Source organism: Aythya marila (genome assembly GCF_965140915.1).
Source record: "Aythya marila genome assembly, chromosome: 26".
Classification (NCBI taxonomy): domain Eukaryota; kingdom Metazoa; phylum Chordata; class Aves; order Anseriformes; family Anatidae; genus Aythya; species Aythya marila.
The window spans coordinates 1,706,791-1,775,978 of NC_139067.1; the positions used below are offsets into that span (position 1 = coordinate 1,706,791).

The 69,188-nt window shown below is 56.8% G+C and overlaps 1 protein-coding gene across 2 annotated transcripts; it reads right to left on the reverse strand.

The window, feature by feature from the left end:
• Window positions 1–27,811: 27,811 nt before the first annotated feature.
• Window positions 27,812–50,012, reverse strand: GFRA2 (GDNF family receptor alpha 2). Of its 2 annotated transcripts, XM_082779679.1 has the most exons (9): window positions 49,967–50,012; window positions 45,279–45,593; window positions 41,750–41,833; window positions 37,950–38,298; window positions 30,457–30,566; window positions 30,220–30,360; window positions 29,951–30,123; window positions 29,020–29,073; window positions 27,812–28,859 (listed from the first exon to the last, which is right to left on the reverse strand). In XM_082779679.1, exons 1-9 carry the CDS (start codon window positions 50,004–50,006, stop codon window positions 28,731–28,733), a joined length of 1,395 nt encoding a protein of 464 aa, XP_082635805.1. In that variant the 5' UTR covers window positions 50,007–50,012; the 3' UTR covers window positions 27,812–28,730. The 2 variants fall into 2 exon arrangements, with proteins under 2 accessions (XP_082635805.1, XP_082635806.1); XM_082779680.1 differs by lacking the exon at window positions 41,750–41,833.
• Window positions 50,013–69,188: the final 19,176 nt, after the last annotated feature.

Genomic DNA, 69,188 nt, shown 5'->3' on the forward strand with positions numbered 1-69,188 from the left:
TGGAAAAAAAAAAAAAAAAAAAAACTCCTTGGCTCATTGAAAAACACTGCGAAGGCAAACAACATTCCCTTTATTAAAAAAAAAAAAAGATATAATTTAAATAAGAATCTGCTACAATAACCAAGGCTCTACCACCAGCATCTCCTTCACGGAGCCATGAAAGGGAAGGCGCATCCTCCCTCTCCCTCTCCCTCCTCTCCTCTCCAGCAGCAGCTGCAGCGGCTCCCCTCCATTAAAATTCCTCTCCTGCTTTGGCAAGGTTAACTTTGAACCCAGGAGGTATCCCGGCTTCCAGAGCAGCCGGCTTGGCTGGCTGTGAGTGTTGAGGAATCAGCAGCACCACAGCCCACGCTGGCACGGGAGCAGCTCCAGGCAGCCTCCCCGAGCTCTGTGCCGGATTTCGGGACCATTTAGGGGTCACCCTGTCTTCAGAGCAATTTCCTTGCTCAGCTCGCCCCGAGGAGCATTTTGTGAGCATCTCGTGCTGGGGGCGACCAAACTCTCCGCTCTTACCTAGGGAGGCTGAAGCAGGGCTGGAAGATGAGGTCCCTAATAACACCGAAGTCCCTCGAAGCCCAGAGCCACTGGGGAGCTATGTATATATGAGCACGGTCCCATAAATACAGGGACAGGCTGGCAGCCCAGCAGCTCCTGGGGACTAAAGGAATTTCAATTTCTCCCTGCCCGCGCAGAAGTCGGGCTCCAGTTAGTTATTGCTTTGTTCAGGGCTTGAAGGTTTTAGGGAGGAGGAGAATTAAGGCTCCTCGGACGGATGCCAGGCTGGGGCACCTGTGTGCTTAATTGAATCCTGAAAATGAGTTAAAATGTTCAGCCTGCTCCTGTCAGCTGTAATTGCCTGGCGGCTTGATGGAGAAACCTCTGCACGTGGTCAGCGTGCGTGCAAAACCGCGGCAGCACGCGAGGGTGGTGGGGATGCTGCCCCTTGTGTTTTTCCTGCCAGCTTCTCCCCCCCTGCAGCTGGGAGAAATTCAGGTGCCCTCCCGGCTGGTCCTGCTCAGGGGTCAGCAGAATTAGTCCCTGGGTAAATTGAGGCCAGGATCAGCATTGCCAGAGGGTTGGGATATTTAATAGAAACCGACATCTTTTATCCCAACGTCCAGATTTTAAAGTGGTTTCATTACCTGGCCTTTTCAACCTTCCAATTATGCTTCTTTACCAGCATCAGGCAGAAATCAACCCAAGCTGTTCCCATCTCAACCCAAGCCAAGAGCCTTTGAGAAGTGTCGAGCTCGTGGGGAGCACTTGGGATGGCTCCCTGTTACCCTGTGCTGCCCTTCCCCAAAATTTGGGGCATTTGGAGCATCCATGGCTCTTCACACCACTGCACCCCATCCAGCAGGGGCAGGAGCTGCCACCCCACAAAAATGGGGGCACCAAGGGGGGAAAAGTGCAAGCCTGGTAAAGCCCTGGTGTTGCTTATTATCACGGAAAGGACTTGGTGGAGAAGAGAGCTGGGGCAGATTAATTAAAGATAGGATTGTTCGGGTGCTTATTGCAAGGGCAGCGAGGCAGGCTTGGCGAGGACCCGAAGTTAACCCCGGTGATTTACAGCTTGTGGTGTAAAACCTTCAACAAGCGAGAAGAGTATGCAGCACAGGGAAAAAAAAAAAAAACATTTTCCATGCAAAGCCCTTGAGAAAAAAAAAATATAATAATAAAAAAGGGGTTTTGTGGAGCAACTCAGGTGGATGAGCTTGGGGAAGCTGCGCCCTGCTCCCGTGGGGCGCGCACCACCGGGGTGCTCACACCGACGTCCAAAGGGCACCTCAGACCTCGTGGGATGGGTTCAAGGGGTCTTTAAGCAAATTCCTTGGCCTTTCTGGAGCTGCAGGAGAGCTCGGCTTCCTCGGTGTTAATTAAATCATAAGAGGAAATGACGGCGGGGATAAAAGCGGCAGGCACGGAGCGGCTGGGAGCCGGTGCGAGCCGGTGCTAATGACGGCTGATTTTGCATTAGCATGACTGCCTTTGGTTAGCAGACAGAAATCTGCTGAAGCAGAGGCTTTTGTCAAACCGGGGCCAAAACACATCTGTGAATAATTGAACAATATTCATGTCGGAGGAGTCAGCAATTTATCGCTGCCTTCCTCCGCAGTCTCAGGGAAAAAGGAGGGGTGGCTTTCGGTGGGTGAGAGGAGACGAAGCAGCTCTGGCGGGTACGTCAGCAGCCTGAGAGCACGCAGAGGTGGTGCTGCGACCTCGCGGGCCCGTGCACGAGCAAATCTCCATCATTTCTGCCTTGCTTTTCTGCTGTCCTCCAGGAGAGAAAGGCGGAAGGAGGAGGTGGTGGTTGTAACATCAGCGTTTGCGTCCCGCATCATTTTTCTCCCCGTGAAAGGCCAGAGACGGCTGGCCCTGTTAACGAGGACCTTTGGTGGAGAAAATTGCCTGGTGAGAGGGTGATTTCCAGGAGAGACGCTGCATTGATTGCATCGACTGCCTGCTATTGGCATTTAGAGACTGTTGGGCTCCTGCCCTGGTGCTTCATCCCATGCCAACCCTGTGTGCAAGGGAGGAGCGGACTGGGGCAAACCCCATCCTTGTGCTGGGATTTTTCCATCAGTCCCAAGCTCAGGGCACTTTGGGCTGGCACCGAGGTGCTTTGCTGCCTCAACGCCACCAGCCTGCCCGTGCAGATGCATTAGGAAGCCTGATTGCCTCCAACCTGGGAGCCCAGAGTTGTTTTTGCAAGGAAAGCGATGGGAAGGCCTCTAAGATTTTGCAACTTCTTATGAAAACCCTGAAAGCACAAAGCATGTAAAAAACATGAAACATTTCGTCTTTAAAAAATCCTCACCCTGATTTACGAAATGGCTTTTGGCCTACAAAACACCACCAGTGAAACGGTTCGACTGCTTCTCGCTGGTGTGTTTTCAACTGAAAATAAATAAAATAAAGCAGTTTTCACACTCCAGCCCGAGCTTCACCAGAAGCTGCCACTCTGCACAGCCCCACACGTGCTGTTTTCCTCCCTCCAGCCGTGCACGCTGCCTCCCTGCTCCTTTTAGCAGCCCGACAGAGCATGCATCTCGTAGAGCTCCAGCTCCTGAACACGTTTGTAAATCTGCAGCAGCACCAGCCTGAACAATTGTAAATCTCTGCTCCGGTGTTGGAGGCTGACACTTCTCCTGCAAACCTGAATTTGTTTTTCCCCTGAACAACCCCATTTATACATAAGCAGGAGCTTTGCAAAGAGGAGCAGTGAAGGAAGACTTCGTGGGGTCAAATCCAGAAGGTGCAGCACCATGGCCACAGTCTGCACCAGTGGCTACAGGTTGATATCAACCCCTACCTTGCAGGGGTTGATATATTCAGGGAAATCCATTTTCCAAGCTCCAACCCAGCTGAGCGCATCGTTAATGCTGTCATCTGTCCATGGGACCGCCTGCACAAAGTTTCCTCTTTTCGTGCTTGGCCCTGAGCAGGCTGCCCTTGGCTTTTCTGCTCCGAAAGGGCAGAAAATGTGCACCTGCACATCCCCAGAGCGGAGGGCTGCACGGAGCAGCCCTGCCAGCGTTCCCCGCACGGGGTGCGAAGCCAAGCCGGCGAGCAAAACACAAGCTCTCTCCAAGAAAGCATCTGCCTCCAGGCTCGGTGCCCGTTTTTCAGGCTTATTTGCAAGCTGTGGCACGGCGCAGGACGAGGATTATGTGCTCGCTACCAGGAAAGCAGGGAATTGGGGAGGGTGGCAGATTGAGGGATGGTTTGGCCGCAGCCGTGCCAGGAGCGCAGGTGGGAGCTGGGCTGGGGACAGCCGGTGGCGGCCACCCCCCGGGGCTGTCCCTGCCGTGTCCCCTCTCCTGCCCCACGCTGTCCCCTGGCTGCCAGCAATCGCGTCCAAGGCTTAGCGAGCGATTATGAAGTGTAAAGCACAACAGAGGAGATAATTATTTAATAAGGAAGAGTAATAAGGGAAAGCAACCGGCAAGGAGAGCCAGCAGCAGAGGTTTGGCACAGAAGCAGAGCAGGGGACAGCCTGGGGGGGCTCTGCTGACCCCAAATCTTCTGTTCTCCCCCAACCCTCATTGCTTTCCCCCACCATCAGGACCCTGCGGGCTCTAATTTTTTACATGGGGTGATCAATACCCCAAAAAGGAGGCCGGTGATGCCCTGCAGGGCATGGCACAGAGCAGATTTGGGGGTTTTCAGGAGGTACTGACAGCCAGCGAGCATCCAGCTCAGCATCTGGAGGTATCACTTAGGTGACAGCAAAACCCTTTCTGCTCCCCACAGTCCCAGGGTCACAGCTCCCGGAGCCCTGCCTTGCAATCTGTGCCGTTTGTTTTCTTTTGCCTTAAAACCCAACAGCTTTGGGTTTCTCAGTTTTTCCTCCTGGAAGCCGTACAGCTCTCCTGGGTTGAGTTTCGGAGCTTTTCCGCAACACGGCGAGGGCCAGCAGCTTTCTGGAGAAAAGGAAAGAAAACTGTGACTGGCACGAAACCACCCGAGCCCAAACAGGGAGGCTCTCCGGAAAACAGCAAATGCTGTGAGCACTGCAATAAAACTGGGAGAGCTGGCAACTCAGAAGTCATAAATCACCTCTGGGGCTTCGTCGGGAGTGAGAGGAGGTCAGGCAGCGAGGCTTTGAAGCTTTCTTGCATCAAAAGGGGTGGAGGAGAAGTGCTGGAGGAAGAGGATGGGGAGGATGTGGTGACCCACGCAGCTCCACGTGGCACGGCACGGGCAGCAGAGACAGGCAGCAGCCTGCTCGGTGGGGACAAGGGACAAAAAGCACTCGGGGAGATGCTGCTTCAGCCAGATGCTCCCGAATCTGTCACCACGTCCCATGCAAGGGCTGCGTCACGGAGCTCTGCACCCTGCTTACACGTTTTGGGGGCTTGGGGCCAAAACGCCCCCCTGCTGCCGCTCCCCGGGCTGTCCTCCTGTTCCTCTCCAGCCTGGGAATTGCCTGACCCAGGAGGAGATTTCCACCCTACCCAAGGGGAGCACAGCCCTTCCCGCACGTATCGCCGTGCCCGCTGATGCTCGGGGCCGTGGCTTTTCCTTGGGAAGAGCACTGGGACCTCTCGGGCTGCCACCTTCCCGTTGTGGGAACGATCTGCGTCGGCACATGGAAATGATCAGGGGGAAACATCGGATTCGAACCTATCAGCCAGCTCTGACTCGCTCCCCCACCTCCAGACAAATGCCTTCCCATCCCCAGCGCCGAGCCGTGGCTGGGAGCTGCCATATGGATCAGATTCTTTTCCTGGAACTTGCTCTCTCACACATGCAGAAAATGAGTTATTTTCGCCCGGGCCCAAAAGCTGCCATTTCGCCCCGTTTCCCTTTGACCTATCCTGTTCCTCCGGCTTATTTATGGGCATAATTACACCGTGCTATTGATTTTCTGACAGCTGTCCTGATGGTAACTATTTTACAGAATCGAGCTCATTTCTACAGCAGAGGCTTTCGCAGTCCTTGGCAGCCCAACGAAGGCGGCTGACGCAAGAAATAATCTCATTTTCTGCCGTGGCTCGGATACCTGCTCGCGTGGCACAGCAGCCGGTGGCAGGACTCAATCACCAGGGGCTGGCAGCGGTGGCGGTGTCCCCGCTTGTCCCCTCCTCTGGGCAGAGAGCAAGGAAAAGGCAAGAAGTGCACGGAGACCCACAGATGCCAGTGACGCAAGAAATTCGCTGTGAAACAGCTTGGATGGGAGCTTGGCAGAGACGCGGTGCGGTGTCTGGGCTGGTTTTGCTCAGAAAAGCCTTATCCAGGGAACCGAGTGGGTTTTCTCACTCACTTTCCCCCCTCTGAGGACAGGGTGCCAGTAGAAATGTCAAGGACTCGTGGGGATTTCTGACACGCTTTTCCATCCTGGACAAGTCAAAGCAACGGCAGCTTTAATGGAACACAGAGCTGAGGGGGAAAAAATATATTAAATCAACTCAGTATTGAAAGAGGGTTGAGGTTTTTTTTTTTTTTTTTTTTTCCAGAATTAGGATTCAAGTGAAAACACATTGAAATAGCAACATTTCCAAGTGATGCGTAAAACCACCGCGGATTCTTGTGCGTGGGAGAGGAAGGAGAAACCCACAAAGCAACTTTTTCTTTCTCTGCTCCAGGACTGCCACTTGTGCCAAGGAGCCTCTGCTCCGTCCCCTGGGCAGGGACGGTGCCAGCCCTCTCGGGGCTCTGGGGAGAGCTGGAGCAGCAGGTTCAGAAACCTTAAATAAAGGTTTATAAATAAAGGCTCAAAGCAGACACAGTCGCAGATGGGGCACAGGGGGAAATTAAAATTGATGTGCAGGTCCCCGCTCTGCAGGGCAGCTCCGAGAGAAAACCTCATTGAAGGGGCTTTGTGCATGCTCGGATCCTGCTCGATCCCCCCAGCCAGCCTCTGTTCTGCCCCAAAATCCCACAAAACACAGCCGTGCTGTCCACCAGCAGCACCTCGACATCCCCTGAGTCTCCCCACTTGTAGGCTCTGTGGGTTTGGGACTTTTCCCTGCTCTCACGGGTGTCACCACCTCGATGGCAGCAGAGCAAAACTCTGCAGACGGGGGCTGGCTGCGGTCCCACCAGCCCAGGCTGCAAAATCCGCCTGAAGAGAGAATTTTGCTGGTGGTGCACCCTGTGGGGATCCGTGTTCCTCTGCTGCTTCTCAGCCCTCTGCTGAAGCCGCATCCCCAAAATACAAATCTCACCTTTTCCAGGCACGGAACCGCCGCTGGTTTGCTCCCGGGTGCCCCCGCAGCTCCGCACCGCAGCTCCCTGACGGAGCGAGGAGGGGCAGATCCTGCAGCCCCCTTTCCTCTCCCCGGCCCCAAAAATGGAGCAAACCAAGTGCTCAGATCCCAAACGCCGCTGCGATACTCAGCGGCAGGACAGAGCAGCCCTGGTGCAGCCACCTATCGATTGGGTGCGTTACGGTGCTGAGTGCCTCGGATTGATACAGAGCCGCAGGGATGCCCACACGGGCAGGGTTGTGGGGTTTCATTCTGCACCCCGGGCAAAAACCCAAACCCAGAGGCGGTCAGGGGATCGCTGGATGCACTTCCAAGCACACAGCAATGCTGCACCGACAGCCACCCCGTTGCCAGCCCCAAAATTGGGGATTCACCAGCACATCGCTTCTTTTTTCCTCTGCCCCTTGCAGTTTTGGGCACAACGGAGCCATGGCACGGGGGCTGGGGTGGAAAATCCCTCCCCTGGTGGGAAGAGTCCCTCCACTGAGGCTGGGATTTAAATGCGTGTGTCCAGCCAAGGAAACACCTCGCTGTTCCTGGCACCCTGCCTTGGGGAGCTCGCATTGCCATGCGGACACCACACAGCAGCCTGGGCAGGATGAGCCCCACGCCAGGGATGTGCCAAAACCACTCCTCAGCCCACCTTGCCAGCAGCAAACAGGGCACCTCAGAAGCTCTTTTATCCCCCCCCAGGACAAAAATCCCCCTCCACACAGCCCATTAATCCTCTGCAGCAGCACAGGGGGGCTCGGGACACCGTGAATCCTCTTGGTGCAGAGCCCTGGGTCACACCATGCCGTGGCACGGTGCTCTTTTCTCTCTTTGAAACAGAAACAGGTCAGAACAAGGAGCAGCCATTAGGCTAATGAAGCCCCGTGAAAACAGAAGCGTGGGGGACACACAGCAAAAGCAGTAAATGAAGCCCAATAATGAATATTTAACTCTCTTAAGTAAAGTTTAATTAAGTTATCCCGTGGCCGAGGCTTTTTGCAGTATTACCGTGGCTTTCAAGCACATTAAGGTGAGCCAGAAATAAGCTCACCAGAGACAGGGGGTGCTCGCCCCGTCTGCTCCCCTCTCTGCCGAGCCCACGGGTTTCATTAGCACAAAATCTGTGATAATTTGGAGCAAGGCTCTGCCCCCTTCCCATCCCTGCGCCCAGGCGATGCCCAGGTCCAGGCACTCCCGTGGGGTTTTTAGGGTCCAACCCTGGATGGAGGAGGCTGAGCCATTGCGAGGAGCTGCCCTGCACCCCACAGCTCTTCCCCAGACCACTTTAACTGGGAGCAAACCCAGCTGCTCCCACTTGGGACTGGGAAAGCAACAAGTGGTGCCAGCTCCCTTGCTGGATTGAACCCCGCAGCCGATGGCGCACCGAGGCGCTGCCAGGTTTGCTTTTCTCACCTCCCCTGGGTCCAACGGAGACCATCTGGGCTCTGGGGATTGCTTTGAAGCATCAATCCCCATCATCTCTCCGTGCTGCCCCATCCTATCCTGCAGAGCATCCTTCACCCCATCTCCCCCCGTGCCTGGAGGCGCCCCCGCCGCCCAGCCCCAGCCCTTCCAGGAAGGAGCCGGCCGTTGATTGCTCTTTGAGCACAAACCCAAATTCATTAGCCTGCTTCCCCTTCTCTCCCAGCTTTGCCCTTTAGAGCTCTCCGCGATTTTTTTTGCTGATGAGCATTAACTTCCCCTCGGAGCGCACACCTGATGAACAGCCTTAATGGCAGGCGCTAATTGCGGAGCCCTCCAGCCAGGAGATGATGCTCCATTAACTCCAGGGCGAAAGCAGGTCCCGGGCTGGGGGCTGAGGGCACCTCACCCCCTGCAGCCCCCAGACCCATTCCCCCCAAATCTCTCCATCCTGGTGCAGCAATCAGCCCGCGATGGCCCCGCTCCAAGGCGCTGGGAGGACGCTGAGTGATTTGTAACAACACCCCATCAGGTGCACCAACCTTCCTGTAATTGCCTGTCCTTCTCGGGGCTCTTAAAAGCTTTCCACTGGAGGAGAACAGAAGCTCCTTGTCAGAAACAGGCTATTATACAGATGAAAAGAGCCTCCCCCCTCTTCCTGCCTCTTGTTTTTTTTTTTGTGTGTTGTTTTATTTTTTCTTAATGTTTTATTTTCCTTTCCCCCCCCCCTCCCAAGCTGTCATGGCAGAGGGCGAGGCTGGAAGGGCAGTGCCTGCAGCCGATGTCCCCAACAGGGAGGATTTTAGGAAGCTGGCAGGGCAGCAGCCTTTAGCAAGGGCCTCGATGCACGTGGGACCATGCACGGCCACACAACCCCGTGCTTTTTTTTCCATATTTCATAATGCACAGGGCACGGGCTGGCAGAAATCCCCAAAGGACCCGGAGCAGCGTGGTGCACGCCACATCCCCCAGACCCAAAAAGCTCTGGGAGGCAGCTCCAGGTCCAAGCATGCCACAAATATCACACGGGGCAGAACCCCACAGGGCACCCCGTGCTCCCATGGCATCTTCGTGTGGCAAACAGGGGATGAGAGCAATTAAAACGTCCTCCAAAGCAGCCCACGGGAGGCATTTCAAACGGCTTCCTCCCCGTCTGCCCGAGATCAAACTGCCAGCGCCGAGCGGTGCTGCTGACTCATAATGCTTCATTAGCGATGCGCCAGCAATTAATTCATCTCTTGATGATGTTCGGTCGTTTTTTAGACGTGGAGAACCTGATTTTAATCTCCCTCGTGCTGGTTTGGGTTAGCGTGGCTGGTTTCAGCCATCCCGGCCCCCGCTCTCGCCAGGAACCAGCTCCCCCATGCAGAGCAGCAGAAGGAAGCAAGACCAAAAAAAAAAGCCTTGGTTGTTTTTTTTTTTTTTTAAAAAAAAGCCTTGTTTTCGAGCAGCCTTTGCTCACTCTGATTTTCCACATCTTTCTTTAAAGCAGCTGAGACTGGTGACTCTCCGAGGCGGGGAGCTGGGGTTAGACAGGCTTCTGGTCTGATCCAGCCTGACAATGCTTCCGCTCCGCTGCTGCTCGTAGCAAGCACCACAAGGCAAGGGAAATTGGGATTTTCCCTTTGAATCAGTACTTAGCCTGCATGCGAGGAGCGGTCGGGGTCACGGAACGGGAAACCATTTCGTTCTCCCTGGAAATAGCCCATTATGGTGCTGCTCAGCCGCGGAGCAGAGGGCAGCCCGCACAAAGCCCAGGCACGCAGCAGCTCTTTTACCCCAGCCCCGGCTTCCTTCACCCCACAGCAGCCCCAAAAAGCCCCTGACACCAACAAGGTGGTGCAGACCCCACTGCAGGCACCCAGCTTCAAGCCCCTGCCCCTGGAGCAAGGGAGGGATGGGAGAGCCCCCTGCCCCGGGGACTTTGCTCCGTGGTTTCATCACCCGTGCTTGAAAATCTGATTTTTCAAGCAGGAAAAAGGCAAGAAAACAGGGCAGGAGAGGGATGCAATCAGCCCAGCAGAGGGGGAAGCTGAGGCACGGAGCAGTTCTGCATTTTCCCCCACCCCAAAGCAAACAGCTGGAAGCCCAGCAGCAGCCTGGTAAGTGGCAGCTCCCTGCCCTGGCAGCAAGACCGTCCCTTCTACCTGCAGAGAAGATTTAAATACTTGTTTTGAAAGCTCAGCTCCATTAAAGATTTATCTTCCTGCCAGCCCTGCTCCAGCACAGCCACGGGAGTTTGGTGCGTGCACGAGCCGGGCAGCCGCAGCCGTCCCCATTCGGGTTTTGTAAAATTCATCTGACAAAATTGGACTCGGGGCCTGAAAGGACTTGACAATGTCCCTTTATTTCTCCCCGCTGTCCCCAGAGGAGCTGGCACCGAATAGATGTCCGCTTTGATTCAGCTGGAGGATTTTTCTCTCTGCCCGTAATTGCCTTCAGCTCGCTGCTCGATGCGTTCCCCGGAGCCGCGATGGGGGCGCGCAGAAGATGGGATTTGCAGGGTAGGACAAACCCCTCGAGCTGCCCAACTACTGGAAGGAGCACTGCCCCAGCCCAGAGGGATGCACATTACAGCCCCACGAGGTGATTTTTCCCCTATTTTCAAGCATTTTGCCATTTCTCCCCCAAGGAAAACCATTGCCCTCCGCACACCTGCGCGAGAGCGGCGAGTTCTCCTCTAGTCCTGCCCATGCCACCCAGCCTCCACTCCTCTATTTTTGTGCCTCCTTTTGTTCCGCCTTCTTTCTTAACACTTTCCCCCACTCTCTCCCCCCCATATGTTACTTTAGGAGGAAAAAAAAAAAAAAAGAAAAAAAAAAGTTGGGCTGAGGAGCCAAAAAAGAAGAAACACAGGCGTATCAGGGTGTTTCAGAGAAAACCAGCCACCAGGATTATTTTTAACAGGAATGGAAACAATTACAACTCTAATGGAAAGCCATAACGAAGATTAGCTCGTGTTGTGTGGTGTGTTTTGTTGTGTTTTTTTTTTCTACCAGGAACAGCTTCCATGGTGAGGGAGAGAAGAAAAGCCAGCGAGAAGAGAGCAGATAACCCAGAGAGCAGATATTTCCCGTAACTCTGAGTGGCATTTTGCAGTGATTTGCCTGCCTGCGTGCGGCAGGAGCCGTGCCCCGTGCCTCCTTTCCTCCTCTGCTCGCTCCAGCAGCTCTTGCACGCTGCTCTGGAGCAGGGGCTGTGGCTCTGCTTGAGGCTGGCTGCAAGAAAAGTGCCCAAAAGGAGAAGATTTGGGGCCGTGGCAGAGGATGAGGTGGGATTCGTGCACGCAGCCCCGAGGCAGCCTCAATCAGCTCCCATTCATCCTCTCGCCATGCCCTGGGGTTCCTCTGAAAGCCCTTAATCATTTCTCTTATCTTTGGGATAAAAAGGCAGTGGATAAGGACAGCGGGGTCCCTTCTGCGCGCTGCGGCATGGGATGGGGACACAGGTCTGGATGGAGGGGGGACCAGAAGGTTTAGGTGCCCCAAAAGCTATCGGAGCACCCAAAACTTCTCCTTCCCACCAAAACACCTGGGCAGAGAGTTCATTTCAGCCTCTGATGAGCAGAGATGATAAGCAAGAGCCTCAGCACACCGAGGGTGTCTGCACACCCAGCTCCATCCCCGCTCCCCCAGCCAGCTGCCCTGGCACGGGAGCGTGTTTTTGGGGTGAAATCACTGCTCTTCTCTCGCGTGCCAGAGCCCAATTCATCGTGCTGCCAGGGCAGACCGCAGGCAGAGGGGGGCCGCTTGCTGCTTACGCACAGCAAAAGGGATCACGCCGATGCTGGCGCACACCAAGCCTTCCTTCCTCATTTAATCGAGTGAAAGTGCTCGTGTGACGTCAGGAGGGAATAAAAAAAAAAAAAAAGAGGAAGGGGAAAAAAAAAAAAAAAAAGAGTTACCTTGTTCTCCTCTCCAGTCCCTTTTGTTCTGTCCAGAGCTATAAAACCCGGTGCGATTTTTATCTTTTCATAAAGTTTTATTGAATCTGATGCCGGGAGGGCCGCGGAGTGCCATCCAATTAAACTTCCCCCTAATCCCACTCTTAACTCCGCAGCACCGATGGGAGATTAAGAACTAATAAAGATGACAAATGAGAGGAGATAAACGGGAGCCGAGAAGGAGGATGGAGGGCAGCAGGGCACGAAGAAAGGGCTTTAATTGTGTAAGCTGTAACCCCGGTAATTCGAGAAATATGGCTTTCATATACTGCCAGGCTAGGGGAGCTGGGGAGGGCTGGCATTAAGCACAGCCCTGGCCAAATCCCGCGTCCCTCCAAGATGCGGTGGAAGGGCTGCTGGAAGTAATTAGCCCCCATGCCTCACTGAGGAGGCATCTGACGTGCCAACACGTCTTGAGCAGGGAGAAAAATACGTCTAGGTGCACAGGACTTGTCTACCCAACCACACAAGATGCGACCCATGACCGTCTCCTCCCCAAATAAATCCTCCTGGCTCCATCAGCCTCCACGCTGTAGTTTGGTCTCCCACCAGATCTGGGGCTGGGACCTCAGGTAGAAGTCGGGCACCGCTTTGACCACGCTCCCGATCACCCTACGGAGAGACAAAGAGGCAAATTCCTGCAGAGAGGCCGGGGCAGATTTCTTGGGGGCCGCTCCTCTGCAGCCTGCATGCCTCCCCCCCCAGCTCCCGAGGACGGGATGTAATTGGCCTTGATCGGGAGCTGCTGCTTTTAATTCATTTACCACTGACTCATGCCTCCGTTCCCCAGCGCCCTGTTCCAAATGCACGGCGAGCAGCACTCCAACGCACTGGAGCTATTTTGACACACTAAGTAAATATCAATTAATTCGCCTTAAAAAAAAAAAAAAAAGAAAAAGAAAAAAAAAAGAAAAAAGAAAAAAAAAAAAAAAAAGCTTAATTGAAAAAATCCAAGTCCAGATTTGCAGCCTGGTATTTGCCAAAAAAGCCTTGTTTTAAGTCTTGCATTTCTCAATTGCTGGGGATTTTACAGCTCCCACAAGCCAGGGCTGTCTCTGAAGAGCCGAGTGAGTCATTGGAATCGGGGAGAAAAGGGCAAAATCCTCACGCCCAGGGCGGGCACACACATGTCAGGCCACCTGCTGGGGCACTGCTGGCCAAAGCAACATCACCTTCATGGCCTTGGAAAGGGACTTTTGGCTCCAGCCAGAGCCACGTCAGCACCTCCTGTCCCCAGTGCCCAATTCCCTGCACATCGCCAAAATTTTGAGGTGGTAAATCCCAGAGTGAGCCGGCACCACTGGCACACGGAGCCAGCCTCCCCCTGTGCACCACCAGCAAGGGGAGTTGTTAAAGCTTCGTATTTAACAAATACAACACCAAAAAACCTCCAGCCCTGCAGAACAAGTTAATTTGGTAAATCACTTTGACTCGTGCAACGATTTGCTTTAAAACCACAATGAGCAGCGGAACCTCTGCTTTGGGTCTTTTCCTCCCTGCGTAAGGGAGGATCCCCAGTGCCAGGCCCCAGGGAGGGGGGTGCGTGGGCCCAGCCAAAAACTTCCCCAAAACAGCTTTGTGTTGCTGCCATCCTGGTGTGACCACAGCAATGCAGATTAATCTCCTGCACTCCCCAAATTTCCACTTTTTGGCACCAGGCTCCTTGACGTATCCCAAGCTCTCGCTCCTTGCAGGTGCCCACATTAATTCCCCAAACCTAAAAGCCCCTGGTTCACGGGGCCCCTGCCTCGCCACGGCTTCCCCATCCTCCCACAGGGAGATGCCAACAGGTTTCCTTCAGTCCCTCCTCCTCCTAAACATTTCTCCACTTTTTTCCCCAATATCCCACACAGGACGCTTCTTTCTATAATTCCTGGGCTGAAAACCAACAGAATATTTTCCCGATTTAAAACAAATTAGCTTTTTCCCCCCCACCCCCAACAAGCTTTACTGCATCCCTAAAACCAGGGCGCAAAGACCGGGTGCTGGGCTCAGTTCCACTCCCTCCCTCGGCACCTTCTAATTAGGGTTACCCTTTACATCAGCGTGCACCAGCCTTTTAATTACAAGGGGGAAGGCAGAACGTGTGAGACACTCCATATTTTTAGCCGGCGTGAAAAAAAAAATTTAAAAAAATAGCTATCTGACACATTTCCCCCCGCACCTCCTTCCTCCTTTTCTGCTCTTCACAGCTGCCCTGAGCTGAGAACTTCAGCGCTTACAAGTGAGAAAGGGATGGGGGAAAGGTTAACCAAGCTGTCAGGAAGGTTTTTTTTCCTCTCCTTAAGATGGCAAAACAGGGAAATGTGTTTACTGTTGGGCGTCGGGGAGCTAACGAGGAGTAGGTACTCCCCGGCCTGACACTAAGTGTCTTTGACACCGATGACGGCCCTTTGGTGGGAGCGAATTCAGCCGGTGCCTAAACGGATTATTTCAAGTGTCTGTTGCTGGAGAGCACCACTTTGCAAATATTCTAATGTCTGAACCGCCTCATTTATCCGGCCCCGTACCCACGGCGTGAGCCGCGGTGAGGGAAATTAGAACACGAGCTCTGATTTCAGAGCTTTTCGTGCTTTTCGTGTCTGAACGGCAAGCGGCACAGCTGGGTCCGGGTGGCGATTAGCAGCTGGTTGTTCCCATTTCAGACAATTCTGCCACGCTGCTCTCCCTAAGTGCTGTCGCCCAGGGCTCAGCCCCGAAGCAGGCAGTGAGCAGATCCACGTTCGTGCAAACCTGTGCTCGCAGTGCCCTGACCTGATGTACGCACAGACAGGAGATGGACACGTGCAGGGTGGTGTGTCCCTGCCAGCAATGAGCAAAACCCACCAGGAAAATGCTGTTTTCTCCCAGACAGCTGTAAAAGAGGCCGAAAAGCTTCATCCCTTCCTCGTGCTTCACACATCGAGGTTGCAGAAGCGTCACAGAGCCAGGAGAGATGATCCCAGACAGACCTCACAAGGAGGGGCACCAAAAATCCCAACCCTTACAGGGCAAGTGGCATCCCCAGCTCACCACCACTGCCTTGGTTTCCACGTGAGCATTTCTTTCAATATCATTAAGGCAACCAGGTGGGTGATTGAAGGAGCTGGAGGGGCTGGCATTCACCCCCAGAGCAGTGGCAACACAAAGGGGTCTCCTCAAGGGATCAGCCTCTCTGTCCCAAGGCAGCAGATATCCCTAAAAGTCCCCAGCCCCCAATCCCATACACAAAGCCACCTGCAGCAGGGACCCTGGAAGCCCCCAGGGATGCCAGGAGGACACGCAGACAGGTTGTGAGTGCTGGCAGAAATCCTGAGCAGGCAGGAGCTTAAAGAGCTCCGGCTGCTTGGTTTATCAAAAGGACAGCGGAGGTGACTTGATTGCCACGTGCAAGTACCTTCCTGGGAGAAAACACAGGCAGCTGAAGGATCTTTAATCCAGTGAAGAAAGACATAACAAGGGCCAGGAGTTTGATCGTGTCTGGCTCCGGCTTCCCACTGGAAAAATAAGGCACGTGCTTTTAGCAGCAAGGCTGGTTAACCACGGGAGCGGAGAGTCAGCAAATCAAGGGATTATTCAGCTTTTAACAGCTTCAGATCCAGCTGGGGGCCGGGGGCAGCCAGCGCCCACCCTGCTCACACAGAAAAATGACAACCAGCTCTGTTCTGCACCCCAGAGGCTGCAAAAACCCCAGGACAAAGAGATGCAACATGCACAGAGCTACATATATAATGCATGAGCTCCCCTATAGAAGCTTAATGCATTTTTTGCACTGTGCTCACGGACACGCTGCAGCACCAGGAGGTTCCCTTGCACGTAGAGGCTTCTTGGGGACCTGTGGGGCTGTGCTGGCCCCTGGTATTTTCTTCTGTGCCAGCAGGCTTGCTTGCAACACGTACAGCAAGACCTCAGTGCCTACAGGGAGATGAAACTTGGATTTTCCCCCTTTTTCTTTGCAGAGCTTGCTTTCCATCTAGGATTGGAAGAAAAATAAATTGGAAGAAAAAAAAAAAAAAAAACTCCATAAAACAAATCCAAGCAAACAAAACAGTTTGGAAAGAAGCAGACTAAGGGAGCCCAGCTTGCTTTTGCTTAAGGAACACCAAGAAGGTCCCTGTCCAGGGCAGAGCCCTGCCCCACATTTGGGGCATGTTGCCAGCTCTCCTCTTAAATCCCTGCCCTCAGCATCGCCAGCACCTGGTGATGATCTGACCTGGTGATCAGGGCCAGAAAGCCCAGGGGAATGCGATCATGCAGGAGTGCAATGGTGTGATAACGCCAGCAGTGCTGCTTCCCCTGCACAGACCCTTCAGGAGCACGAGGAAGCCAAAGCCGAGGCCATAAATTGCTCTTCTAAAGGACAGGGACGCGCCGCAGGAGCCATTACCTCCTGAAAAGTCAAGCAGCACGGATTAGAATGGAAATTATTTGGGAGTTTTCGCGGGGCTGGGCAGGGATTGTTCAAGGCTCAGCGATTCTCTGCACTTCATCACCGGGTCATTGATTTACTCGCTGCGCTGCCGTTCACACAGCTGCGTGCGAGGCGGGGAGCTGGGCAGCGAGGGCTTTTCCCTTGTGAAACCTGGAGCTTTGCCTCTTTGGGCTCCATCCCTTAGGAAATTTGGGGTGTGCAGAAGATCCCGTGTGTTTAAGGAAGCCAAGGGGTGTCGGAGATGGGCTCTGGGGAAGGAAGGAGCCCCCAGCCCCTCGCTGCAAAGCCCTGTTTTTGGATAACCGATGGCAGGCGTTGCTGCTGCTGCTTTTTCTGCTGCTGTTCCTCAATTTCTGAGCGTTTCGGTGGAGGAATGATCCCAGATTTTCCCTGCACCACAGCAGGCGGTGCCAGGGAGGATTAAAAGATGCATGTCTATGTAAAAACACGCTCAGGAGAAGTCACTCGGCTCCAGGAGCTCAGGCCTTAAGCGCAATGCACTGAAATGTTGCTGGGTTTGGTACCCAGCGAGGATGCCCTGACACAGCTCTGGTGTTTGTTAGACTTTTAGCAGCAGAGAGAGGCAGCTGGGCAGAATCAGGGCGAAAATCATGGAGAAAATTAGACCCAAAACCTGAGTCCGAGCACGTGGAAGCACCGGAGATGAGGTGCAGAGGATGGATGGATGGATGCAGGGGGAGCTGCTGCTAAAAAGCTGCTCTGCTAAATGCCCCCTAGGAGGAGGAAGCAGGCAGCGTGCCTTATCCTGCTCCACAACCCCCTAAGCCCTGCCAAAAACAATGTCTTTATTCCTAAAGCCCTGCAATCCGTGTAGGGACAAGCAAGGCAGCCTAAGCTGTGCGCCGAGCGCACTTTTCTCTTTATATTACCCAAAGGAATGAACTGCTATTATGAAATCATTAAATTAATAACTTGGTAATATAGGCAGATATATAAAACAATCTGTTCCTAGAACAAAAGAAATTACTACGTTCCAAACATTCATAATTTAATTTAACAGTGAATTAAAGTGGCATACATAATTTCACCCTCGGAAAGTCAATAGCACTGTGTAAATAGAGCCCGGTGCTGGTGCCGTGGGGAGGTGCTGTGCCCAGGGGAGAGCCCTTTGGCACCAGCTGCCGAGGACAGGACGAGATGAGACGCTCACCTTTTAATTTTAATTTTAAAATTATTATTTTATATATATTTTTTTTTAGCTCTGAACACTCAAAGCACTTTGCAGGATGAGAATAGGGAGGAGAAGCGAGACGAGGCTTTGGTTGTAGGCAGATGGAGAGGAGCAGTGCAAGACTTGGGGGTGCTTTGGAGATTTGATGTCAGCAGGGATGTGGTTTTGGGGGAAAAAATAAAGCCCTCCATGTCACTTTTCTACACCTTTTCTCTCCCTGATTCATCCTTCCAGAAGGAAAACAAGATTTGAAACCGAATGTGGTATTTAAATTAGCATGACTCCTATCTCGCGTGTTCTGTTATTTCCATTTGTGTTACCTAATATTTTTTTCCCTTTTGTTTGAAATTAATTTGCCGTAATTTATGGGAGCGCGTTTTGATTGCTTTTGATTAAGTTTAACAAGCAGAAAAAAAAAAGTCTGCCGCATTAGACATCAAAGCAAACAAATCCGTTTTCTAGGCCCGCTTGTGCATAATTAATAAATGCTGCCACTCCTCGTACAGTAAATATATCTATTATGTTACAATAAAATATGTGTTGTAGTAATTAATACACGCAACCCAAGCATGTTCTGGGTAAGCCCACGAAAATCCAGGAGCAGAAGTGGCTTTTTGGTGCTATAGCCAGGACTCGGAGCAGTTGTGAAGACTTCAGAAACTTTCCCAGGCAGGCAGAAGTTTGCTTTTGGGCAGAAAAGGTTGGATTTCAGTGCTGGGTTGTGGCACGCAGGAGCAAAACCCCATTTCCAAGGGATTTCTGAAGGCAAAGCCTGGGAACTGGCAACCCCATCGCCCCACTCCCAGCTTCTGCTGGGACCCCGGTGGCTGAAACCACGGCATCAACAGAAATTCCTGGGAATACTGAGCTGCAAAAACTATTAAATTAAAGAAAAAACAACTTTGCCAGTCGGGCAGGTCAGATTTCAGGCTGAATTCTCTGCTAACTACCGGCTCCTACACGCAGCCACAGCCACAATGAGAAGGCAGCAATCCTGGTGTGCCGTCCCCTTTTGCTAGCAAAACCTCATTTAACCCAGAGGCGCTGGCTGCCAGGCTGCAGAGCTGGCTGCAAGCTGGCTCTGTGCTTCGGGGAGCCGAAAACAACCCGGGGAGGAGGCGTCAGGGCACAAGAGGGCTCTTGGGATGCTCAGAAAGCCCGGAGATGCTCCTATTAATTCCCCTAGTTAGAGGAGAAGCTGCCCTGGATGCCAATTTCAGTCCATCACTCCTAAGAAAACGTGGGGGCTGAGCCCTTGGCCAGCTGTTTTTTACCTCCTGCTTCTTTATTCGCAGGAGGTTCTGGGTGGAGGAGTAAAAGACAGGGGGTGTAAATTTGCTAAACCGAAGGCGACTCCTGGAAAAGTGGAAAAAAAAAAAAAAAGCCCTGGACAGTTGGTGCCACTTCTAAACACATTAAATATTTATGGGCCCTTGCTCGTAGCTTCAAATGAGCTGTAAATTGAATGGAGGTTATTTTCTAGGTAATTAAAAATGGAGAGAGGGATGGAGGGGACTGTTTATGGGCAGCCATAAAAACCGCAGCCGCCGGGAGTCTCGGTGCTCTGCTCGGGGAGGGGACCTGGGGATGAGGTGGGATTGCAGGGACATCATGGGTGGCATCTTGTTGGTGGGCTGCTCCCCAACACAGCTGCAGCATCCCCCTCCCGCAGCACCCCCCACCACTGCATCCCCCTTCCCTGCACCTTCACAGCTTCCCAGGACCACTGCTGTGATTTTCCAAGCAATGCCAGAGCATATGAACAGCCCTATCAGAAAAAAGAAAAAGGTTTAGCCCATCTCCGGGCTGCAGATATGAATATTTTCCTGGCGTTTTGGTGTCCTGGACACCCCTCAGTGCAGCCAGGCTGGGGCAGCAGCCGTCCATCCCCCTTGCCTGCCGTGGTGGCAGGGGAGATCTGACCCCCCCCCAAACTCCTTGTAATTCCAGGGTTCAGCAAAACCCAACAGCCCAGAGATCGTTTTCGATACCAGCCCCCTTCCATCGCCGCGCAGAGCCATTAACATCCCGCTCCGCAGCGGGGCTCTAACTCAGCCTGTTATTAACGTCAGCTCCGCTGCAAACCTCTCCCTGCGCAAATTAATCCTTCGGGGAGCAGAAACCTGCGGGGTTGGGGATGTGTGCGTGCAGGGCTCGCTCCCTGCTTCGTGTTCCCGGTGCCCACAGCCCTGGGGAAGGGGTGCGAGGGGCTCCGGGCCCCCTTTGTAGCCGGTGTAAGTCCAAGCGAGAGCCCGACCTTCCTCCCCACAGGGTTCTTCTTCCTCAGGGTGCACATCTCCGTCCCAGCTGCTGGGCAGAGGGGCTGTGGAGAACTGTTTTCCCTGTTCTGCCCGTAGGAGAACAGCCTGCTTTGTGCCCCACTTGGCCAGCACTGATGCAAGAAGGCGGTGCAGCCCATCCCTGCCTCCTGCCTGAGAAATCCCAGAGCAAGCCAGGAACTTCAATCCGAGCCCCCAGCTCGGTTTGGCTCGGTTTATGGCTCGTTCCCTGGCTGGCATCACACCAGGGCTTGGGGGTGACGCTGTGGGATGGGGTCGGGCACCGGCAGGAGCAGGGGAAGGGGGTGAAGGGAACGCGGATGGGGCAGGAGGCCTGACACCCACCAGCAACGGGTCCTGGATCTGCCCCTATCCCTGCTAAACATCCACTGCAATGCAAAGACTGCCCAAGGTGGTCACTGATTTCAGCCCCCCGTGGTCCAAGGAGTTGTCATTTTTTGGGTGCCCCCTCCCCAAAGCCCTGCAGAAAGCACAGAGACTTTGCCAAGCTCCCCCAGCCCCGCGCAGGCAGGGGCAGGGCTCTCCCTCCCGTGCCTTGTATTTACTCCTCTAAATAATCCAGCAGATGGTCAATCTCTTTAAAACAATCCAAACAATCCCTCCGAGGTCCCGATCCTCCAGCCCTGCCTTCCGAGAGGTTCGTTCAGGGCTTTCAGCCAAGCTCTGCAGGTCAGGGCAGGGGGCGAAGGGGAAGCCTTGAACATTTTGTGCCTTTCAGCAGCGGGACGGCCACTTGGGAAGGCGACAGCTTCACCCCTGGTGGTGGGGATGATGGCACGCAGGATACCCAGGAGAAATCACCACTGCAGCATCCTTCCAGCTCGGCAGCAGGGTCCCCAGGCTGAGGATCCCTGGCTGGGCAGGGGCTGCGGGGCCCAAGCGGTGGCTTTTTGCCTATTCATGCGAGAGAGAGGAAGAAACAAGTGCAGTTGGAAAGAAGGAGGGACCGGGGAGGAAAGCGAGGAGATTAACAAACAAACAAAAATCCCCAAATCCATCAGAGCGGAGGCTACAAAACAAATTAAAGTTGTTATGGCAACTGGTATGTGTGGGCAGCAACATGCGTCTCCGAACGCACGGAATTAAAACCAGCGTCATGCTCGGCAGCTAATTAAATCACGCCGGCCAAACGCACTTGCAGGGACCCCTGCGCGCTGCCGGGGCCAGCGGGATGCAGCTGGGCTCTGGTGATGGCTTCCAGCCCCCGTCCCGTTGTGGTTTGGCTCCCAAAAATGCTGAGCTGTGGCTGGGATAGAAGGGGAGAGCGATGTGCGTGCACCCCAAAAGCAGAGGAGCCACGGCTCCATGGGTACTGGCAGGGCACCCTTGGGTGCCCCCAGCATCACCCAGGCATGGGAAGGACACGGGAGCGAGGCAAACCCGCTGGGAATCGCCTCCCCCTTCCCCTTACACTTGATTTTCTCCCCATTGGACTGTGCAAGGTCACCGAGAGGGCCTCGGGGCCACGGAGCCCAAGGGAAACATTAAAGCCCTTGTTCCATTTTTGCTCCCAACGAAGCTGGAAGCTCGGGGAAGAATCGGCCCCATTGTGCGCCCCGCAGGCCAGGGGTCGGGCGCACCACAAAATGCTGCCTTTATGCGGAGAGGCCTGGGAACGGGGCCCCCGGCCCCATTTGTCAGCGCCGGGGCTGCCAAGTGCAACGGGCTGCAACCGAGTGACCTTAACCAGCACGCCGCTGCTTCCCCTTCCACGGCGCACCGAGACCCGAATGCTCCTCGAAGGGGAGGCGATGGGGAGATGCTGAAGCTGCCAGGGGCACCGGGGGGCCCTCAGCCAGCCCTCGCTGCTCCCTGGCCCACCACGATCCCATAGCAGCTCCCCGTGCGCTCCTGGAGGGTTTTGCAACGCCTGCTGCAACCACCTGTGCCGTCCCGGCTCTCCGCTTAATCCTCCTTGACATCCCAGTTGCTGCTGCTTCAGCAACGAATGCGCAGAAGGGGAATTAGGAGAGCCTTCGCTCGGTGTTATTTTACCTGCCGAGTCTAATTAACGTACGGGAGGACGAGGAACTCATTGAGGAATAATTCCCAAGGGCAGGAGGGAGGCGGGCAGGCTCCGCGCGGCATCGCCCCCGCTCCGGCGTTGGCACCGCAGCAAAACCTCACACCCACCACCGCAGAGGCTCTCGAGCCTCCTTTACCAAATTTTCAGCCCTTTAAGGCAAAAAAACAGCTAAAACCAAGAAATTCCTGTACGAACGAACTCCTCCCAAAGCCAAAGGTTAAGCAAAGAGCTTTGGTGTTTGTAACTTGTCCTGGTAAAAGAGGGGCTCATGCTTTCTCTTCTCCCCCTTCTCCCTGTCCTTGCATTCATCCTTCCAGCCCCCATACACCTGGCTCCACCGTGACCCTCTGGCCAGGAAGGAGGAGGGAAGAAAATTCATCCCCGTTTTTTTACCCTGTCACCAGCTTGCACAGGATTCAGAGCACCCTAGGGTGCCCTGCGCCCACCCACACCCCCACAAGTCTCTGCCTTGGCCCCATCCCAGCAAATTTCAGCTCCCCACAGAAAGCCAGATTTCTAGAAAGTGCTCTCCCCCCCCAGCTCGGATGGTACCTTAGCTTTGTACTTTTCTATTTTTGGTACAAACGGAAGCTAGTTTTAAAAATATCTCTGAAAACACTTTATTTTTTTTTTTTTTCAGCGCTCCCACCGGTTGGCATTTCCTGCAAGTAGCTCAGAGAGTTTTGTCAGTGCTTTAAAAAAAAATGCAGAAAGCAGGCTCAGAAACCTCATGCCAGCCTGAGCACGGAGCTCGATTTATGGCAGCAAGGGGCAGAGCAGAGGTGGGAGCCCTGGGGAGGGAAGGATAAAAAAAAACAGCACGCCAGGAGGCTGAAGGGGAAGCCACGAGCATCCCGTCCCCTCTGCCCTGCCCTGTCCCCAAGTGTCACTCGCTGCTCTGCCGGTGTCTGGGGCACGGAGCAGCTGGCCACGACTTCGATGGCCAGGAGCAAAGAGCTGGGGAATTTATGCACGGCGTTAAGCAAGATGCTTCGGTCTCCAACTAGGTTAAATTGCTTTCTATATTTAAATTGCCTGCTGGCTGCTTGGACGCGAGGCACAGCTGCGGAGTGGGGACTTCCATCCAGTAAACAGAGGAGGAAACCCTAATGGATTAATCTGTTATAATTAGACCATTTGCTGCCACTTTGACACCGAGCTCGCGGAAGTGTGGAGTCCGAGGAGCTGCGAGATGGCTGCAAAGGGCACGTGGGGTGCAAGGGGCACGGCAGGAGGCGAGGAGCAGCAGCAGCCACGCACACGAGCAAATTCTCAGTTTCAGCTCATCCTTCCTTCCCTGAAGTCACCAACAGGCCAGCACAAACATTTCCCAGCACAAACATTTCCCAGCACGTGGTTCTCTTGCTGCCGTTCAGTGCAAACCCTCCTGTGATGCCTCCGGGCCCTTGCCGTGATTTTGGCAGCGCTCTGAGAAAAGCAGAGCAATTTTCACCCACCGAGGTGCAGGAGCGTAGAAGTGCTGAGCTGTACCCCGTAACTCCAGAGCAAGAATTAAATGCAATTTATTCCCTGCCTCCTTTATCTAAGAAAAGGAAGGCTCTCTCCGGGAAAGCTCTAGCAGCTTTCTTCAATTATTGTTTTATGCAGCATCCAAAAGAAAAAAAAAAAAAAAAATAGTGTTTTCAGCACTTTCTCATATCAAGGAAGTAATTGAGTCAAAATGAAGAAGAAATTATCTATGAAGTTAATTATCTAGCAGACATGTTTTACACTCAGTCATTTTTCACTACCACGCAGTAACTGGAAGCACAGGCATTTTTCTTTCCTGTAATTAATGTGCTCGGAACACACTGCAGAAAGCAGCCGGGGTTACTGCCTGGGGAGGCATCAGTTCCCCGAGCAGCGGGGACGGGGAGCAGGGGAGCGGAGCAGACCCGGCGCTCCCTGGGCCGGTTTCCAGCTCTGGGATTTCCACGCCTTGCAGTCTGCTTGCTTGGAGCCCTTTGTGCGCTCTGGTGAAAGTTAAGGTTTCCAAAAAAACAAGTTATATGGGCAGCAGAAGTTGTTGCTGACACCGCTCCAGCGTTTCCAAGCTCCCTGCCAGCCAGGAGGGCGCACGCAGCCTCCCCGACGCCGTCCCTGCCCGTGGCCACTTTCCATGGAGGGAATTTCTGGTGCTGTGAAGGGATCCTTTCAGCCCCAATTGCACAGGCACGGCTCTTGTCCCGAGTCTCAAAGCATGCCAGCAGCAGGGAGGGACTCAAACCTTGTGGTTCTTTGCTCCCTGCAGCTCCCTTGGCACCGTGCTGGGCACACGGACACCAAGCATCACTTGACGGAGCTCCACACAAGCACAGGAGCTCCTCTCCTTAACACACTGCATGTGCCAGCCCCCAATTACACCTTGATGCACATGAGCCCCTTCTTAGTGCACACAGGCAAGGAAACACAAAAAAAAATTGCCAGCAAGCTTTGAGGATGAGGGGGCTGAACGTTGCTCTCACAAAGCTGCAGCCAGCAGCTCGAGGACAGGATTGAGCCCCTCTGTTTGGCACTGGTGGGGCTGTGTAGGTGCCAAGCGGGCTGGGTACCTTGCTGGGGGTTTATTTGCCTGTGAGTGAGTGAAAACTGCTTTAAAATAAAAAAAACTTTTGCTTCTGTAAGGTCTCACAGCAGCGTTACACATCCATCCATCCATCCATCCATCCATCCATCCATGGCCTGTTTTATCCCTGCTCTTCCCCCACCGTGGCAGCCCAGGAAGCTGTCCCCGTGCTGTGAACTTGCCCCGGCTGAGGGTTTTGTTTCTGATCCAAACACATTTTTGGAGGAGAAAAGCCTTGACCCAGCCCCGGGGGTTGCCTACCTTGAGACCAGCAGAGCGCTGACCCCTGGCAGCGCACACAACGGGTTCCTCCCCGCTGCCTTTCTCCTTGATTTAATTCGCTGCTCATTTGCTGCGGTAATTATATTAGGAAGCTGTAAGGCAGGACACCAGAGTCCCTCGCAGGCTGCTAATTGTTGCTGGAACGAGGCCATCGGGGAGGTAATTGAGAGAAACGTGCTCCTATGGCCATGGGGGAATGCTGCAGCTGAGAGCCTGGGCATGGAGAGGTTCCCAAACCCAAACACCGCGCTCCGTGCACGTCCCCGGCCACCTCACAAGTGCAAGATGTGATTTTTATGCCTTTAAAACTAAACACAGTGTCATGGGGGGCCTGGGGGGGGGGTGTTCTTTGTGAAGTGAAGCAGCTTGGAAAAAGTTAATGAGGCAAAAATATCTGCTTGTGGGAAAGGCGGAGGTGTCAGGAGAGCCCCAAGGTGACAACTTGTGGATTCAGGGAGGAGGAAAGTGGCACCTCCGTGCCCCCACCGTGCTCTCCCTGTGCCTAAAGGAGAACATCAAGTTGTCGCTGAGGGGCAGAGGGCCCACCCCATCCATTTCCAAGCACCTCTCTCTTTGGAAAAGTCTCCCAGCGCTGCTGCAGCTGCCTCTGCTGTGAAAGAAGAGACAAAATCCAAGTGGGCTGTCCCGCAGATGTCCAAATCCCAAATCAGCACACTGGAGAACTTGCTTGCAGGGAGCTGAACAGCCCTTAATCCTTTATTCTTTCGTTTTCTTTTATTTTTTTTTTTTCTTTCTTCTTTCTGCGAGGAGATCAGAACAAATGCGGTGGCTTCTCAGCAGGGGCTTTGCAGGCTGGGTTCTGTTCCTCCCTTCGAGCTGGAGCTGCAGCGAGCTTAAAACCATCCCTGCTGCCCGTGCTGCCTACGGGCACCACACTGCCCGGACACCTTGCATCAACAGGGCTTGGTGCAGAGCAGCTCGGTGCTGGGTTTCCAACACAGACCACAAAATTTTGGGTTCCCCAGAGGAGCCTGCACAAGGTCCCCAAATGCCACTGTGCTGCTCCGGATCCAGGCGAGGCGAGGCTTGGCTCTGGCTGCAGGGGGCTGTGGACCCCGAGCCCACCCAGTGCCTTCAGTGCTGCTCCTCGTAGAGGTTCCCAAAACAACGCCATGCAAATGAAACCCCCGTCCACATCCCGCAGCTGCTGTCAGGAGGGAAGTTAGCGACTTCGCACGCTGCAGCATCTCCGCCGCAGCCTCCAGAACAATTCCCACTCCGCCTTCTGCTGCTTCAAAAGCAGACGGTGTCTCCTGGCACTGCCCTCCCTCCAGGAAAGGCTTTGTGTTCAGAAAATAAAAGGACTTAGCGAGGCTTTGGGAGGATAACTCGACGGGATTTTGCATCTCAGCCTCGGCGTGCCCAGCCCAGCATCAGCAGTTCCACCTTGAGGAGCTCCGGCAGACGGAGGTTGGAGGCAGCGGGGTGAGGGCTCGCTGCCTTCCTCTTGTAAAGCTGGATATTCATCATCATCATCAGCGCCTCACACCCTGCCAGCAAGGGCACAGCACCAGCAAATGGAGCAGCTCCAGGCACTGCTCTCCTCTTGTCCCCCTGGCACTTGGGGACCACCAGAAGAGGGGGGACAACCCATAGCCCGGGAACCGGGAGCTCTTTGCTGAGGATGGAGGACACAAAATGCTGCAGGGAACGGGATGGATGCCTTGCTGGCAGTCAGGAGGGAGCAAGGAGGAGAATAAAGAAACGTCAGGACTGCAGACAGGGTTAGGGTAGGGAAACTCTTGGCAGATGTGGCATCAGATGATTCCCTCTGACCTTTATACGCAGCAGAGGAAATCACACCGCTGCCAAGAGGAGCTCTCCACACCACATCCATGCTCAGCCCCTTTCCTACAGAAACACACAGCCTCCACCCTCTGTATAATCATCCCAGCCAGGGCTGATTTTGGCAGCAGGCTTCCAGCTCACCCCACACACCAGGACCCCCAAACTCGTCCACAGAGCTCCCCAAACGCTGCCTCCCCCCCGCGCCCCGAGCCGTGCTGATATTTTTTCGGTGCCGAGCAGCTCAGCACATCTGGCTCTCTGTTTCCAAGCTGTCATTTTCCTGGCTGTTAGAGGAGAGGATATGTTGAAGAGCAGCCTGGCTTTGCAGCGAGGCTCCTGCGAGAGACGTGACATGTTTATTTTCCCCGCGCCAACTCGCACATCAAACGCGCTTTGGGTTTCTGCCTCGCCAAGGGGAAGATCGGTCCCTTTGGCAGCACCCCGGGGGGCACCAGAGCCCCTGCAAGCAGCCTGCATCACCCTCCAGCCCCCCTGAGATGTCCCTGCCTGCAAATCCCTAATTCTGCTCCCCGGCACGAGCAGCGACGTGGGAGAAAGGGAGTCCGACTCGAGAAACTCGAGGTTTTGCATGACCCAAATTTCCAGCTTTCATTTAGGTTTTAAGCGCTGGCAGGTGGCTGGGGAGAAAAAAAAAAAAAAAAAAAAAAAAAAAGAAAAACAACACACAAAGGAAAGGAGATGGTATTTTCAAAACCAAAGTTATTTCGCATAAAAAGGAAAAAAAAAAAAAAAGCCCTGCCACATGGGAACGTGTCAGCTCCTTTGAAATGTTTGCTTGTTTGCTTGTCTCCCGGAGCCAAACAGACAGGGAATTGTTCGCAGCCTTGCAAAACATTTCCACTGACCCAAACCCGCACGTTTCTGGAGCCGAGCATCCCCCAGCCCACCCGGGCTCCCTCCTGCACCAACAGGGGGGGCAGAATTTGGGGTGCTCTGCAGGACACGGACCCCATCCTGCACCCCGCAGCTCCAGCACTGGCATCTCCCCAGCCCGCCAAGCTTGGCTCTTGCTTCTGCTTGGTTCTTTGTTCTTGGTTTATTTCTTTTTTTTTTTTTCTTTTTCTTTTTTTTTTTTTTTCCATTATAGACATCATTTAAAAAAAATAAACTTTACAATAATACATTTGTAGGCGTTGCCATTTGAGCATTTCTTTTTTTAAAAATAAAGGGGAAATGAAATTTAAAAAAGCCACACCGTAGATGTATATGGTTATGTATATACATACATATATGTAGGTATAGGTGAACACTATATACATACACTATATATGTATATATAAAAGAAAACTGAGTAACATATAGAGGTTTCCAACCGCTGCTGGGGTCGGATCTCATCCCAACCCAAATCCGACAGGACGAAGGATGGAATATAAAAAAGATGAAGAAAAAAAAAAATCTCCCTCTCCAAGTGACAGACCGAAAGCATCAGGACAACCTCACATCGTTTGGATACTGGTTTCTTTTTCTGGTTTAAAATTCTCACCGACAACGGGAAAAGAAGAAAAAAAAAAAAAAAAAACAAAGGCAGTAATGATGTAGAGAGCTGGAGCGAGTTCCCTGGCCGGAGGGAGACGGAGAGCCTCCAGTAGCACGGCTGTCCTCTGGAGCGGGGTGATGAGGATACGTCCCTTGTCCCCACGGGGTCCCCGCAGCGTGCCCGAGCTGGTGGCTCCTGCAGCCAGCCCTTGCCCGAGCTCTGCTCGACGCTCGTTTTCCCTCCCCTGTGCCGTTCACAGCTTCGGCTCCCCATTTCGGGGCGGCGCGGGTGGGTTTTGCCACGAGCCATCGGGCTCCTGCTTCAGCAGAGACACCCAACGCGCCGTAAAACGAACCAAAAAACGTCAAGGAAAATTAAAAAAAAAAAAAACAAGGGGGGGAAGAAAACCACCAAAAGTTTCCCAGCACCACCAGGGTCCATCCGCCGCCGTGCCGTGGTGGCAGCGCCGGTGTTTGGGAGCGTTGCAGTCCAGAGCCCGAGGTGAGCCTTGGCTTCCCGATGCTCCCAAGCCGGCGCCGGTGGCGTGGTCGAGGCTGGGGCGAGCGTCCCCGTTCCTCTATAGCACCAGCACCAGGAGGAGGACGGGCACGGTGGGCAGGATCCGGCCCGCCCAGTGCCGGCTGCCGCCTGCCTTGGGGTCCACGAAGGTCTTCTGGTCCGGCATGGTGTCCGTGGTCAGCTGGGTCTGCGGGAGAGGGGAGAGCAAGGGGTCAGCAGCACCCTCAGGTTTGTTTTTTTTTAGGGAGAAGAGCCTATTTTTGCCCGTGGGTCGGTGAGAAATGCAGTCACTGGGATGAGATCCCCGCAGCACCCCCTCCCCAGGCTCCCCCCGGTCCCTAATTTACCTCTGAGTAGCACAGGCTCTGCTCTTTGGACTTGTTTAGCTTCTGTCCGTGCTCCTGGAGGGGAGGAAGGAGGCAGGCTCAGGGCAGGCTCCTGCGCCCGGGGCTGCACCCCAGGGCTGGGCTCCCCGGGGTCTTTGCTGGCCCCTTGGTTTTGCAACCAAAAGTGAAGCTGCAAGTGTGGACGTCTCAGCCCCAGGTTTATTCCCCCTGAAAATGTCCCTGCTCAGCACCACTGTGAAACCCACAGGAATTTGTGCCCCCATCCCCAGTGCAAGGCACCAAACCACAAGCCCAGCGAAACACGAGAAATTTCATATTTTCCCAGTTGCCCAAAACCACACGGAATGCAATCGCTTGTTTGCACCCTCAACAAGCCCAGGGGCAGAAGTGGGGCTCAGGACGGGTGCTGAGCATGGAGCAGGACACAAATCCTCCCTTCCCTGCACCAGGACCCCCGGTCCCACCCGGCAGAGAAGGGGTGCTCCCCCCAGGGGGGTGGCCGTGCCGGGTCCCTGTGCTCCAGCGTGAAATGGAGCCGCTGATTGTCTCACGGAGCGGTAACTAGAAGACAGAAGAGGTAATTACTCGAGCGTGCCGGATCTAATTAGAGGCTGCCCAAGGGTGACATTGCTGCCTGCACGTGCTGCGGGCGGAGGTGATGCTCCCCTGGTTGCGTGCACCCACCCACGGCACGGTGCTGGCTGCAGCCCTGAAAATGATGCTCAGTGGGCACAGCACTGCTGCAGGACCACCTGGAGCAGGACCAGGGGGGCCAGATCCTGCCAGGCACCTGGGTACCAACAAGCCAAGAGGTGTGCTCATGGCTTGCACCGAGCTGTGCCAAAAGAAGAAGGACTTTTTGGAGGTCCAGAGCTGCCCAGCTCCGCACCAGCACCCCCAGTTTGCAGCAGGGACTGGGCTGGGCTCCTACCTGGATGGAGGTGCAGGTGGTGATGATGCTCGTGTCGTACATGGTGTTGCTGTAGTTGATGTCATCGGGGGACGGGCTTTTCTCCGTCCTGGGCGGCACGGTGACGGGGACCAAGCGCGTCCTGGGGGTGAGGTTCACGTCGGTGCCGTTGCCAAAGGCCTGGATGGCGTTTCCTGGAGGGGCAGGAGAAGGCATTTACGTGGGGGCCGTGCAAACGATGTGCTGGCCACGATGGGCAGGGGAAGGAGGGCGATGGGGGAGCGCCTTACGGAGGCAGGGGTTCTCCGTGAAGTCCCTGAGGAACTTCTCGCACTCCTCCTCCAGGTTGCCGCTGCCTTTGCAGGAGCACCAGGGGGAGATGGTGATGCTGGTGGTGCTGGCGTCCACGTAGTTGGGCGTCATGTCGAAGCCTGCACCCGGGAGAGGAAGAGGAGGAGAGATGAAGGGCTGAGGATGGGTTACGGATGGGGGGAGCCCTCCTCTCCATGTCCCATCTGAGCACTCACCGATGAGCCCCGCGTAGGAGCCCAGGCACGCCTGGTAGTTGTCCCCGGGGCAGCTCGTCAGGGACTGGAAGGAGGCTTGGCAATTAGCGTGGAAATCGGCCAGCCGGGACCTGGGGGCAGAAAAAAGGAGGGAGAGGGACGGGATTGCACCTCCGCTGCTGGCACCGAGCGACCCAGCAGCGAAATTTGTAAAAAATAAAGGAAACAAAAGGTGATGAACGGGATATAGAGGAGAGCTCAGTGAGAGCTGGAGACTCCAGAAATGCAGTGTGACCCCAGCAGGCAGCCACCCCCAGCATGTACCCCCCACCCCAGTGACACCCACCCCATCTCTGCTGCTCCCCCGTCCCCACCCCACCGCTGCCACCCCATAAAACTTCACCACTTCATCTGGCCGCCCCGCTCCCGGCGTCGTTACGCGACTGTAAAATTTGACTGCTTGTTTTTTATCTTCCCCTTGAAACGTTCAAGCTCAGAGTGCAATTAAAATGCCAGAGGTTGGGGTTTGAATGTTTTTCTTTTGTGGCTGAGATGGAGAAAAACAAACCGGAGCCTTGCAGAGAGCCCGGGGGGCTGGGACAGTCTCGTGTCCCTTTCCTTGGGATGAACCGAGTCACCGAGGTGGAAGGATCAAGAAATGTAAAGGATGAAGAAGGGAACGGATGGATGGACTGGGCAGATAGACGGATGGAGGGCAGTTTTCCAAATTGACTCAGTCATTAGATGGACAGACACGAGGCTGAATTGTGGCCCGGGCTGGATCTCAATCACAAGGAGCAATCGCTGCGAAGCGGCCAAGCTGCTGACACTGTGGATGAGACCTTGCATTTCACAACAAAAAACCTTCTCGGCTCTTTTTCTCACGCGTCATATAGGAAGAAGAAAGCATACATTATTTTCTTTAGCTTCCTTTTCCTTCCTTCTTAATTAAATGTCATCTTTGTCCAACCAGTGATTGAATCATCCGGCAGTACCTGCCTAAAGCCATGAGAACTGATGAAAATAAAGGCTAGGAACTGTTGTTTTTTAAATAGGAATGATTTGTTTTCGGGAGGTTTTTGATCAAATTAAATGGGGGAGCAAATGAAGCAGTGATTGAATGGGGTAGAAGGGATCCGCAGCAATGCCTTACATTTATCCAGCACTTTTCATCACACCTCGAGTGCGCTAAAGGGAAGAGTGCGCAGGCACCGCCTAATCGCAGCCAGAGCCAGGGAAAGGGACGGATCCTGCTCACCAGCACGCGGCCAGAAGCCTGCTGCAGCTTCACGTGTTAGGTACCGGGGGAAGGACAGGGGAGGGAACAAAGCCCAGCTGCTTGGGGCTGCTCCAGGGCACCGGCTGCTCCGTGCCGGAGCGCAGCGCTTGGTGCAGCACAGCCTTTTCCTGAACACTTCTGCTCTTTCCAACCACCCGTGACCGGGGTTTTTTCCAAAGCACCGATGCATCCATCTCTCATGGAGCAGCTGAGTCTCTTTTTCGGGAACTCCCCCACCCTTCACACCCCAGCATCACCCCACAGCATCCCTTCTGCTGCTTCCCACGGCCGGCTTGCGCGCAGCTTTTGCCCATCATCCGGCGGCTGGCGGTGCCAGTTGGATTATTTCCCTTTTTCCACCAGCTGTCTGACCCACTTAGCGCCTCCCAACAGACCACAGATTTCCAGGGCAAGGTCGGCCTCTTCATCTGGGTTATTGGAGCACTCGTGACGAGGAGATGGGACTCCTGGGCACCGCTTGCTATACGTGGGGAATGCTAAAAACCAGCAGCGATGCAGCTGGCACCCCTTTCACCAAGACACACAGCCAGGGATGTCTGCTCGCTCGCATGGGGAGCTTTGGGGTCTGAGACCCAGAGAGCCTGGGTGGGCATCACACGGCAGCAAAGCCCCAGCTCTGCTCCTTGGTTCCTCACGGTTCCCACTGCAGGGAGGTATTTTGGACTCCCTCCCTCGCTCCGCGGGAGATAAAGTTTCCGACAGCATTTCCCTCTGCCCAAATCAGAGGCGAAGGCACGTCAGTTCTCTTAAAGAACTGTGGCAAGTTCATCACCGAGTGCCATGAAAATTTGTCACGCTGCTCCCCGGGGCCCTGCTCCTGGCTTGTAGCATCCTCTAAGGCAAATGTTATTCTTTTCATAATACATGACAAGCCAGCTGGTAATCTTTCCAGAATATCCAAGCCAGATGTCACTCTTTCCATTGTATACAATGAGTTCGCAGTCGGTGGATGAGGCTTGAACTGCCAGGAATAAACCTTACTGGAACCAGCCCACGGCTTCTCAGATTTCTGCTTTTAAGTGCCCGGGCAAAAAAGGGGACGGAGCCAAGTCCATCTGAGCAGAAACAGGAGGAGCTGGTGCCAAACTGCTGGCTCGCAGCTCGAGGTGCAGGTGGGCTCGGCGAGTCCCTGCCTTGATACACGAGAGCAGCTGGGGTCAGTGATGGGGAAAAAAGGAAGACACCAAGCATGACCTTGACCTTGTCTGCTTTCCTGAAGGGCCTCCAGGACAATCCCCTAATGATATACATCCTTCCAAGCCAACCCTTGCAAGCACGCCCTGCATTTTTCATTTTCGGTGCTTGCCAGCCCCTCTGCAAGGTCACTGATTCATGAAGGTTGGAGAAACCCTCCAAGATCATCTGCTCCAACCCTACTACCAACATCACCCACATGTCCCTAAGCACCAGGTCCAACCCCAACAGGGTTTCCTCCTGGGCACCCATCCCAAATAACTCATCTCCTGCCTTGGTGCGATGAAGGAAAACCTCAGCAGCTTGCCAACGTGATATCTTTAATCCAACATTAAAAGTTACCTGCACAGCAGAGGATTTCAGATTGTGGGTTTTTTGTGTGTGTGTTTGGTACGTTGCAATTTTTTGAGCTGAAAAATCCCCGGAACAGATGCGAGGTGCCTAATTGGGTGCTAATTGTTCCCATCACCACATGCCTGTAAGAAGTCCGAGCCCGGCGCTGGTAATAACTCTCTCCCCATCAAAGCAAACAGCATCAGGCTCTCGAATATTTCATGCAGAAAATGTCCAAGATGCAGAGATTACTCAAGACATGTTTTTCACAGGCAATTTACAGGGACCAAGGAAAAATGGCTTTAATAGACATCAGTGCAGAGAGGCGGCATAGAAAAAATGCCTGCCCCCCCTCCCCGCAGCTCGGTGGATGTTCAAGAAGCTGCGACAACACACAAAGCCCAGCAAGACATAAAAAGCCCCCAGGGCCTGCTGGGTGCCCTCCTCCTGGTTGCTCGTCCTGCTGGAGATGAATGCATTTGGAGCCAGGGGATGCAGAAATAAAAAACGAGCATCCAACAATGAGGGCGGCGTGGCCGGGTAACGCAGCAAGGCGTGGGGATGGCATCAGCTAAAGGAGTGAGAGAGGAGCCAGGGCAAAACTTCACTGCTCTGGATGACCCTCTATAAAAGCTAGGAAATAGCTCACAGGGGAAAAAAAGGATGGATGGAAATACTTGTTTTATCCAGGAAAAGTTACCGGCCAACTTGGCTTTACACCTGATTTAGTGAAAATCACGTCTTTGGAGGATGTGCACCAGTGCCCGCAACCAGCCCAAAGCTGCCAAGGGAGATGGGAACAGCAGGAAAGAGGCAAAAAGAACAAACCAGAGACAGGCAAAGGAGAACCCAAAATTACAGAGTCAGAAGAGCCAAGCTAGCTTGAGAAAAAGGAAACGAGGACAGGCAGACCAGGGGCTGGGTTGGAGGTTGTTAGTTAAGAAGTTTAGTTACCAGATGTATTTTAGGACACTGCATGTTGATTCATCACGGATAAGAGCAGTTGAATGATTTTTTTTTATCCTCTTGCCTATGCTCAAACCCTATCATTACCCGGTAAGGGAAGGGAAGAATTAAACACACGCATCATTTGATTTTAATTGAAGGACTGTTCTATTTCATTGAACTGCTAACTAAGCCGAACAGGAGATTGTGTTTACATAAGCAAACCCTGAGTCAGTATAGACTTGCTGTCACATTAAGTCAATACTTATGAAGGCTCTCTATTTAATTATTCAGTGCGAATTGACTTATTATTGTGTTAGGACTGTGGGCAGCCTTGAGCAAGGTGGCCACCGAGCTGAGATCGCTCCCGGCTGCCTCTGCACATGGGTGCCCACGGGGTCCCCGGGGAGACGCACCCCACTTGCATCCTCCCTCCTCCCCATTCCTTCCTTTGGTGGGAAGCCAAAGCCTCCAGACTGCACAGATTTGATATTTTAGGTCCAATTCAGAGGGGTTTTTTTGCAGGTAATTACAGCCCTGATGCAGGCACCCACTTTGGGGACCCCATTGCCCATGCCCTGTTCCCCCCAAGACGCCGGCGCTGCTCCCTTCTGCCTCTCCTGGAGCTGCTGCTAAATCCAGGAGTGTTTTTACTTCCTCCTCCTCCTCCTCCTCCCATACCACGGACAGCTGAGCTGCTCTCATTACGTGGCGTAATGAGAAAGTTGAGCTGCGCCGCTGTTTATCAAGGCAACATCCATTACAGGTGGCACTTTGTGCTCAGCGAAGGGCGTGAAGGCGAGGACGCGGGCTTAAAAGAAAGCGTTTTGCTCCCGTGGTTGGCGTTTAATTGATACAGAGCCAAGCTTCCCTCTTGGGTCATCAGTGATGGAGCAGGGCTTCCCCTCCCCAGGGCACGGCTCGGGAATTGGCTTCACAACCACAGCCAAAATGAGGTTATTTCTGCCCAGTTTTACCCAAATCAACCTCCCCAACACACACAGACAGACACAGGGGTCCTGCCAGGAGCTGGGCAAGATCCATCCCTCCCCTCCACCACAAACACTGCCTGAAATACACCCAAAAAATAGAGAAAACTCAGGAAAACGAACAGCCAGCCTGCCTTTGGATGCCGAGGAGCAAGAGCCAGTGGAGGCTGGGAAATTCTTCAGCACCAGCATCAGTGAAGCATATAAGACCAGATTATTTGTGTTCCCGACTTGCTGATGCAAGATGAAAAATACAGCAAACTGCAGCTGCTGAAATCAGTTCTTTTTTTTTTTTTTCCCCCTCTCCTTCCCTTTCCCCTTAGCTGAGGTTAGTGTTTTGCAAAAGGTTTTTATATTCCGGGAGCTAAAACCTGTCCGTTGCAATCAGGCACAAAGCTCGGGGAGTTTGTCAGGCTCCTCTGCTGTGCTGGGAAGAGCTCCCCGCGCGAAAAGCTGCGCAAATTGCAGCCATCTGGGCTTGATTGCGCCCTGCCCTCGTGGCTGGAGCTGGATTTGGGGACTGGGAACCTCGTGGAAGGGGTCAGTGGCCTCGCAGGTGCTCCTTCTCTGAGCATCCCCATGCACCCAGCTGGGTGCTGATCACTACAAATGCAGAGGAAACATCCCCAGAAAGGCACATGCCTGTACTGAGGGCTTCACCCTTCATTAGGCATTGAGCCAGGAGGCCTAATTAGGGTCTGAACCCATGAAGGAGAGTTATCTCATCTCCCATCACTGCTGGAGCAGCAGCAGATCTGCTCCTGAGTTCGATGCCCTTGCCAGTCCCGTGCTCTGATAAGGACGAGCATCACTCTGTGATCCCCATCTGATAAGCTTGGGCATAGTTCCTTATCCCACAAGGGACTGAAAGCTGCACGTGCCCATGGGCAGGGGCACAGGGGCGCAGAGGATTTCATGCCCAGCTGCTCCTCAGTGGGTGCAAGCCAGAGTCAGACACCATGGGAAGCAGGACCAAGCCTGCACACGCTCCCAGCACCCGGTGATGATCCTGGCAGCAATCCTTTTGCCAATCCTTCATTATTTCTAAAGGCAGAGAGGAGCAGAGACCCCCAGCACCAGCCCCGCAGACCGCTCCCCACCTGCAAAACCAGCCCCAGGAAGAAACACAGAGATGGAGGGGGGTGGATAGAGGAGACCCCAAAAAAGCAGCAGGGCAATAAAGCGCACCCCGAGTGTGCACGCCTGCTCACTGGGAATTAACAGAGCACCCAGCCTCTGCCAGAGCTGTTCCCATCCCAAATACCTGCGATGAAAAAGCCAGACCCACTCTCACTCGCAAAGCAGCATCAGTACAGCCAAAAAAAAAATAAAAATTCTTCCTTTTCTTTTTGTTTTTGTTTTGTTTTCCTGCTTGCCTCCGGGGAGGGAGCTCAGCTCAGGTGCAGGCACCGCTCGCCCCGGATAGGTCACTGCTTTTAAACACTTTCACAGCTGCAAAACCGAGGAGGTCAAGCGAGCTGCTGGAGTGTGTCAGCATCCCCAGCATCCCCAGGCTCCCCGCTGCAGGCTCTTAACCCTCCTCACACCCCGGTGCTGCAGCCTGGTTCATGCAGCTGCTTGTGATGGGGGTGCTGAGGTTTGGGGAGCCCCCCTGAACCCCCCCAGGGCAGAGGGGACAGGATGAGACCTTCCTGCAGCAAAGCACAGGTCAGTGCGCACCATGCACAGCTTTGCAAGGTCCCATTGTGGGGAGAAAATCGCCAAGATTAAGGCAAAAATCTCTGCACACCGACGCTCCAAGCTGGATCCGGGAATAAATCAGGGTTTGGGGCACCTCTCCCTAACCGGGCACCATCATCTGCTGCCAGAAAATGCATTTCCCCCATAGAGCAAACAGACAAAAACCCCCAAAATGGGTTGTTCCTGCCACGAGCTGGGCACATCCACAGCATTTAACGCCTGAGCAAACCTCTCCTGCTGCCGGAGAGGTGCTGCCATTAATTTGGCCGCGGCTCAGCACAGCCCCGATATCTTTTATTCATAGACATTGGCGTATTGTATTACTTTTTGATAAAAAGCCACATTCCCACACTTCAAACGCAGTTGCTCGCAGCCAGGGGAGGACCCAAAGCACCATTATTTATTTTGCCACCGGGCTGTGGGAACCTCCATCACCGCAATGGCAAGAAGACCCTCCTCCTCGTAGCAAACTTATTCTTTACGAGGCTGATCCGGACCCTGGAGGGTGACAGGAGGTTTTTTGCCCTATGAATAATGGGCTTCATAATGGAGAAAAAGCCTGATCTCCCCCGACTTGGCTTCAGCACCAGGAGAGGAGCGCGTTTCACCAGTGATGGAGTTTCGCTGTGGATGCTGAAAGGACTCCGAGGGGGTTTGCTGGGTGTGGGTGCCCCCAGTGCCACGGAGCCTGCGTGCATTTGTCCTCCCCACGTCTTGGGGAGGTGGGGAAGCCCCCCAAAGCCCGAAAACCATACACAGCCCTGCACAAACCCATGGGCTCACCCCGCAACAAGGTGGGGACCAGGCTCAAGGCCCCCTCCCAGCGCAGGAACCTCTCCATGAGCAGCCAAAAACCCTTAAACCTTTTTACACCACGAAAAAAAAAAGCTGTGTATGTTCACATACACATCCAGGAGGACGCAAAACCCTCAGGACAACCCAAAACCATGAAAAGGAGCCGAGCAACAAGAAAACGATGCAAAACCAGCCACGGCCCCGTGCCAAATCCTCCCCAAAAACACCGAGCAGAAGCCATCGCGCGGCGCTCTTACCGGCAGAGGTGGTCGGCCCGGCACACGTTGCGCAGCTCCAGGCAGTTGGGCTTGTGCTTGTCCTCGTAGGAGCAGGAGGGGACGATGGTTTGCCGCCGGCGCTCGGCGCAAGCCTGGTCCTTGCAGGAGCAGAAGAGGAGGCGGTAGGTGTACTCGCTGGGCACGCGGTCGAAGAACTGGCGCAGGGCTTTGTGGCATTTCCGCCGGCTGCAGTGCTCGGTGGCCGAGATCTCCTTGCTGCAGGTGGAGATGTAGCCCGAGCGCAGGCGCTTGCAGTTGTCGTTCAGGTTGCAGGCTTTGGCCGCGTCCAGGCAGTGGTTGCTTTTGGAGTTGGTGGCCGGGTCCATTCCTGCCCCGAGAGCAAGATGGGGGGAAGAGGTGAGGCTGGGGACGCGTCCTCGAGCCCCAAAATGCCACCAGGAAGGGGTTGGCACCGCCGTGTCCCTGCTGGGCTGGAGGTGGGTGCACTGCTGTTGTCCCCCCATCCTTTCACCCCCTGCGTGATCTGGAAGCCTTCCTCCAAAAAGAAAAGGGGTCACGCACACGGGGAACCTGGTTAAACCATCCTCAGTGCATAATTCATGCCATGAATTTACAATTTTACCTCCAGTCAATTATTCAAAGAATAATTTTTAATTATCCAGCCTGCTCCAAAGCAGAACAATCTGATGAGCTGCACGGGGCCCAGCCAGCCCCCACATCCCCTCCTGGGGCTCCCCAAAACCAGGTCACCCCCAGCCATGACCCCAAAAGGGCCAAGTCCTGCCCTGGCAGGGACGATGGGGACGGAGCTGGGCACCATCCATGTCCTGCATCCACCCCGGGAATCCCAGGTGTCAGCAAATAAAGCAGCCAAGGGAGAGGATGGACAGAGCCAAACCACCGAGTGGGAACAAACGCTGATTTTTTTCCATTTTTTTTCTTTGTTTTTGTCAAAATGATGAATTGCCCTTGGCAGGCCAGGTGCTTTTTTAAAAGTCACCTGACTGCACCAGCAATTTCTTCCCTAATTTCCCCTCCTTCGCAGCCCAGCCAATTTCGTGGATTCTTCCATTGTCTCCCGGCTTCCACTGGCAAAGACAAATGACAGCACTGAGGAGGGTTTCCTACCGGGCGTGTTTGTAAGGCCCTGGCAATTAGCAAATGGCAATCAGCTGCCTTGGGGAGCACGGTTCTCCTTCTTTGCTTTGCCTCTTTGAGTGCAGCGATGCCCATGGTCCCGCTGCCACCCAGGGCGTGCAGATGAGGAGCATTTTGGGGGCTCCGTTTGTAGCCCAGGACCCAATTTTGACTCATTTTCCTGCTGTTTTATCAAGCTTGGCATGAGCACCCCAGCCTGGAGCTCCTGCAAGCAGCGATACTTGCATTATCAGGTCCCAATTAGTAGACAAAACCTGATTTCTCCCCAGTTTTGTCCCGTGCAACCCCCCAGCTCCCACCCCATGTGCAGAAGGGGTGCTGAAGGGGAGGGTGATAGGAATAAAGCTTTGAGAGGGGGAAAAAGGAGCAAAGAGGAGGCCCAAAGATGGGACAGGGCAGGAATTTGGCCACAGGAGCCCCCCCAGCCCAACCACGGGGACCCTCCAGCCAAGGATGGAGCCAGCTCATGACCCCAATTCCAGAGGAGCAGGAGGGGATGAAGTGTGTGAAGAGGAAGGGGGAGCACGATTCCCCTTTCTGCTCATCCAAAGCAGCCCCTGGCTCTGCAGGGGGACACAAGGAGCCTTCGCAGCTCTCCAGCACGAGCGTGGGATCCATGCAAAGTGCCGGCTTCCTGCCTAATCCTCCCGAGCACCGCGCCTGCCCTGCCCCGGACCTGCGGGGACCTGGATGCATTTTAATAGAGCCGATGCTTGAGAGCGCAGGGTTCCTGGGGAGCTCATTAATAAAGCACGGGCATGAAAATTTCATGAGGCGGGCAGGAGACGGGGGCCAGGGAGCTTCGGGAGCACCGGGAGGCGCGGTGCCACCGGCTGTCCCTGCTCGATTGGAACAGGGCAGGCTTGGGGGAAGAGGAGGAGGAGGAGGGTGATGAGGAAGGCAGCACGGGCTGAGCCTGGGCACCTGATGCCCACCAATTTTGGGGTGCTGGCCCCGTGCTTCCCGAACGAGGGGCTGAGCCTTTTGGGGAGCTGCTGCAAACACCAGTGCTGGGCGAGCCTCTTGATCTCGCCGCTCCAATTCCCCCAATTTCCCCCAATTCCTGTGCCTGCCTCTTTCACCACAGCTGCCATTCCTGCAGGGAACTGGGCAAAGCTCTCGTTTTGCACCATCCATCCTCACCTCGATGCTCTGCTCTGCCCCGTGGGGTTCAGGGGGCTCTACCCCCAGCCCCCTGCTCCCCGCCGTGCTCCCAACCAGGGCGCGAGCATCGAGCGTGGAGCATCGCCTCCCTCCCTCCCTTCCTCCTCGCAAGGTAACGTAATCCCTGCGCTATCCCCACAGGCAATTAGCAGCGCGCCGGCTCAGCCTTGTTATCCAGAAACAACAGCAACAGCTCATTTGCTTCAGCCGCTTGGGCTGCGGGTCAGGGCTGGGGGTCCCGGGGGGCTCCCCGCAGCCCCAGCCCTGCACGAGGGGGATGGAGAGGGGCTGGGGGCAGCAGCGAGGCCACCCCGGTGGCCACGGCGCATCTGCGGAGCGTAGCCCCTGGTTCCCCCTTCCCCAAAAGCCGGAGAGGCTTCCTTCCCCCCTCGCTTTGCATTTCTGAATAAATCAAGCCGTGAGCGTTGATTCCCCCGCTCCAGACACTCCGCTTTTCCGACTTTCCAGCGGCTGAAATATTTCCTTGACGATAATGCAATCCAAAAAGGCACGCGGGAGACAGGAGGGGGGTGGCATCAGCATCCCAAACAGGCGCTGAGCTCCCCGGGGGGAGCCTCGGAGAGGGGCTCCAGGAGCCAAAACCCAACAGCGAGGGGGTCCCCGAGGTGCACCCATGAGTTGGGCACAAGGCGAGGGGTGCCATGGGGGGCGCAGGGCTCCCCGAACCCCCTGGCTGGCTCTCGGGGAAAGGGTTAAGAGGAGAAAGAAGCCAAGGCATCGCTGACCTAATTCGGAAGAGGGGTGGTGGCAGAGCTGAGGGTTGTCATGGAAATAGATGGCAAAAAAAAAGTTCCTGATGGACCACGGTGGGGTTTGGGTTTGGAGAGGAGGGCGTAGGGCGGAGAGGTGCTCCCAGGGGCTCTGCTCCTCCTCCAAGCAGCATCCCAGGGCTCAGCTCCAGGCCAGTGGCCCCAAGGAGGGACAAACAGGGTCCCCCCCCAGCTTCCCAGCCACCGAGGGCACAGACAGGGCATCCCTCAGCTCCCGGGACACAAAGAGCTTTTCATGCAGGACCCACGGGCAGCGGGAGGCTCTGCGCCCCCTCCAAGCTCCCCCACCTCATGCCACAGCCCCAGGGGACGTGGCAAGACAAACGAGTGACTTCTGGCCCCAAATCCCACCTTCTCTACTTATTATTCACCCATGGCTGGAGTCCAGGAGGTAAAAACCGAAATCACAGCCTGGGGGGAATTCAGAGCCCAGCAGGAGGATGCTGTTGGTGCACTGGGAAGGGGCGGCACTGGATGATGCCCAAACACCGGGTCTGGGGAGATGGAGGAGAAATGGGCAGGGAGGTTTTGGGCAGAGGAATTTGGGGCAGGGGGATTTTAGGCAAGCCAAAGGTGGGCTGGGTGAGTGCTGGAGTGAAACACAGGGGAAGGAGCTGCAGGGTTTCACTGGCAGGGAGCTGGGTTGCGGGTTTGTATTCCCGGGCAGGAGCAGCCGAAGCGGCGGATGCATGTTGCTTTTATTACCTGAGAAAATTGAAGCGAGTCTGAATATATCAGAGAGACGAGAGGTGACCGGCTCGTAGGGGGAAGCTTCATAAAATTCTTCTCCTGGAGTGGGAGGGAGGAAAGAGAAGGGGAAGAGGAAGCAAATTAAAAGAGCGCAGTGAGCGAGCACCGGGCACGGCCACCTCCAGCTGGAGAAGGGCAAAGCGAGAAGCACCCCAAGCACAGCCCTGCAGGGCAGGAGGAGCCCACTTGGGTTATGTTTTGGGTGATTTTTGGTGGCTGTCGTGAGCTCGGCTCCTTGCCCCAGCCGGGTTTTTCCAGGGCTGAGCCCCGCGGTTCAGCGGATTCACACGCACAAGGTCAGCGTCCCGCCGGCACGGCCAGCTGCACGCCGGAGGGTGAAGGGTCTGGGCTCAAGGCCGGATTTTCCTTTGTTTGTTTGTTAACGAAAAAAGCATTTCCTTCAAAAAGAAGGCTGTAAAAAAATGTCTTCCGCTCCCCTCTGCCTCTGGTGCGCTTTGGGGAAACGGGAAAATTTCAGCGATGGTTGTGGTGGGGTGGGGGGACGCAGAGGTGGCCGGAGAAGCAAATTGTTTCGGCACCAACCTACCCACCCTAAATTCCTCCTTCCTCACCAGCCAGGGGAATCCCCAGCCCAGCCACTTCTCCCCCCTGCCCTAAGCACAACCCCACGTGCTTTCGCTGCGCGCCCATCGTGTAACTCCAGAGAAATTTGATTTCAGGAGAACCGCAGCTCTCGGGGGAGGAAACGCTCTCCTCAAACCCCATCAGCCACAAGATTAAAAAAAAAAAAAAAAAAAAAAAGACTATATATTTAAAAATATATAAAAATAAATCAGTGGCCGGACCTGGAAAGCCCCGGTCAGAGGCTGAGCACCAGCCCAGAGCATCGATTTCCATTGTGCTTGGCAGCCCTCGGGGCTGGATCCTGCGCCCTGGTGCCCTCGCTGGGGGTAACCCCGCTGTGCCCCATGGCTGCAGCCCTCCCGGCCACCATTAGCCCAAGACAGCAGCATTTACCCCATTAATTTTAAGGATATTTAAAGGATTTGTTAAGGAGCCACTTGACGTGGTGGAAAACAAGCTCGTGATGGGGTCAGGAGCGATGTGGGAGGGCACGAGCCCGGCCCTGCAGCCCCTCGGTGATGTCCCTGGGGAATTTTGGGGAGGGCAGAGCTGGGAGGGGAGATGGGGAGACCCCAGCTAAGGCTGGGACCGTGGGTTTCCAGCCCAGGGGGATCTGAGTGATGCTATGGGGAGGCAAGAAACCCCACCAGGGACTGCTGATGATGGTGGCCAGGGAGGAACCTGGCTCTGGGCAGCGTGTCCTCCTTTTTTTGCTGGGTTTCCTAATGCTCCAGTGACAAATAGCACCTTTATTAAAGTGCATTTAGGAAACACTGTAACCTCACGGTATATTGCTTTGCCAATGCAATAAATAATTAAATACCAGCCGAGCCCTGCTGCTTGCTAGGAAAATTACCGAGCATTAAAAGGGCAGCGGACTTTTCTTGAGCTCGCTGAGATGCAATTAACCTCCAGGAACGAGGCTGGAGTGAAAGCAGCCCTCCTTAATGGCAGGGCTGCCTCGCTCCCGCAGCCCAGGGGCTGGATGGAGGCGGCCAGGGCGCAGCATCCTTGCTGAAGGCACAAGGTCGGGGTCTACCCCAGGCTCCTCGTGGCTTTCCCACTCGCTGGTTCTCCCCAGAGTCTCCAGATCTGGTAAAATCTCCTATTTTTCCTCCCCACGCACACCTCTTTATCAAAGCACAGGTCCTGGAGTACCCATGGAGCACTAAAGCTCCCTCCATTCATGGCTGCTAAACCCTCTGAAGGAAGGCTGCTAATGAGGGGTAGAGAACAATTAAGCACTAATTCCTGCTCTGGGCGGGTTCGGGGGCTCGCTCATCCCTGAGCTGACCCAGATTCGAAGGCAACTCCAGCAGGGCTCGCCACGGGGGGTTGCGTGCTGGGGTGCAAGCCCCCCACACCCTCATCCCTGCCACCAAAGGCTCCCAGCATCACCAGCCTCTCCTCTGCCTTCAATCCCAGCTCCTGGGGGTGGGCAGAGCCCCGTGCCCGCTGTGGGGTCTGCCAGGGGGATGCTCTGCCCCATAGGATGCTCTGCTAGGGATCCCCCCTGCCACGGAGGGAAGCTCCTTTGAGGGCTGTAAAAAGTGCCCCCAGCCCCTGCACTCCTCTGGAGGAGGTGGATTTAAGCCAGGACAATCAAACAGCAGAGGACCAGGAGGTTTTTTTGCAAGCTCAGTGGAAAGGGGGCCAAGCTGCCACCGCCCGGCCGGGTGCGTGCCCTTGCATGGGTTGTGCCGTGACCCGGCGGCTCCGGAGCAGGCTTTTGGCACAGGCTGAAGCTGGATTTAAGAGCTTCTGTGTGCAGAGCCGGCCCTAAGCCCATTAGAGGGATCTGTGCTGTCAAACCAGAGCTGGCTCTGCCCGGCCCCAGCCTGGCAAAGCTGCGTGGGGGTGGCCGGAGAGCGGAGCAAACCCCGTGAGCAGCAGCCCCAGCCCCAGCCGAGCCCCTCGCCACCAGTTTCGCCCTCTCCAACCAGTTCCCAGCCCCTCTGAGCCCTGCGCCAGGAGCCACCAGGCAGTGGGGCAGCCCCAGCCCCTTCGGTGCCCTCAATAGAGGGGCGAGGGGCCGAGGAGGAGCCCCCACAGGCATGCAGCAGATTATCCTGCCTTCGATGCACAAGCCAGCCCCGGCTTGGCCAAATCCAATTTCAATTACCTGCTCCAGCCTCTGATTTACTCCTCCACCAGGCTGCAATTACGGCAGCCTCTGGAGCATCGCCCCTGCGCGGAGAGATCCCGCTGCCAGCCCTCCTTGAGCAAGGGCTGGAGGGGTCCTGGGGGGGGCAGCGAGGACCTCTGCACCCCAAGGGGGTCCCCATGGCCCCTGCGGTGCTGCAAAGACCCTGGTGCCAGCCCTGGTGCCCCTGGAAAGAGCAGACAGAAGGGGAAAGGCCGGGTGCTCTCGGGAAACTCCTGCAGGCCTCAGGGTGCTTTGCCTTTCGGATGGGAAAGGAGATGTGGGACTTGCCCAAAACCACAGGAAAAAGCCCCGTTTCCTCCAGCGTTCGTGGCAGACGAGGCTCTGGGGCTTGCTTCCCAGGCTCCCCCACACCCCAGCCTCTTGCAGGGGGGAACGGGGTGGGCACAGCCTGCAAACCCTGCTCGCACGTGGGGAACAACCCCGCAGCCTTTTGGGGGACAAAACTCAGGGCCAGGAGGGAGGCAGTGGCAGCAGAAGAGCCCTGCGCCCACCACCTCCTACACGGGAGCAGCCCCCAAACCCATTTCCCCCTTGCCCCAAGCCCACCGTGGGCACACCGCCCCCATCCCATCCCACACCAGCATCCTCCAGCAACAGGGACACCAACCCCTGCGCAACCCCCAGCCACTTTCTGGGGGAAAAAGCAGCACCCCCAAGACCCCAAACAGATCCAGAACCCCCTCACCCCCTCACCTCACCACCACCGCCGCCCCGCGGCGCCCAACCCCGTACCTTCGGTCAGCCCCAGGTGGATGCTCCAGTAGATCTGCAGGCACTGCAGCTCCTTCTTCATGCCCCGCTTGCAGCGGCAGTCGTAGAGGGGGCTCTCCTGCAGCACCTCCAGCGCCGCCTGGCACTCCTTGTTGGCCAGCATGGTGTTCCTGTCGCGCCCCGCCAGGCACTGCCGCAGCGTGCGGTACCGCGAGCTGCAGCTGGGCTCGGCCGCGCACAGCTCGTTGGCTCGCACGCAGTCCACGGGCGCCCGCCAGCCCTGCGGGTCCTGCCCTGGGGGGGACGGGGGGGCGGCCAGCGAGCGGAGGGTCTCATCTGGGTCACGGGGAGGTGAGAGGAGAGAGGAGGGCAGAGAGAAGTGAGGGGGTGTTGGCGGGGAGAAGGACGTGCCCCGTGCGCACCCGCCGCGAGACGCCGAGCTTCAGCCCCCAGCCGGGTGGCAAGGGGGTGCAGGGAAAAGGGTTGGGGTTGATTCCGGGGGATGCCAGCCCCAAAATCAATGGAGAGATGCCAGAAGACTCTGCACCTCTGCACCAGTCCCCTGTGCCTCTCCACCGCACCCCTGCACCTCTCCACCACACCCCTGCACCTCTCCAGTGTTCCCCTGCGCCTCTCCACTGTTCCCCTGCGCCTCTCCAACGCTTCCCTGCGCCTCTCCACTGCTCCCCTGCACCTCTCCACTGCTCCCCTGTGCCTCTCCACCACTCTCAGCACCCTCCAAAATCCCAGAGAGGGATCACATCCTTCCCTCACTCCCAGCCCCTGCCTGGATGTGTCCTCAGCTGCACCCTCCAAAACCCTGCAGCACCCCCAAAACCCCACAGCACCCCGGAGAGGGACCGCATCCTTCCTCCACTCCCAGCCCCTGCCCTCAGCTGCAGCCTCGCCAGGGGGCTGTGACACAGGGGGACATCGGCCTCTCCTTTCCTCATGAAATCAAAGAGCAAAAGGACAAACACGGCGTGTTTCCAGCCCTGGTGCCCGCAGAGACGAGCCTCCCCACACGACCTCCCCACGGCAAGCCAACCCAAACTCGCCATGTGCATTGCTGATTTTTTTTTAGGTTGGGGCTCAGCATTTTCAGCCCAGCCACAGGATTTTTGGGGCATCTGACTCATGGGTTTTGAGCTCCCGGGCTCGGCAGGGCTGCGGAGTGGTGTGGCTGGGCACGAGCTCTCCCCCCAGCACGGCCTCCTGCCTGCCTCCGCGCTGCGCCCCTCCAGGAGGCCGTGCTCCAGCTCCTGCCCTCTCCACGGGCCCTGCCTTGGCTGTCAGCCCCGAGCTCTCCCCATCCTGCCAGGCACTCCCTGAGCTCTCCCGTTATTCCCATGGCTTGCTTTTTGCTTTCCAAAAAAAAAAAAATCTGGCTAAGCAGAACCCTGGCCAAGGTTAGGGTCCCTTCATGGGCGCATGGGGAAGGGGGACAGGCTGGGACGGCACGGCTGGTCCCCAACCGAGCCATGGGGACAGGGAGGGGACAGCAGAGCCTCTGCCACTCCTGCACCCCCACCAGCAAAACTGCAATTGTGGGCAGGGAAAACCTTGGAGCAAGCAAAGACGGGCACAGTGGGACCTTCGGGGTGCCCTCAGCCACCCCAGGGGGTGACACACGGGGACACCCCACATCGTGCAACGCCCCCGCCACGAGCCATGGGTGTCACTGCCCGTGGTGCCACGGGGAGCAGCTCCAGGAGCAGCAAATGTCAGCCTCCAGCTCCAAGCCCCTTTCCCTCTCCGTGGCCACTTGTCCGGGTACGGCGTGGGGACAGTGACACCTACAGGCATGTGACAAGGGCCACCCGTGTCCCCCCACCCACGGGGCCACGCAGGGAGCTCCAGACGAGCAGGGCTCATCCCCTGCCACCGCACGAGAGGGGACACTGGGGGCTCGGGTGGCTCTGCAGGAGGGACGGGGCGATGCGGGGCTGGGATCCCATCCTCCTGGGCTTCAGCTGCTGGCCCCAAAAACCCATCGGTGTGTTTGGAGAGGTCTGGAGGGCGTCCAGGTGAGCAGGAGCAGCCACAGGGCCCCTCTGTCCGTATTAGATCCAAGGTGGGCTGGCAGGTGTCCCCGGCCACGGCTCTCCTCGGCGTTTCGGGTTTATATTCCACAGGGGGAGCAGGCAGGGTCCGTGCACGGCAGGGGAGAAGCTGGCATCCCCAAACGCTCCCCGGGGCTGAAACGCAAACGTCTTGAGCCTCCCAGTGAGCTGGGGCAGGCTGCTCCCGCAGGGCGCTCGGCTGCCAGACAGGCAGAGCCATCCCGCAGCTCAGCACCACGCCGCTTCTCCTCCTGCATCCCGGCTGCACAGCCCTCTGGCTCCAGCCCCAAACCCAGAGCTCGGCTCCGATCCGTGCTCCCGCTGCCTCCACGGAGCCTCGTTGCGGGTCCCCTCTCCTCGCCGCCTCCGTGCGCCTCCCGGGCGGGTGCCAGCAGGGTGTGGGGAAGGGAAATGGCTTTGCTCCGGTGTAAAATGCGCTCGTGGAGCTCGTGGAGCATCCTCCCGAGGGGCCCAGCACCCTGGGCAGTGCGGTGCCGGGGTGGGAAGGCCAGCAATAAATCCACCCAGCACCACCACGTCCCAGCTGTGGATTCCAGCAGCACGGCGCAGAGCTGTCCTGCTCCGGAGGAAGGGCGAAGCAGCCCAAATTTTTGCCCCCAAGGCCAGCCACACGCTCAGCCCCGGCTGGACAGGCTGGAACCGAGGTGTTAGACCTTAAAACCCCCCTCCCCTCCTGCCCATGGCACGGTCGGACCAGGCAAAACCCCCCAAAACCCTGCAGGGGTGCAAGGGGCAGGCTGAGCCTTCGTTCTACCCAAACCAAACCACCTCACGGGCAAACCTCTGCCTAAACTCGCGTCCATAAAACACCTGCAGGGAATTTCAACCCAATCCTCGGCCGTCTCAGAGGGGTCAGAGCACAGCACAGATTTGCAGGCAGAGGCACAAACCTCCGGCAGCCAGGGAACGAGGCAGCATCGGGCTCCGTAGCCACCGTTCCCATCTAGCTGCAGTGCTCTTTTTCCTCTCACTGGTCGTGCCAGAGACCTTTGGACACAGGCAGAGGGAAATATTTATCCTCGCAACTTGACTAAAAACAACAACAACCCAAAAAAAAAAAAAAAGGAATTGCTGAGGAGCACGCAGCCTCCCAGCCTCGCTGTCGTGGTAGCAATTGCGTTATCCCAGCTGAGAGGGATATTTTATTATTTTATTTTTTTTTTTGTCTCTCCGGAAAGAAAAGCCCAGATGTTAAGAGCTAAGCCAAGAGCTGGGTTTCCTCCCTGCCTGGCCCTGCCACGCACCCAGGAAGCCCCAGGGGCACGGGGAAGGGGCTGAGGGTCTGGATTTTGGGCTGCCAGCCCTGCGAGGAGGACGGACCGCGGCTTGGATGCCTCAGGTGGAGCATCCCGGTGGTCCCTGCCCTCCTGAAGCCCCCTCGTGAACCCCCCAGCAGCCCCCACCATGCCCCCGAACCTCACTCCCCCTGGCTCAGGTTTGTGCCCAGACCCCAACACTCCCTGGCAAGTCACAGGCAAGGACACCCCAAATTTTGGCTCAGCCCCCCGCCACCCAAACCCGCAGCGTGGGGGCACGCAGACCCCTCACCACCACGGCACAGAAGGATTACATCAGGGAGCAGCAGAGGGGGAAGAGCACCTGCCCCCAATTCCCCCAGGGCACTGAGCATCCCCAAAAGGTGCCGAGCACCCCGCACAGGGTGGATCCTCCACCGTGGGTGCCTTTTCGGGAGGTTCGTGTGCCAGCCCTCTGCAGCTCCCCATCCCTTCTCCTCCCCGGCCTCGCAGCCTCGAGCTCGGCGGAGTTTTTCCAGGCTGCTGCAGAGCTTTTGGGATCGCTCGCACGCAGAGCCAGCGGGGTGCAGGAGCTGCCGTAGCCACGGCTGGAGCACAGCACACAAACCCCAGCCCTACACACAGCAGGGCAGCTCGCCAGCCTCCCAGGGGGGAAAAAGGGGACCCTGCTCATCTCCTTTTGCACCCCACATCCAATGCAACCTCTGCCTTTTCCCCTTCCCGTCCCTTTTTTCCAGTCTGCACCTTCCCCATCGCCGCGGGAGGCTGCCCTAGAAATGCGGAGCGTTCTCCCTGGCAGCCTCCAGAGCTCCGAAATCACTCGCCCATGAGCGCACGGATTGCAACAGCGGGGACGGCGGCGGCTCCCCGAGCACACGCGAGCAGCTCAACTTTCCCCAAAAAACCTCCGCTCCACGCCGAGCTCAAAGGCACCCGGGGGAAACCGAAGGGCTGGGGGGACACGAAGGGACCTGGGGGGGTGGTTTTAGGGTGGGAAAATCCTCCGAAATGCAAATCCTGGCGGTGCTACCCAAGGCGAGAGGGGACCGGGAGCGTGCGGGGGGCTCCGGGATCTCCTGCGCGGTGCCACGGCCACGTCCCCGCCGTCGGTGCCCCGGTTTGGGGCTTCCCGAGGGGTTGGCCGATTCCGAGGGGTTTAGCCCCAGGTTTTACGCTTGGGTAGGGCACAGGCAGAAATTGCTGGCCCTAGTGGAATTGCTGCCGTGCTGTGTCTCGCCTCAGCCCCCTCCTGATCCGGACGAAGAGGCAGAGGATGCGCAGCGCCCGCAGCCCGCGGGCAGGGCTGGGCAGGGCAGGGCAGGGCTGGGCAGGGCTGGGCTGGGCTGGGCTGGGTTGTGCTGCCACTCACCTACGAAGAGGACGATGCAGAAGGCGTTTGCCAAGATCATGTTAGGAAATCCACGAGATCCTCCGCGGGCGGTGGGAAAAAAAAAAAAAAAAAAAAAAAAAAAAAGGAAAAAAAGAAAAAATTGAAAAAAAAAATGGAAAAAATGGAAAAGAGGAGGAAAAAAATGTAAAAAAAAAAAAAAGGATCGGGGAAGGAAGCAAAGCCCCCAGACGAGCAGGTAGATCCCAAATCCGCACGGCTCTGCGAAGAAAGGCGAGGTGGGGGGGTGTGGGGGCGCTCCGCCCGGCAGCGGGGCTCGGAGCTCGGAGCCCCCCCGCACCCCCGGCCCCGCTCTGCGCACGGGGGGCACCGCGCACCGGGCACCGGGCACCGCGCACCGGACACCGGGTACCGGGCACCGGGTACCGGGCACCGGGCACCGAGCACCGGGCTCCGGGCACCGAGCACCGCCGGCTGCCGGCGGCTCTGAGCCGAGCGGGGGCTGCGCGCCCGCCTCTGGCTGCCGGGGGGGGGCGCGGCGAGGGGCGGCTGCGCTGCTCCGCCGAGCCCCGGCGGAGGAGAAGGGGGCAGAGCCGGCGGGGCCGCCCCGTTCCTCCCCTCCCCTGCCCTCTCCGCCCCTCGGCGGGGCCGGGGAGAAGAACGGGAGGGGGGCAGAGGAGCTGCGGCCGCCCTTGTGCCGCCCTTCGGTGGGGTAGGGGCTGGGGGGTGAGGGCTGGGGGATGTGGCGGAGGGAGGGGGCTTCGCTCCTGGGTGCCTGCATCCCTGCGTCTTTCCGTCCCTGGGTCCCTATGTCCCTGTCCTTTCATCCCCGGGTCCCTATGTCCCTGTATTTCATCCCTGTGTCCTTCCAGCCCTGTGTCCCTATATCCTTGTGTCCTTTTGTCCCTATGTCCCCATATCCCTGTCCTTTCATTCCTGTGTCCCTATAACCCTGTGTTCCCGTATCCCTGTCCTTCCTTCCTTGTGTCCCTATATCCCCGTGTCCCTATATCCCTTCATCCCTATATCCCTGTGTCCCTATATCCCTTCATCCCTATATCCCTGTGTCCTTCCATCCTTGTACCCCTCCATCCCCGTGTCCCTATATCCCTTCGTCCCCATATCCCTTCGTCCCTATATCCCTGTGCCCCCCCATCCCCATACCCCCAAATTCCCGTGTCCCCCTGTCCCCCACCACCCCACCTGCACACAATGGGGGAGCCACCACCACCACACATCCCAAGCTGACCCCCCATTCCCCTCCCCAGCCCCCTGGGACATTCTCACCCCCCAAGCCCCATCCTTGGGACCCCAGCGGGGACCCCAGCGGGCTGCGGGGACACAAGGAGGTGGCCAGCCAGAGAAATGCCACCAGCTCCTTTTGGGGTGTGGGGGGGGACCTGCCAGCTGATCTGCGCGTGGGAGGCATCGCACACCCCTGCACATGTGCGTGCACACGCAGCCAACGGGGGAATTATTCCTTCATCCACAGCTCCGCAGACAGCCTGCTTCCAAGGCAGCCCCGAGCTCAGCCCCTTTCCCCGTGCCCCCCACCCCCAGCATCACCGCTGCTGTGTTTGGGGATGGGGTCCCTTCCATCCCGACCCCTCTGCCTGCCCCTATAAATGCCCAGGGTTGTGCAGAGGTGTGGGGCTCGCCTGTTTCTGCCTCCCCCAGTCACCATCGCCCCCTCCCAGTGCTGTCCTCCAAGCCTGGTGCCCCCCTCCCGGCCCAGGAAAAGGTTCAGGAAGGATTTTTGGGGGGGGACACACAAACGGATCAGAGCGCTGAGCATTAGCGAGGCTTCTCGTGTAACGTCCTTCCCGTCCTATTCTTCCCCTGCTCTTTGCTCTCCCTGGCTTGCCTTCGCTTTAAAAAAAAAATGAAAGAAAGGGAAAAAAAAAAAAAAAGAAAAAAAAAAGAAAAGCCAACACTGACTTAGCAGGATGTTCCCGTGCTTTCACAGAGCCTAAATGGAGACAGCAGCGAACAGTGGTGTCCTCAGCTGCCCGGCATCACTTTAATTTTGTCAGCCCTCGCAGCGGCTCGCTGCTCTGGTAGGATTTACCCAAAAGTGCCAGTCCCCGTGGAAAGGAGCCGCTGTGCCTCTGTGCGCTCCCCCCTTCGTGCCAGGGCGCAGAGATCTGAGCCCAGCAGCTCTGACCGACGCAGGACACCTCCATCTCCCCCTTGGGATGGCAAAAATCCTATTCCACAGCACCTCAGCACCCAGAAAGGAAAGGGAGCAGCTCTCCTCCCTCTCCTCCCTCTCCTCTATTTTATTTTTTTCCTTGCGCAGCGCCCAGCAGGACCCAGAGCAGCTTTGGGTCCCCAGCTTTGGGTCCCCAGGGGATGCAGGATGGGTCCCCTCGCCTCTCCCTCGGGTGACATCCCACCAGCATTGCCCCGAACCCTCCAGGATCATGAGGAATCCTTAAAAATTGCTTTATCCTCATGGCCAGGGCCCTGCTCTGCGTGCCTGGGTTGGAGCAGGGTGGCCACCAGCACCGTGACGAGGCGGGGACCTGGAGCACCACGTCCCATGGGATTAATCCTGACCGAATCCCACTGAAGGCACCGAGTGTGGCACATCCCAGCCCCGGTGTTATCGGGAGCAGCCAGCCACCCGGCCTCTCCTCTGTGATTTATTCTGGGGGAATTGATAGCTCCCTAAATTAAGGGGAGCCTCGAGCTGGGGTGGGGCGAGGCAGAGCGCAGAGGGGCTGTGGGGTTTGGGGAGAGGAGCGCGCACCAGTGCAACCCCGCAATTATTTATGGTTTTGGGGAAAAAAAATAATAAAAAAAAGCTTTATTATGCCCCCAAAATAATGATGTTAATTGCCAGGGGTCCCATGCCCACCATCCCTTTGGCTGTGCCAGGATGGGACCTCTTGTGGGGTGGGGGCATCTCCTTTTGTTTCTGCAGAGGGACCGATAAAAGCAGCGGGGGGATTCCTCCCCTCCTTCCCTCTAAGCCCCATTAATATGAGCTGGATTTGCCTACCCTCCTGACTCCAGACTTTAATTCTGCGGAGCATTATCATATTAGCGGGTGTCAGGGTTGTTAACGTGATGGATTATACATTAGCAGTGTAATCCTGGGGGGGGGCAGGACCAGCCTCGGAGCCTGCCCCGACACTCGCTGCCTTCTCCCGGTCCCGCTGGCCGTGGGGTGAGCACGGGGGGGACCCCAGGTCCCTTTGTGCTGTGCTCCTGCCCTCGGCCTCCTGAGCTGCCCCACAGGGACAGGGAGCAGGGCAGGGGCTGGGGAGCAGCACACCGAGCTCCGTGTCCCCCATCCGTGGGGCTGTGAGCGATGGCACCAAGCCTTGCACCAAGCTCTCCACCACCCAGCCCTGCTGGGGGGCACTGAGCAGGGCGGGCGTGCTCCATTTATTTCCTTTTAGCTCCAAAGTCTCAGGATTTTGCCCATTTATTTTCTCCTCTCGCAGAGGGAACTCTGTTTCGTATTAGTTTTGAACAGGAGGGGAAGAAACCCGTGCAGCTCCTCGTTGTGCCAAGCGCCCGTCTGCGTCTCCACCCTGCCCCAAACCCCAAACGCTGTGTCCCATCGCGGGGTTCCCACCTCAGGGTGCCTGCAAGGAGCAGATCCCCAAGGGCTGACCCCGTAGGTGTCACCGGGCCTCATCCTGGCACCGTCACCCCTTGGGGATCTCCTCGGGGACCACGTTTGCAGGACTGCTGACAGCAGCCAGCTCGTAGCCACCGGCTACGGGTGTCCTTAGAGCACCCCGACGCTGATGGGCCCCGACAGCTCCGTGCACACGCAGGCTATTTTTTCCCTCGCTGCTGTTTTCGGAGCTGATTCTCCCCCTTTAACGTCTGCCAGGGCAAACAATCCCCATCCCCTGCCCGCATCCCATCAGCTGAAGCCTTGGACAAAAAGGAGCCCAAAAAGGAGCTCGCTGACAGCGCCATCGATCCCGCTCCCAGCTCTGTCCTGCCAGAGAGGAAGCGATAATTTGGGAAGGATGAGATGGATCCCAGATAATCGAATGTTTTTTTTCTAATCCAGGCTGAAAATGCCCCAAAATGCTGCCTCTGCCCAGCTGGCAGCAACAGGAGGGATGGAGCCGGTGGTGCTCGGGGTGGCGGCCGGCTCCCAAGGGTACAGCCTTGTCGTGCCCTCATCGTCCTGCACAGCCCCAAATCACACCCAGCATTTACATCCAGCAGCACAGAACCCAGCTGAGCTGGAAGAGAAGCAGTTGGAGATTTTCTTCTGGACTTGTTGGTTTTGCTCTGCTCTCTCCTTAGCGTCCGAGCTGGGGCTCCCTGCCCTGCTTGGACCAAGGGACCCCGTGGGGTGATTTTTGTGGCCACATCAGGGACCCCCAGCTTTCAGCTCCTGGGATGAATCCCCAGCAGCCTCCCTGTGCAAGCAGCTCCTCGTTCCCAGCAAACCAGGGCTGGAGGAGAGGGCACGGAGGAGAAGAGGCTTGGCAGCTGCCCTGGGAATGACATGGGGAAGGGCAGGGTAATGAGGCCGCTTCCAGCGCCGCGCACTCAGCCGCCATCAGGCAGCGAAGCAAATCGAGTTTCAGTAAAAGCTCCGGAGCCCAGCCTGGGCTGCCCCCTCCCGCCCCCGCACCGGTCCCGGGGAATGAGATTTCCATCTCCTAACCGGCTGCTGGGGAAGAGTAATTGCCGTGGTCTGCGGTGGGGCAGGAGCCTTGAGTGGATCTGACATAATCGGATGAAGCTTCCCGTGCCTGCGCTGTCGGAGCGGGTTAGCAGGATGGGGCCCGTGTCAGGAAACAGCCCGAATTCCTATGCAACAACACGCTCACGGCCAGGGGTGAGCTCTGCAGGGGTCTCCAAGAAGCAGAGGGTCCCCAGGGAGGTCCCCAAACATCCCCAAGCATCCTCGCTGCCCGGTGCAAGGTGCTGCCGGGCTGAGCTCAGCACCAAGGGCGAGCGAAGCAGCAGGTGCCCAGGCAGTGGTGGTGATGCACGGCACACCCCATGCATTATTTAGCATCATTTCATGGGGTATTCTTCCAGCTTTTTCCCTCTTTAAAACAGCATTGCCTGTGCCCAAGTGATTTGGAGATGAATTTCTGCATCGCGCCCCCCCCAGCCTTTGTGGGAGATGGCCAAAGCCGCGTCCTGCTCCGCTGTCCCCTGGGGTCCCTGGCACTGTCCCCAAGTCCCTTGATTATTTTTATTGTCTCCATCTTCCGCTGCGAGCCCTGCCTGCTGTGTCAGCAGGCGTATTTATAGCTGTGCTCTGCTCCCAGGCTGATGTCAGGAGCATCCTTCCCCTGGCTGATCACTACCTGTCACTCCAGGCTTCTTTGTGCTGGCCGGGGCCACTTCCACTTGCAGCTGCTTCTCCTGCTTCTGCTCCTCTCGGGCACCAAATTTCCCCCACAAACACCTTCCCGGTGCCTGCAGGCAGCCCTGGAGTGACACCGAGCCGTGGGGGCATTGCCGGAGGGCTGTGCTGGTTGCAGTGGGCTCAGGGGGGGCTGTGCTCCTGTCCCCCCGATGCAGCAGCCTTGTGCATGGCTTCAGCGGGTTTACCAGTTCTGTTTTCCTTGGCATTGAGAGCTGAGCTTAATTACGGGTGTTTTTATCTCCGTTAATAACATTTGCAGTGCTGCAAGCCAGGACAGCGGGGTGAGGGCGGTGAAGACCTCTGCTCCAGGTGGGAGCTGGGGGCTGCAGGGGAAAAGAGGCTGCTTGGCCCTACGTGGGGCTGGATTAAATGGAAAAGGAGCAGGCAGCACGAGGTGCCCATCGCCTCCCATCCCATCCCATCCCACCCCCAGGCTCGCTGCAGCACCACCCTGGGGAGGCAGCTTGCCAAAAATGCGCCCTCGGAGCTCGTGCGCACGGGCACGGGTGGCGTTCGCGGAGCAGACCCAGGACACATCTCCCTGTCATTTACTCCTTGCTTCCTCCGAGAGCTGTCAAGGAGGATAAGAGGGTGCAAAGAACAACGGTAACACTCCAAATAATCAAAACCCTCTCTGAGAAGCAGATCCTGCCAGCTCAAAGCCAGCCTCCCTTGGGAAAAGCATTTCAAGCACCATAAAAAAAAAAACAACTCTGTCTTCCAGGAACCCCCCTGCTCACCGGCGTTCTGCAAAAGGAGAGCGTTCATTTTTTATTTATTTATAAGCCCAAATAACAATAACAAAATACTAATAAGCTGGGAAGGCAGGGGAAGGCAGATGCCTGGTGCGGGGAGTGCTGGGGAGGGCAGGAGGAGGCCAAAGTGGTGCGGAAAGTGGCGCTGGCTGCAGCGTGTCCAGCAGCACTGGCACCTGAGCACAGAGGATGCGGCTGCCTCTGCTGAGCAGGCAGGATCAGCCCCTTTTTTTTCTGGGTTGCTTCGGTGGCAGCTTTCCAGGATAACTAAATAGGGCACAGCAGCCACCGGGAAGCAAGCTGGAGGAACCCTGCGGGTCCCAGCCCCCAGGACAGGGGGACAAGGGGACAAGGGGACAAAGGGAGGTGGCCACAAAGCAGCGTGGTGCTGGGGATGGGTGGAAAGTGACTGAATTTCGTGAGTGCCCGCAGAATAACGAGCTCAGCTCTGCACCATCTGGGAGCTTCGCCTTCAGGCTGGCGGCAGCAGATGGGCACCGGAGTCGGGTCCGGGCTGGGGAGGTTGGTGTCACCTCCTGGGCTCCAAAAAGGAGCTGGTGGCAAGGTCTGGAGTGCTGTCACGAGCCCTGAGGGGTGCTGGATGAGGCCACATGGCCCAGAGCTGCCCGAGGGGGTTGTAAATTTGGGCAGGGTGGATCAGCTGAGCGATGCCCGTGCACCTTGCTGCCATCCCTCGGCACTGCTGGACACCAAGCTGAGTTTTGGAGCAGAGCAAAACCGAGGAAAACTGGAGGAAAGCTCCGGGTTTGGGCACTCCCAGTGCACCCCACATCCCGTCCTGCCTTGGGAAAGGATGGGTGGCGTGCAGGAGGGCTGAAAGGCTCCAGAAATGGGCATTTGGGGAGCCAGGCAAGTTGTTAAGTGGAGTTTGCCAGGGAGGAAATCAGCTTAGCGTTGACCCCCCTGCTCCTGGAGAGGCAGGGCGCAGCCGGTGCCCCCTGTCCCCAGCCCAGCATCCCAATCCCCAGCCCAGCACCCCGGTGCCCAGCCTGGCACAAATTTGATTAGAAAAGCCAGGAACGGGCTAATTGAGCTTCCCAGGGCTGCTGCAGGCACAAATTGGACGTGGCCAGCTCCGAAACCAGGCCACTCCCCAGCTCCTCCCGCGCATGCTGAATCTTCATTTAGGCAGCCGCTCCTGTCAATTAGCTCGGGGCCTCTCGTTAGCAGCCTGGCATTGCTGGGCCTGCCAGGGCTCCCAGCGGGGCTGCGGCGTCTGAAATAAGCCTGGAAGCTGGGCTGGCTCCTCCAAACCCCATCGCAGGGGGCTGGTTGGGAGCAGCTCCTTGTAGCTTCCCCTCCCTGCAGCCCAGGCTCCAGGGCTGCGCCTCCCAAACCCTCCCAAGCTTTTGGGCTGGAATCGAGGCTTTTGCATCTTCCCGAGCAGCGCTGGGGGCGTGCAGCAGAGCTGCAAACAGGTCATTACACAAACGAGCCGTGTGCTCGGGCTGATGCGCTCCGAAATGCCGCGGCGATGAGCGCCGAGCTCTCCTCCGGGGCTGCACATCTCCAGGCAGATGCAAGCGCAGAGGTGAGCGGCGAAGGGGAGCCAAAGTTGGGGCCAAAATCTCTTTTCTTTTTCCCCAAAAACAGCCTTGCCTGCCTGCAGAGCCTTTCCTGCCAGCTACAGGGCTGGGGACATGTCCCCGTGGTGTCCCCGTGGTGTCCCCGTGGTGTCCCCAGCACCCCAGGCAAGGTCAGGATCCGACTCCGCAGCCAGCCAGGGAGAGCAGCAGCTGGAGACGTGGATCCAGTTGACTTGCTCTGGGTAATATCTCTTGATTATTTCACTGCAGCATGCTGAGGCTGCAGAGTAATCGAATTAGGCAAATATTATGGGGAAGAAAATGGGCAGATAAGTAGCTTAAAGTGATCGAAATGACCTGGAGGTGGCCATGCAAATGGTCTGTATAATATCCTGTAATAACCCTGTCCAGGCAGCTTCTGGGAGGCTGGATTCCAGTAATAGGGTGTCTGATCAGCCTCACTCACAGCAGAGGGGCTGGGAGCAAGCCCAGGGGCTGGAGAATCCTGGGGGGCTCAGCCCAGGACCCCCCCAAATCCCCTGCACCCAGGCAGCATCCCCCAACATTGGGATGGGGATGGGTTTCCCACCAGGGGAGGACGTGGAGAGATCCCAAAACAGCACCGGGACACGCTGGGTGGGGTAAAAGGGAGAGAAAGGATTCAAAGCACATCCCCACGGGGCTAAAAGCTGCGTTTCAAACACCTCCCGTCCCCTCCTGTCCCTCCGCACAGGTAGGGGAGCAGGAGCAGTGAAAGGAGGGGATAAAAATAGGTTCCCCAGCAAAGAAAGCAGCCTGAGCCGTCAATCCAGCTGCCTTCCCGGGAGGCTGACACCGCCGGCGTGGGCTGGGGGAGGAAGCCAGAGCTGGCTGGGACGCGGGGTGGCAGGCAGGCAGGCACAAAGGTGATTTTTTTTCCCCCAAGATCAAGAGAAAACACCCTGACTGCGATCAGTTCAAGGGGCAGCATCGGCCACGTCGTATTTCTGGGTGTCTCCGGAGCATCCAGAGCTTGGCCCCTTGGTTCCCGGACAGATGGCTCTGGAAATGGCCAGGAAAACCCCAGTCCCACTGGAAACGGCCAAAAAAAAAACCCCGGTCCCACTGGAAATGGCCAGGAAAACCCCAATCCCTTTGCTGCTTGTGTCTGTGCTGCCCCAGGAGTGAGGACGCCCCGATTTTTGCTCCGGGTCCCTGCACCCAGCAGGATGGAGAACTGACCACAAATGGTTTCATGAACTGGGATCTGCTGGTGCAGCTGGGTTGCTTTCCCACGAGAGGAAGCAAAACAAGACGTAAACCAACCCACACACCAAACACCAAACCGAAACACCCAAATCTGAGCGTCCTGATGGAGGAGACAGCAGTGATCCATGACGCTCCGCGCTGGGGGAAGCGGCTCCTGAAAGAGATTGCCTCTGACAGCCTAATAAATGTCAGTGCCTGACGTGCCCCGGCTCCGAGATGAATCCTCCTGGCTTTAATTGGAGCCATGATGCTCCCATTACCCAGAACAGAAGATCCCAGTGCCCTGCCTCCGATTTCCCCATTGATGGAATTAGCTCCGCAGTGCTCTCCTTGAGCACCACGCTGCCCTTCCCCTAGGGGATGTGCTCGGGGCAGGGCTGGGGCAAACCTCAGGACCCCTAGCATCATCTGTGAGCCCCTCTGCTTCCCTGGAGGAGGAGGAGGAGGAGGAAGAGGATGAGGAAGAGGAGGGTGGAGGCTGGGGAGGCAGCAGGGACCGCCGGGGAGGGATGGCGGATGAGCTGGGATGGAGACAACGGGCAGGGCATCGCAAAAAACTAGGTGATAGCCATCTCCCCACCCGATTTTAATTACCCTGTCGGATTTAGCAGGCAGAGCTGAGCCCCGCTGGCTGCAGCTGACAGCCCGGGCGGCGCTGACAAGCAGAGATTAGTGGTGCTGAGCCAGGATGGGGCTGCAGCCCCCCCCCCTTATCCACATCTGTGCCCAGGGCGCACGGGAAATGGGGTTTTGCTTCTAAATTCAAAGGGAAAAGAAGGAGTTTTTGCCCATCCTGGAGGCAAGCAGGGCCTGGGCGCTGTGGTTAAGTGTTGTCCCTCTTCTCCTTCCCAAGCACTAAAAGGAAAACCCTCATCAGATTTTGTGGCCCCTTTCCTCCTTCCCACCTAATAGCTGCTCCTGGGCTCACTGTCGTCGTCCTCCCCTTGCAGCCAACAATCACTCCCCGGCATTTGCATTTAATGATAAGGCCAGGGCTGGGTGTTTTGAGTGGATGTCACCCGATGGGAGCTCTAATAGCAGCGCTGGGCAGGAGGAGCACGGGAGAGAGCAAATTGGGGGCAGGAACAGCGAGCAGCCCCCCCCAGGGAATGCCCACGAAGCGCATGGGGCGCACACGGAGGCAACAAAAGCGGTGCCACCACCCTCCCCATGAAAAAGAGCAAGGGAGGTTTGGAGGAGCCCACCCGGAGCTTACCCCCTCTTTTTTTATGCCAGCAGGGCACGGCTTGTCATTAATGATTTATCCTTAATTAGGCTGCTCCATCCATCGCAGCGATGCTCCGGCATCGTCGGCACCGAGGTGTGTCTGGGAGCGCCGAAGGTATTGGCAAGAGGATGAATTACCCCCCTCTCGCTTGGGTAGCGTGGAAATAATTACATAGCAACGAGGTGAGCTGGGATGGCGCCGAGCAATTGTGTTTGCTGGGCTCCCGATCCCAAATATTCCCCGTAAGGGATCCGGCAAACACGCAGCTGTGCGCGGCCACCGCCTGCTCCAGGTGCTCGCGCCCACCGCGGGCTCAGCCTTGCCATGGGGACCCCCGGTGCCCACCCGTCCCTGTCCCCTGTTTCCCTGCCTTACAAGCCTGAAACACTTGAAAAAAGGGGAAAAAGGAAAAAAATAAAGCCGCGGGAGAAGTCCAAGGCACCTCATTTGAATTGTCTGCCACTCTGTGAGCGTCTGGCACGGGGAGCGTCAGAGGCGTGCTCCAGCTGCCGAGCAGCGGCCGCCTTCATTTACAAATAGCTCCGCTGATTAATTGCGCGGGGGCGAGGAGCTTCTCCTGATGAGCCCTTGGGGGAGCAGGGTCACATTGCGAGCTGAACTTCTGGAGAAGCATCGCCGGAGTTTGGCTCCCTGGGCTGTGCCATGGGCGCTGACCTCCTTCCTGCCACCCTCCCCAAGGTGCCCGTCTCATGTCACGGATCCCTGTCCCTGCCAGGATGAAGCCACCTCATCCAAGAGTGGTCCCCATGCTCATCACACCCACCGAAGCCAGAAGCAGGGATGCTTTGCCTGGAAAACCCTGGAAAACCCTAAAAAAAACCACGCTTGGGCAAGCTGCTGGCTTTGGGGACGCATCCTGCTCCACGGGAGCACCCGGCTGTGCCAGCCTGGCCCTGCTCTTGGAGGCTGTGAGCACAACCTTCAGGATCCTGCATCTTCAAATAAAGGATGAGCAGGATTGAGGGGATTTGGGACCCCCCCTCGCACCCAGCCTTCGCAGGGGGGTCTCCAGCACAGGCTGTGGGGCCAGTGGTGCCACAGGTCCCCGAGCCGAGGCCGTGCGGCAGCGCTCGGGAGCCACCGTGCTGCTGCAGGCAGCAGCTCCCCGACGAGCCAGGAACACACACACCCAAAAAAAATCCACCCACAGCAAACAGAGAGAGAAATCCTGGCTTTCAGAGGCCATTAACGAACCCGCAGCGCTTTCTGAAAGAGTCCCCGTGCTCGCTGCAAAGCCCTGGCCCGGCTCCAGCCCTGCTAATTCCATTCTGCCTCCTAAAATCTCCCCCACCTCTGAAATTCGGATGGGCAGGGGCGGCAGAAAGGCGCAGCATGCATGGGGATGCTCTCAGGGCAGGCTGCAGGACCTGTGCATCCAGGATCTCGGGGGCTTTTGGGGATGCCAGATCCCAAAACTGCACCGAGACATCCCCGCTCTGCTTTTTGAGGCCAAATCCTTGCTTTTCCCTTCCCACCCTCCCCTTCCCGGAGCACTCAGGGGGAGAAAATCCTCCTGGCAAGGAGAGGCAGGACCCTAGCCGGGGAGGGGGCTGCAGCCTTTGTCCCCCCCCAAATTTGTGCCATCAGCCTGTGCGGGATGACTTCCACAAGGCGCACGGAGCCGCAGTCGGCAGCGAGGAGACGAAATCTCGCCCCGATCCGTGTCAGCGCCCTAATCGCAGGCGACAGGCGGGCTCTGCGGCTGCTCGGAGATGATAATATTCGTGTCAGGAAGCATCAAGCGGAGGAGGCGCCTTTCAAAGGGGGGATTACGCTCCTCGCAGGAGGAAAGGAAGCGGCCCTAATCCCGGCTGCTGGATCCCCAGGGCTCGGGGAAGCGGCTCGGAGAGGCCGGGGCTGGTTTTGCTCCCGGTGTGCCACGGAGGAAGGGAAAAGTGCAGGTGTGCAACGTGCACAAGCACAGAGGGTGTAAATAGGGGCTGTTTTCCCCATCACCCCATCACCCGCTTCTCCTGCGCCCACCTCCTGCCTTCAGTCCCCATCCTGGAGAGGAAAAGTGGGGCTGAGGAGTGAGCCCAGGTGCAGAAGCGAAGCTCCCCCTTTGCACCTCGAGCTGCTTTCCCCCGTCTGCGGGCACGGCTGCCAAGGCAGAATTTATTAGCATGCAATCTGCTCTCATCTGGGACGCCGGAGAGAGGGGAAACAAACAAACGAATGTAAGAGCTGAGGGCTGGGGCTGCTGCGGGTGCGAGGTGCGGGTGGGAGGCAGCCCGTTAGGGTCACATTTTTCATTCATCACGTGCCTTTTTGGCCAGCTGAGCCTCCCTCCTGCCCCAAAACTCCTTGCACTCGTGGAAGGATGACCACAAAAACACGGAGACATCAGCGTGTGAGTTCCTGTTGGTGGTGCATCGGGTCAGAGATGTTTTGGGGCTGGGTGCGCCCAGAACCGGCAGCCAAATCTCCACTCAGCGCTGGAGGGCTATGAAACAGAGGGGGCGAGGCAGGGCTGGTGGCTGCACTTTATTTCATTTTATTTTGTCCATGAGGGAGAGAAAAAGCCCTTCTCTCTCTTCTCTTAGTGCTGAGCCGAAGCAGAAGCTCTTGGCACTGCACTGTGCGGGTGCAGTGCTGCTCGCTCCCTGCCCGGCTGTGCTCCTTTCTAACCCGTCCCTCCTTGGTGGCTTTAAACTTTGTTTTTTTGCTCTTTTCCCACCAAATCCTGGCTGTCCCAGGCCTGGCAATGTGCACACTCTGTGCTCCTGCCTTTGATGCAGCAGAGACGGAGATGGAGATGGAGATGGAGATGGAGATGGAGATGGAGACGGAGACGGAGACGGAGACGGAGATGGAGATGGAGATGGAGAGGGAGATGGAGAGGGAGATGGAGATGGAGAGCTGAGCCATGGTGCTGGGGAGCAGGGCAGGATGCGGGGGCACAGGGGGCTGCAGAAAGCTCTACCACAGCATCTGGGGAAAGGGCTGGAGCAACAGAATTTCCCCCCCGAGGGGCGAGTTAGGGATCAATAACCCAGAGAGCAGAGAGCGCAGCAGCCCTGGAACTTGCTGATGGGAGCGAAACGGGGGCACAGCGAGCCCGAAGGAGCAAAGAGCACAAAGTGCAGGAGGATGGGCCGGGGATGACAGCTAACGGGGCTTTGGGGGCCGTAAATTGATGAGGGCTGCGATAATGTGCAGTAGGTTACCGGGGGGGACGGGGGGAGCACTGTGCTTAATGGGGAAAAAAGCAATCGGGTCGTAGGTAATGGGTCTGGGGGAGGAAGGGGCGGGTGGCAGCCCCACAGACCTGCAGGAGCATCAGGGGACGGGGTGAGGACGTGGTCCCCGGTAGCAGCAGGGGCTGAGGAAGCCTTGTGTTGGCAGCAGGGCCGTGGGAGCCGGGATAATTCAAAGCAGGAGGGAGCCTGGGGTGCCTGCGAGCGCAGAGCTCGTGGAGGAGTGGATCTGCGAGCCGGGGATGGGCTCTAACACAATTACTGCCAGGGCTCTGCTCAGCTTTGTGTTAAACCTCCTCCGAGCAGCCCCTCTGCTGGTGCTGCTCCTGCCCTCAGCCTCTCCTGAGCATCCCCCTTTGCCACCTTGATTTTTGGGGGGCTGAGGATGAGGAGGGGCTGAAGGCAGGCGAGCCAGCTGCCGCGGAGGGCACTCTGCCACCACAAGCCTTTAAGCAGCTGCAGGGGCTTCTGCTGCCTTTTAACACACCGATAGTTCTTCGAGGTTGTGCTCGGTTGCTTCTTGCCCCATTATCACCCAAAAGTGTGTTTTATGGGGCCACGATGAGGATGGGTTGATCCCGCCACGTGCCCATGTGGAGCCTCCTGCCCGGCCTCCCCAGAGGCACCAGCCCCACACGCCGCCTCCCCCCAGCCCTCTTTTCCCCCCTAATCCCATTCTGGGGAAAAATCCCCAGCTTTTGGCTCTCTTCCCACAGAGACACCACCTTTGCCCCTGCAGGACGCCGAGGTGGCCGCGGGTTTTAATTAAAACCAACCGCTGCCCGCAGCTCCTGGACGCAATTAAGCATCCACCTGGCTCTGGCCCCGCTGGCCGGGGATGTAATTAAGATGTGAGCCGTGCTGCTGCCCTCTGGGGGGGCACAAAGCGTCCCCAGGACCCCTCCACCCCCCGTGCCTTTCCCTTGGGGCTTTGGTTTTCACCTCTCCTCCACCCCGAGCACCCCGCGCTCACGGGGCCGGTGCCAGCCCCAGCCCTCATTAAGCACTGCGCCCCCGCTGCAGTAATTACTCCTATTTATAAGCACCCAGCCTGCCCTCGACGAAGCCCCCGGCTGCTCCTCCTCCTCCTCCTCCCGTGTGGCTGACACGGCGCAGCAGCTATTTTTTACCCGGAGATTTGTGGGATCCAAAGCAGTGCCACCACCCCTTGGGGACCTCTGGTGCCATCCTGCCCCGCTGGGGACACGGGCACCTCGGTTAGGATTTGGGGAGCCCCCCGCTGGCACCCCGTTAGCCCTCCTCCTGCAGGAGATGCTCCACATTGCCTGATTTCCCCCCAAATTAATTCAGCAGGGTCGCCGGGGGCTGCGTTGCGTTGATCTCGGTGGGGAAAAGCGGGGTGCAGGAGGGTTTAGGAGCCCCCCACGGGTGTTCCCGCTGCTGGGTGAAAACAGAAAAGTCTTTTTGCTCTCCCACCAGCTCCTGGGGCTGCACTCGCTGCCTGGCAGAGAGGGAGAGCTGCTCTGAGCTCTGTTAACACCTTCCCTGTAATTCCACGTGGCAGCGCTCAGCGCGCTCCCTGCACCTGCAGCCGGCTGTGCCAAGGTGCCTACGGGCGGCTCGGGCTCGCACCGACCAAAATTCGGCCTGAAAAAGGGCAGGCCAGGCCTGGGATGGGAAGGGAAAGGAAAAAATAAATCATTCGTCTGCTGCTCGAGCATAAATCCAGTGAGGGAGTCTGCTCAGGGGGACCTTGGGAGCTGTTGGTATCCCTTGCTGCAGGGGGCTGAGCAGTGGGAGCTGCTTCACGGCTGGCTGGTGGGGCAGCGGGCTCCTCGCCAGCCCGGGAACTGAATCCTAAATCCTCCTGATTGTGCTCCGTGGGTACCAAGGCTGGGGCAGCTTGCTGCGTGGCCGGCATCCCCCTGGGGCCACCAGCATCCTCCTGGTGTCCCCAGCATCTCCATGGTGTTTTCAGCATCCCTGTGGGGTCTCCAGCATTCCCATGGGGCTGCCAGCATCCCATTGGGGTCTCCAGCATCCCACTGGGGTCTCCAGATTCCTCTTGGGAACAACACCAGCATCCTCCTGGGGTCTCCAGCATCTCCAAGGGGCTGCCAGCATCCCCATGGGGCCACCAGCATCCCCATGGGGTCACCAGCATCCTCCTGGGGTCTCCAGCATCCCCCTGGGGCCACCAGCACCCCTGTCCTGCACACAGAGCCACCTGGAGGATGCTAGCACAAACGCACAGGGTCTTTTTCAGCAGTGAGCAGGCGACGGGGTCCCCTTCTGTCCCCAAACCACGCCGCTGCCACCAGCTCGCCCCGAGCACGTCCCCTGCCCCGTGTCCCCTAGCACTCCCCGGCGAGGCGGCGCTGCGGCGCATTGCTCATTCCCGCGGCACGCCGGAGCCATCTGGATGGTGTTGGCCCTTCTGCCACGCCACCGAGGATCGTTAACACAAAGCATATGCTTTGTTTGAAATTAATAATAATTCGAGGCTCTCGCCAGCTGCTGGTAATTGGCTCCCCTTTCGCAGAGATAAACCGAGAGCAGCAGGGTGGAAATTCAGCCACTTCCCGGCTCCTTTTCTAATGAGATGAGCGAACGTCCCCGGCAAAAGGTGTCCCTTCTGCTGGGGACACCGTGACACCAGCCAGGTGATGGCTTTAATTACGGGCTACACACACCCCAGGTGTGGGGTCTCCAACCCATCCCACGCCGTGGCTGCCCCAAAACCTGGGGGTCCAGCAGAGCCCTGCAGCCCCCCTCTCTTGGAGCCCAGCAGGGGCAGGTTTGGGGAGCTCGTTTGCTGCCTAATTGCTGCCGTCAGCAGCGGATGAGCGCACGGGGTGTATTTTTATCTCTCCTTGCCTCGGCAGCAGTCTGGGCAGGTGGGTGTCGGGAGGTTGGCGGGGATATTTATGTTGCAGCCCTGACAAAATCCGCCTGCGGGGGCTCTCTGTAAAACACACCGAGCGTTATTTTGCTCAGCCGAGGGGAAGGGAAGGTGCTGAGCGCATCCACCGCTCGGATATGGGCAGGAGTTGGGGATCCAGATTGGATCCAGGCTTTTAAATTCAAGCCAGGGACGTGGATGTAATGGGGAAGATGTGCAACAGGGGGGATCCGCTCCCCAAAATTCGCTTGCTTTGCTTTGTGGAGTGATGGAGAGGAGCAAGGCGCACCCGGTGCGTGGGTGCTCTCCATCCAGGGCACCCTTCCTGCCCACCCCACAGCACAAACGGGCATTAATTGCACCCCCTCTGCCATCATTAGGGTCCAGCTGGTTAATGAGACACCCGAAATGAAGGTGTAGGAGTAGGGTGTGATACCCAAAGACCCTAAAGCCTCTCCCAAACTCCGCTCTGACGCAGCTCACTGGGATTACTGGGCCCTGCACCGCCTCTTGTCCTCGCTGGATGCGATGCGCCGCTCCCGGCCACGGCTACGGGATTTTTCCCCCAGCAGCTGTCAGTGAAAATACCACCAGATGGGCAGGAGGCAAAGCAGCTCTGCCCAGGAATTCAGCCCCGCTGACAGCAGGCGTTTGTAGGGTCGTGCCCTTGCCCTGTTTGCCCACATCTCGGCCAAAATCGCCCCGGATCGATGAGGGTCGGCCGAGCGCAGCGCCCCGGAGCTGCGCCGTGGCCGGCAGAGGCCACGGGATCAATGCAGAGTGAAGGAAATACAGCTGAGGACAGGCGGCTTTTACGGCTTCCTCCCCAAGAAAGGCTCATTTTTATAGACTTCTGGTAATTGCCAATTAATTTTGCCGAGGCCAAGGGCAGGAAAGCAGCCCAGCTCTTTCAGAGCACCCGTGCCGCGGTGGGCGAGCGCAGAACAGCCTCTTTCCCTCTTAGTTTTCCTTGCTGGATGCAACAGAGCTTGGTTTGTGCCCAACCCCTGAGGCTTTCCAACCAGCCCCTCTTCTTCCTGAGCTAATTCCCCCCTCGGATGTGCCCAGAGGTGAGCAGGGAAGAAAATCCAAATGGGATTGAGCTAGGAGCTGGCTGCAGCTCCGCTTTCCTTACCCAGTTCCAAAATCTGGCTTCTCCCCCCACACCTTCCACCAGTTCCCCTCATTCCCCATCCCAAGGACGTGGCCGGGAGCCTCGGCGCTCCAGAACCGAGACAGGCGGAGAGAATCCAGAGCCTCCCAATTAGGCAATTTTTCTGAATGAAGGGCCCTGCTCCGCCCTGCCCGGGGAAGGTGATTGACATAAATCCGCGGGCTGATTAGGGGCTTGTCATTTAGCACCTCTAATGCCTCCCCTCTAATAGCATTAGGGCCCTCCTCGGCGAGACGCTAATGCAGTTTGCAGCTGCACCGTGGCGCCTGGGATTCAGCCGGCCAGCGGCGAGCTCGCTGCAGGAGGAGCAGGGCCCTGATGTGAGCAGGCAGCCGGGGAAAAAAAGGAGCTGCCTTGGCGAGGTGCCCCGAGCACCCCTGCACCTCCCCGGGGGCTTGGGTGCAGGAGGTGGCAGCACCCACCCGAGCCTTGCACCCAGGAGTAGCAGCATCTCCTGGATGTGGGCAGCACCCCCAACCCGCTCTAATTTCTTTATTTTTTTTCTTATTTCCTTATTTCCCCATCCCCAAGTGCCCGTACCCATTTTCCGTCCCTCTGCCCATCCAAGCCTTGCCCAGCTGAGCCCTGGCACCTTCCCTGCTTTGTCCCCATGGGGCTGTGTCCCCAGTCTGTGCCATGGGACACCCAAAATGAAGGTGTAGGAGTAGGGTGCGATATCCAAAGACCCTAAAGACTCTCCCTGGCTCCGCTCTGATTTGGGTTTGGTTTGGGTTTGAGTTTGGATTTGGGTTTGGGTTTGGGTTTCCCTTCCCACCCCTCCGGCTAGGAGCAGGGCCAGGGCATTTGCTGGAGGAAGCGCCCCTGAAAGCTCCGAACAAATCTCTGTTTTGATTAGCTGTGCTCCTAAATGATTTATAATCAGCATAATACAATAACGACAATGACTCCCTAATCAGATTAAACCGCTCTCCATTTGTCTGGGGCTTTGCACTGTAATCTCTTCCTCCTCTCCCTGCCATCGATTTTTGTTTCCTCGGCTCGAGTTGTGCCCAGCCCCACCCTGAGGGGTTTTCCAGCCTCTGCATCCTTGTCTGGACTTCGTATTCCAGCACACATCCCCTTTTCCACCCTAAAACCTCATTTTAGGGGAAAGGAGAGCCTGGAGATGTTGAGGAAGCCAAGCTGAAGGTGTTGGGGTGGCCGAACACCGCGGGCTTCACCCGGCCATGCCATGAAATTTGATTAATGCGAGTCCCTCGTTAGCCTGGCTGGCACAGTACAAACCTCGTTAGAGCCCCAGGATCTTTAAGTGAGGTCCGGAAGGTGTTCCCACTTCTCCCCTTAATGAAGAAAAATCGCAGCGGAGGCGGCCGGAGGGAGCGCGCGGCGTGCGCCGGGGTGGCAGCGGGGAGCGGAAGCCAGGCTGGAGGAGGGCGAGGAGTGAGGGCTGTGTTAACACTGATTAATAATAAATAACCGCCGTAATGAGCCCTAATTAATAATAGCACATGCTTAAGGAATTGATTCCCGGCGCATGGCAGAATGCCGTTACAAGTCCCTGGTGCTCCGGCGGCGCCGCCGGTGCGGTGAGCGGCTGGGATCGCCCGGGGGTGCGGGATGAGGGGATGGGAATGGGATGGGGACTGGGATCATCCCTCACCGCCGCAGGAACAGCCCCAAAAAGGATGGGGAAAAGCCCAGGGAGCATCACAATGCGTCCTGCTGCCTCCTGAACCCATCAGCAGCCAGCAGCGGTGCCACCGCCAGCATGTCCTTGGCACGGCGGTCCCCAGAGGCTCAGATGTCACCGGGACGGGCTGTGGGAGCCACGTTTATGGGAAGTCAGCTCCATGGAGAGACACATTTATGGGATGTCAGAGCCAGGTG

Coding starts and splice junctions, on each gene's coding strand:
- GFRA2 (XM_082779679.1), bottom strand. CDS start 50,006: ATGATCTTGGCAAACGCCTTCTGCATCGTCCTCTTCGTAG. Junction 30,567..37,949: donor CGGGCCGACCACCTCTGCCG/GTAAGAGCGCCG, acceptor TTCTGCCCCCAG/GTCCCGGCTGGCCGATTTCC. Junction 30,124..30,219: donor CACGGAGAACCCCTGCCTCC/GTAAGGCGCTCC, acceptor CTGCCCCTCCAG/GAAACGCCATCCAGGCCTTT.